Here is a 70,330-nt window from a genome sequence, read left to right as displayed (position 1 = left end):
ATGTCTGTACACTGGCACACACAATGCACACACTCCCGCAAGCATACCCGTGTACACGCATGCGTGCACGTGCCATGCACACACACACTCATGGGCACATTCTTTTTTTTTTTTTTTTCGGAGCTGGGGACCGAACCCAGGGCCTTGTGCTTGCTACTACTGAGCAAAATCCCCAACCCCTGGGCACATCCTTTTTAATGGTTTGGACGGAAACCAAGTCAGAAACATGGGGGCTTTGGGCGAACACCAGGAGTTCCCACAAGAAATCCCAAATCCCGGCATATCTTGGATCTGTCCCTGCCAACCTGTCCCTGTCCTCAGTGGGGCTCAGATCCTGACACCCCTCTTCCCGTAACATTCCCCTTCCCTGTCATCAATTCAACGCTTCCGAAAAGCCCAGTGCCGGGCAAGAGCTGAGGCCGACGTTGAGTCAGAGGGTGCTGACCTCCCAGGCTCGGTCTGGGGACTTGAGTTACTTCCCTTTATTTTACTTCTGCCTGCACTCCCACGAGGATGTGTGTGTAGGGGGGGGCGGTGTTCCATGGCTCAGAGAGGAGTCAGGGACAGGTGGGGGCCAGTCTCCCTCCTCAATGTATACCACACTCCTCACAGTCTCGAGGCCCCTCCTAACATGCAGCCTGATTGTGTCCTTCCTTGCTCAAAATGCACAGTGACAGCACAGCCATTCTGTCAAGGGCCAGTGTGGGTTGACATCTGTATGCGGGTGAGGGCAGGCACAGGATAATGCAAGGCCTGGGATCGGGCAGTGAAAAAGAAAGGCGGGCTGAGAATTTTAGAGATGGGACAGAGAGTATGGAGAGTGAGGAGGAAGGAAGATGGAGGAAGAGAATGACGACACAGATCCGTGTGGCTTTAAATAGCTGCAGGTGGCTATAAATATCCTAAGGGATAGATAATTACAGGACGATTTGTCTTCTCTAGGTGGGCAGCTTGTATCAATACCAATTGGCTCTGAGTTCATTGTGTGGGAGTTTTGTGGGGTGAGGTCTTACTGATATAAATCTGACTGATAAGTTACAAGCCTCAAGAGTTTTGATTTTACCGAGTTACGAGATAGGCGGTCATTACGTGGGGCTGGCGTGGCAGCAACCTACCATGGGAATATACCGAGGTGGACAGTCACTGCTTGGGGCTAGCCATGGAGGTGGTGAGACCGCTGATGCTAGAGAGTAGCTGGTGGTAGCGTGGGATGGTAAATCTTTTTTATTATTTAATACTACAGGCTAGCTACAAGGCTTAGCACAGACAACAAAGCTCTCCCTCGTCCTCTCCCTCATTACTTTGCGGTACTAGGGGTTGAACCAAAGACATTATTATATGCCCTAGACAGCACACTACTGTTATACTGTCTTGACCCTCACTATTAGATTCAATTCTAGGCAACATTCTAGGACTTGAACCACACTCCAACCCCTCACTAGGCAGAGAGGCAGAGGCTCTACCGCTGAGCCACACCCCCAGCCCCTCACTGGGGGATTCTAGGCAGGGGCTCTACCACTGAGCCACGCCCCCAGCCCCTCACTGGGGGATTCTAGGCAGGGGCTCTACTACTGAGTCACGCCCCCAGCCCCTCACTAGGGGATTCTAGGCAGGGGCTCTACCACTGAGCCACGCCCCCAGCCCCTCACTGGGGGATTCTAAACAAGGGCTCTACCACTGAGCTATATTGTCAGTGTGTGTGTGTGTGTGTGTGTGTGTGCTGTTTTGTGCAGACTTTGGAGGTCAACCACAATGTCAATCTTCCAGGACAACCTGCCTTAGTTTTGGGGCTGTTTTAGCCAGGACTTCTCACTGGCCTGGAGCTTGCTAATAAGATTATGTGGGCTGGATAGTGAGTCCCTGCCTCTGGCTCCCCAATGCTGGGATTACAAGACTGCCCTCTTATCTGTACGTGGGTTCTGGTAAGTTCCTCAGGCTCACACAGTAAGCTCTTTACCAACTGAACTAGCTCTGTAGATGTCTTATTTGGATTTTAGAGGCAGATCTCGCTACATAAACCCAGGCTGGCCTGGAATTCGCTATGTGGCCAGGCAAGGCTTAAACAGCTCTTGGTAATCCTCCTGAATTCTGGAATTACAAGCATGAGCCACTGCATCCAGATTTTTTTTTTTAATAATAGAATTATGTTCATACAGATGAAACAAATATTAATCGCAATCTCAATGCACTCTTTCAAATGATGTTTTTTCCTGTGTGTGTGCGTGTGTGTGTGTGTGTGTGTGTGTTTGCACTCACTCGAGTGCACACGCACATGCACGTGTGGGAACTTGTGTGGCAGCTGGAAGACAACTTGTGGGAGATGGTTTGATCTTTCTGTCGTGTGGGACCCAGAGATCAGACTCAGACCGAATGTCATCGCTAGTGGCAAGCACCTTGCTTGCTAAGCCGTCTCACTGGCCCCTCGGTGAGTTTTGACAGATACACTCCTCACATGACTCTTCACCGCTCAACCCAAACAAGAAGTCTGCAGCCCTCTCCAAGCTCTCTCGGCCTCCTCACTCCTCCACACACAGTCCCAGCAGTGCTGGCTTCCAAGCCATTCCTGCCTTAACCTGGAATCAGCCCAGGCGTCCAGGGTGTTCACCTGCCAACCTGCTGAGGACCAGTGAAGTGAGGGGGATTCTCAGCAGCTGGTGTGTCCCTAGAGCAGTGGTGTTCCACGGTGGGCTGCTCCCTGTCCCTGCCCCCTCCCTGTGCTGGTAGCATGGTGTTCTGCATGGTGTTCTCTTTCCCCGCCCTCATTCTCCCCTCCCTCCAGCCCCATCCGCTGAGAACAGATGTGTTCAGTATTGGTGCTGTGATTTATTACCGCCGTAAACATCCGCCCTCAGCTGGCTGTGCAGAGACCTGCTTGGAGCCTTTGTGCTGCGGACTCTGCCAACATACCACAGCCGGGCAGTGCTTTTTATGGGGTAAAGGGCGTGCCAAACGGCAAAACCTTCCGGACACTTACCAAGATGAGGGAGGTGGCCCTTCAGTCCCTGTGCACCCTCCCTTGCTTCCTTCTGTCAGACCCACAGAGCACAGCGATGCTTGCCTGTGATCTCCCAATCTCGATGTTCAGTAAGCGGAGGCAGGGGGATCGGATCGGGCATCCGCAGCCAGGGGCCCAGAGTATGTGAGACCCCATCTTTAAAAAAGAAAAATGAGACAAAGGGAGAGGAGCAGGGAAGGAAAGAAGGGAAGGAGTGGAAGAAAGAGGGAGGGAGGGAGGGAGGGAGGGAGGGAGAATGAGTCCAGAAAGTAGGGTTGGTAAAGCTACTCCACACTATTGTAAGAACGCCATCCATCTTGTGTGGTTCATATTTATTAACACAGGGCCTCACTATGGAGGCCACTGGTGACTCTCCTGCTCCAGCCTCTAGAGGGCTGTGATAACAGGCATGCGATACCACACTTTCTTTTCTTTTGGAGACAGGGTTCCTCTGTGTAGCCTTGCCTGTCCTGGACTCTCTTTGTAGACCAGGCTGGCCTCAAACTCACAGAGATCCGTCTACCGTTGCCTCCCGAGCACGGATTAAAGGCGTGCACCACCAAGCCGGGCTGGGCACCACTCTATGTGCTTTCTCAACAGTTATCCATCTCCCAGGGAGGGCCGGACAAGGACTGACAAACCTCTCCACAGAATATACACTTTAATTTTGAGAAATTTTCATAGTAGAGTTAGACTGGGGAGCTTAAGAGCCTTGCCTTGGCTGGTGACACAGGCCTGTGATCCCAGTTCCTTGGGAAGTCTCAAAAGTTGAATTACTGTCCGAGCTACAAATACAAAGTGTCTAGGCTAGCCTAGGTTACTTAGTGAGACACTGTTTCAAAATGAAACATTAAAAGAGAAGCTGAGGATGTGGCTCTGTGGTAGAGCCCCTGCCTAGAATCCCCCAGTGAGGGACTGGAGGTGTGGCTCAGTGGTAGAGCCCCTGCCTAGAATCTCCCAGTGAGGGGCTGGAGGTGTGGCTCAGTGGTAGAGCCCCTGCCTAGAATCCCCAGTGAGGGACTGGAGGTGTGGCTCAGTGGTAGAGCCCCTGCCTAGAATCTCCCAGTGAGGGGCTGGGGGCGTGGCTCAGTGGTAGAGCCCCTGCCTAGAATCCCCAGTGAGGGGCTTGGGGCGTGGCTCAGTGGTAGAGTATTTGCCTAGCTTGTCGGAGACCCTGGATTCAGTCCATACAGACCAAGAAGTCTTTGTCTTTCTCAGGATGGCCTCCAACTCATCACCTTCTCTTTGAAGCCCTTTGTTCCCATGGCTCCAAGTCCCTGACCTTGCTCCTTGGCTTCTTCCCAGCGCTCAGCTCCTTTCCTCCTCCCCAAGTCCAAGGGACTCAGCCTCACCTGTCACTTCAGCCTCTCAGACTAGATGACCACAGCAGGTTTCAGGACTTGAAATTTCAGCTACATGTATATTTAGCACACCGGTATAATTATCGGTAAGAGACCAAACACCTGTCATGTGCTTAAGACAAACAGAATCCAGAAGGGAAATGCATTAGTTGGCTTCTTTGCTACTCTGAGCAAAGAACTGGAAAATTGGCTCAGGGGGTAACAGCACTAAAGGGCCTGGGTTTGGCTCCCAGCACCACACGGCCGCACACAACTGTGTAACTCCAGCTCTGACCTCAATGTACATATATGGAGCACAGACACACCTGCTGACAAAACACCCATGAATACATAATAAATAAATAAATCTCACAAACAACTCTGAGCACAGGCAACTAGGTTGGGGGTCGCATTTCATTACGGGTCAGTACTCCTTGACGGATGTCAGGGCAGGAGCTGAAGCAGAGGCCATGGAGGAACTCCACTTGCTGGATTGTTCCTCTAAGGCTGGCAGGATGCCCTGCTTAGGGCAGGCACCGCCCACAGTGGGAAGGACCCTCCCCCATCAATCAGCAATCAAGACAAAGCTTCCCGGACACGCCCACAGACCAGTCTGATGGAGGCGACTCCTTCCCTGAAGTCTCCTCTTCCTACAGCGTCAAACCGGCAACCAAGCTTAGCCATCACAGTGTTAAACCGGCAACTAGGCATAGCCATTACAGTGTTAAACCGGCAACCGAGCTTAGCCATCACAGCGTTAAACCAGCAACGAGGCATAGCCATCACAGTGTTAAACCGGCAACCAAGCTTAGCCATCACAGAACACACGCGTGCTTGGGACGGTGGGGCTGGGGTGGAAACAACACGGTAAGATGCCTCCAGACTGGACAGTGGACATGTGGGAGGTCCTTATGCTGCAATACCTTTGTATGCTTCAAGTTTATTTAATGAAAAGAAAAAAGTTATCTTCAAACCCCAACTTCTCTCCCAGCACGACCTTGCTATGTAGATCTTGCTATGTAGTCCAGGCTGGCCAGGAACTCAGGATCCTCCTGCTTCAACCTCCCTGAGGTTGGAGTTACAGGTGTGCACCGTCATGCCTGGCTCTTCTGTCAACCTCCAGGCTTGTCCAGTTCTGTCCTTTCCCCGTGGGCCCGTTACGAGCATCATTTATCCAGTTAAGCACACCGCAAACCCGCAGAACGAATTTCTGTGGAGACGGATTGTGGTGCATGTCTGTCAACCCAGCAGCTGGTGGAGGGGTGGTCACAAGTTTGAGCCAGCCTGGGCTACAAAGTGAGTGCAAGCTGCCCAGGGTTAGGAGACTGTCTCCAAAGATTGCCCTGCATCAGAACTTTCTTTAAAGAAAACATATTTCTTTATGTTTTTGAGAGAGAGAGAGAGAGAGAGAGAGAGAGAGAGAGAGAGAGAGAGAGTGTGTGTGTGTGTGTGTGCTCTTCCCTGAGTTTATGTGTATCACATGCATGTAACTCTGTGTGGCCAGAGGATATCAGATCTCCCAGAGCTGGATTTCCAGGAGGTTCTCAGCTCTCTGACTGATAGAAGTGCTTGGAACTGCACCGGGTCCTCTAAAGAGCAGCCGGACTTTAACCACTAAGTCATCTCTCCAGCCCTCCTAAAGAATGTTTAAGCATCACACATTGTAGTATCTTTAGCGTGTGCATGCATGGTAGAAAGGCTTACTCATGCCTGTGTGCGCTGTCTCGGCACCTACATTCTCATGCCATGAGAACCTCTCAAGTGTCTTTCAGCAAACTCCACAAATTCCCTGTGCGGTTATCATCTGTAGCCATCACATGGCTCGGTGGATCCCTAAAATAACTGTGTGTCACCCCTGAGTCATGCTTCCTTTCACCCTCTCACGCCTCTGCTCAACTTTCCAAGTGCGTTCCAGCTCTTCACCCCTCAATCAACACCACTATCTTCCCAAGTCATCCAGCGCCATCTTGCTTAGGCAGGCCCAGCGGCTTCCCAGGGCCCTGCTTGGCTTGACGGTGCTGGCGGCCTTTCTCCGCCAGGCGCCCAGCGATGGTTTCATCCTTGTGCCTCACTGCTCCTCACGTGGTGGAAACCACAGCGTATTCTGAAGTCTCCCCCTCAGCCCTGACTGGCTGGCACATCTCATCTTTACCCTCCGGGCAACCATTGTGAAGTTTGGTGTTTCACTAGGGAAATATTGTCTTAAAGCAATGATAGTGGAAAATAAGGCACACAACATGCTCATCCTTGTTCTCCTCAACACCCGGATGTCATAAATCCTTGTGTGACTCAGGAAGGTGGAATCTCTGTGTGTGAGGGACATCTCGGCAGACGCTTGCCACCGAGCATGATGACCCGAGTTCTATCCCCGAAACATGATGTTGTCTCCCAATCTCCACGTGTGCTGTGGTAGCCACATTCAGGCCCCTACTCCACATTTCCCTGCCCCAAGCCCACGTGATAAACTGAAATTTTTTGAAAAGGGAAGCCATTCTAAATATTCCCATTCTCCTTTTCCTCCCGCTGCTCTGATGGCCCCTCTAGTCACTTCCATGGCGAGTCCAACCCCCAACCCTCAGGGACAGACATGCACACCTGTGGAAGGCAGAGGCTCGAACTCAGGTCATCAGGCCTAGCAGCAAGAACCTTTACCGGCCGAACCATCTCACCAGCAGATGTTCACAGATATACACAGGATTTTGGTGTACACAGGGCAGAGCTATAGCACATTCATTTGTGAACTCGTGAAACCCATTCTGTCCCGTTGCAATGGTTAAGTCTCCTTCCTTGATCCTTTGAAAGATGCCGCCTTGCCAGGCATGGTGGTACCTATGATCCTAGTACTTGGGATGTGGAGGCAGGAGGATCAGTGGTTTATGGTCATCCTTGGCTACACACTGAGTTCAAACCCAGCCTGGGCTACAGAGATTCTACAAGCGTACGTCCCTCACTGAGCCTTTTACAAGGGTGGTGTTCCTTTGTTTTGGTCCAGCACTTCAGGTTCTAAAGAAAAGCCACACATAAATGACCAAGATGTTAGCTCTGGAATGACCCTTCCTCAGGTTCAGAGAACTCTGAAAAACCTGCTGACCATCAGATGATGTCAGAGCCCTGTACTAACACAAAATATGCAAACTGCTATGCAGTTTAGCATATAAAGAAGTAAGGAGGGGGCGGGGAGGAGGTATGGGATGTAGAAGAGTCAGAGGGTGGACCGGAAGGGGAATAAAATCTGGAATGTAAAAAAAAACAAAACAAAAAAAAAACCAAACAAACAAGCAACGAAACCATTGCAAGGGGGGGGGCGGGGGCCCTCAGAAGTCTAAGTCCACTTTGAGCTTCCACAAGGAAAAAAAAGGAGGCATCTGGCAGTGGAAACCCAGCTCAGTGTGCAGCCTTCCTGCCCAGCGTCTCCCTATACCTCCATTCCCTCGTCAGAAACCGTTTGTGTGGGTGTGGTGGAACACACCTTAAATCCCTGGTGTCACAGGCAGGCGGACCTCAGAGTTTGGGGCCAGACTGATTTACTTAAGGAGTTCCAGGCTAGCTAGGGCTACAGAGTGTGACCTTGTCTCAAAGATAACTTTCCTTGTGTCCCAGGGTTCCCCAAGACAGGAGCCTGGGGTTTTACTTCCTCCAAATGGCAGCACTTGAATAAACTTGACTCCCCCTACCCTCACTTATCTCCTGAATGTTTTCGGCTAACACCAGTCTTACCTCATATACTTAATGTTATTATTTAGTGCTGTTTTATTAGCAATTTCAAATGTAGTATTTACTGTTAACTGTAGTCACAATGTCAGACTGTGTGTGTGTACGTGTGTGTGTGTGTGTGTGTGTGTGTGTGTGTGTGTGTGTGTGTACATGCATGGGAATCTGGATGCACATACCTGTGCACACACAGTGATGCCTTGTGTCTTCCCCTATTGCTCGCCGCCTCCTTGCCTGGAGACAGGCTAGCTCACTGAAACAGCAGCTCACCCAATTGGCAGCACCCCAGATCTCTCTGCACCCACTCTTCCAACACATGCTGCAACGCCAGTCCCTCTGGATCTGACGCCCTCTCCTGCCCTCTATGGGAACCAGGCACACTCATGGTGCGTTTACACACAGGCAGGCCAGACACCCACACATGTGAAATGGTTTAATTAAAATGACAATACTGTGGAGCACATGTCAGTATACAGAGGAGTTTATAGGAAGGACTAGTCATGGTGTGTATGTACACATCATCAGAGAACTGGAACGCCTGCACTGCTGACGTAACTGCAGCTCAGCTGCTCTCTGGAGCGGGTGACTGCCGACTGTCACAGGGAGGTGTGCGCAGCCAGCCAAGCTTGCCTTGCAGGCCAGGCTCTGATGCTCCCTCCCTAAGCATGGTGCCTTCAGGCACATGGCCTCTCTTTTGATCATCTTTCTGCATCTATTAAATGAGTGAGGGAGAGGTACCGAGAGACACGAGTCACAGTGAAGCAGAGCCTGGTGCATGGTGGCCCAGAGTCAACACTGAGCCCCTTCTCTGTCCACTTTGTGGCATGTATGCAGATGAGTGCACTCAACCATGAGGGAACATGGAGGCCAGGTTGACGTTAGGATCTCTCTCTCTCTCTCTCTCTCTCTCTATATATATATATATATATATATATATATGTATGTATGTGTGTGTGTGTGTGTGTGTGTGATGTATACATGACATCATGATATATATAAAATGTATGTATGTATTTAATGTATATGTATATGTTTTGTTTGTATGTATGTATGTATGTACATGCACCACATGCATGCTGTGTCTGTGGAGGCCAGAAGAAGCTTCTTACAGAGTGAGTTCAAGGGCAATTTAGTGAGACTCAGTCTCACAAATAAAATATGGACTAGAGACAGTCCAGTAGTCAACAGCACTGAATGATCTTACAGAAGACAGGGGTTCAATTCCTAGCACCCACATGGCAGCTCTTGACCCTGTTGCTCTAGTTCCAGGGGATCCAACGCCCTCTTCTGACCTCGGCAGTCACCAGGCAGGAACATGGTGCTCAATCATACTTACAAAGCACTCATACACATAAAAGAAAATTAAATCTTTAAAAAATGTAAACGGAGGACTGGGCTATAGCTCAATGGTAGGTAGGGTGCTTAACAAGCCTAGTTAAACCCAGTCCCCAATACCCTACCTCAAACATATGAATGCTAAATAAAACCTTAACTCAAGGACCAGTGAGGTAGCCTACTGGGTAAAGGTGTTTGCTGCCAAACCTGAGGCCCTCAGTTCGATCTGTGGGACCCATGTGATGGAAGGACCGTGCTGCTTCCTGCCGACTCCTCTGGCCTCCAAATGTGCGTGACTGCACATGTGGGCACACGCCCTAGAGGCAACACATGCTGCTTATAACTGGGTGCATGTGAAAGCATTGAGCACTCTTCATAAACAGTCCTCCAGCCAGTCACTGACCCTACACTCACCTTGAATATGAAAAACTTGTGCTTTCTGTCTTCAGCCTTGAACTATACAAACATCCTTTAGAGGCTGGCGATGAGGCCCAGACAGCAGAGTGCATAACACAGAGACCAGGCAGAGTGGAGCACGCCTGTGTCAGCACTCTGAGGGACAAGTCTTTTCACATTTGAAAGAAAATTCAAAGGGAAGGCAAAGCTAGCTGCCCATAGGAGAGATGCTGTTTGAGTTAGGCTGACATGGAGATCAGTCACACTGGGGACGTGTGTATGTGTGTGTGTGGTGGGGGGTGGAGTGGGTGGAGCAAGGCCCTCTCTTTCCTCAGTACAGAAGAGAAAGGGAGGGAATAAAGAAGAGCTGGAGGGGGTGGGGAGATCCCAACACTCCTGAGGTCAAGGCAGGTGGGTTTCTGCGAGTTCTAGACCAGCCTGATCTACAAAGTAAGACCCTGTCTCAAACCAAGAGAGCTGGTTGCGGTGGCACACACAGGTAGGTTATGCTGGAGAGGAGAGACGGGAGGGTAAATTGGAGGTCAGGCTGATGGACTACACATTTTTAAGAAAGGAATATTCATAGTGGAGGTGGAACTTCTGCCATTCTTTCCACGGGGCAAGCACAAGCTCCAGATAGGCCGAGAGTCCCGGTGACTGCACCCTCTGCCCCGGGGGCCTTCCAGCTGCTTCAGGCTGTGCCCGCAGTCCTTTGAATGTTTGCCCCTTCTGTAGCCCTGCACTCCTTGCGTCCCCTAATAAATCTATATGATAGTCCTTTCCTCAACCAGGCTATATGACTCTGCGACTTCATGATTAGATCCGATCACTTCTGCTGCCCACCTGTGCCACAGATCGAGGCTAGACCTTTCTCTAAGTGTTCTTGCCATCTTGGCGGAGCTGGGCTCTCCCTTAAAGTCCTTCAAGATCGCGCCTTGCAGCCATCAGTCTTGCACTTGCTCAGCTAAGAATGTTAATTCCCTCCCTTCCACCGTATCCTACACCGGTTAGCCAATAATACAGAAGACTCGGGATTCGAACTCGAAATCTCCAGAGCTGCCCACCCAGCGAAACACCAGGCTCGATCAAAGAAACAATGCGCACGCGCCTTTTCTGCGCAATGGACTCCCTCGCCCACTCCGTAATCCGCGCGTGCGTGTTGAAACCAGCCACTTTCAATCACGCATGCTCAATGTAGAGCGCACGTTTGGTTCGCTTGCTGCGGCGCATGCGCCGAGCCAGCAGCGCGGGCCCTGACTTGGGCTGTGTACTGTGTCTTTCTCTTCTTCCTCCTCTGGAGCTTCCGGGACACCAAGGCCTGTTCCGGAATAGCCGGCACCAGCTTTTTCTGCCTCTCTCTCTCTCGCTTGTGACCTTCCGGCGCCATTTACCGGACAGGTGGCTGTGGAGGACCTTCCCCGCCCACGCTGCACTCCGTCACTCAGAGCGCGCGCCGCGACCCAGGAACTAATCGGCAGCTGCCTTAGGTAAGGGGGACCGCGCGAGTCTGCGAGAGGCGGTGCGCCGACGGGGCGGGGCTTGAGGGGTGGGGCGTATTCAAGCCCCGCCCCCGCTCTGCCGTTGAAAAGTCGCTGGGCGTCTGGCCATTGGGAGAAGGAACCTAAAGGTCTCGGTTTAGTGGCGCCGTTAGTTGGAGGTACAAATACATTAATGGAAACTAAAGTATCCCGCTGGAGGAACACATTAATGGAAATTATAGTCACTGTAAAGTGTCCCTGTAGCGCTAGTACGATCCTCCTAATAGCGTCATGAGGAAATTGTTGGATATACTCCCATAGAAGCCGACACACACGTAGCAACTTGTCAATTCTGGAAGATTCTCCAGGAGAGGCGCTTGAGATCTGAGATGTTAGAGAGGTGGGAAGACAGCTCAGACTGTGAAGTGCTTGTTTGCAACCATGAAGACCCGAGTTTGATCCCCAGCAGCCACATAAAGAGGGAGCGTGGGGTTGGGGGATTTAACTCAGGTAGAGCACTTGCCCTAGCAAGTGCAAGGCCCTGTTGGTCCCCAGCTCCGAAAAAAAAAAAAAAAAAAAAAAAAAAAAAAAAAAAAAGAGAGGAGCGTGGTGGCCGGATCTTGTGATCCTAGTGCTGGGTAGGCAAACAGGCAGAGGTGCAGAGGGCCTTGGCCAGCCAGTGTAGCCTAATAGACTCCAGGTTCCATTCGTATTAGACCAGATACCCTGTCTGAAAAACAAAGTGGGGCTGGCGGCATGGCTTTATCAGGTGCCACCACAAGGCCAAAGAATTGATTTCCATCCCTGGAACCTACAGGATGGAAGGAGAAAATGGTCTCTCAGAAGTTGTTACATGACTTCCACAAACTTTGTGCATGCTTCCACACAGGCATGTGTGTGCAGGTGTCACACACACAAAGAAGCCCAGGAAGCTCCTACCCCAAGAATATGCAGATTAGACTTCATTTCTGTGAGGTCACTGTAAGAGCCCTGTAAGTAAACAATTACACCAGCTTAGTAGTTCGTGGAAAGCTCTCCCCAAGAACTCTGGAAACAGCATTACAGGTCCCAGAGTGCAGGTAGATGGTGTCTTAGGTTCTGGATGGTTCCCCACAAGAGCTGTTAGGGAGACTGAAATACTGATTCCAGAGCAACGTGCGAGTGGACACTTCACTTACCTGAAAGAGGGGTGGTCACAGTGAACAGACACTTCGGTGTGAGGACAGGATCCCCATGGGAGCAGGGAATCGGACTCTGAAGCACTGGGGAGGTCGTCAGGATAATAGGGGAGCAGACAGTTAATTGCAGAGGAGAATGGAGTGCCAGTCTGTGGGGAGAGGGCCTTAGACAGTAAACAGTCATTTAAGACCTGACTCATTCCAGCAAGCATCTGTTAGCAGGCCCTTGCCCTCCTTGGTCAGTCCATTTGTGGCTGGGGAGAGGTCACTCGGGCTGAGAGGAGCTAGACAAGCCCCCACATGGCTAGCAAAAGTGCCTCGTCCATCAGTTCTAGCGTTTCTCAGCAGCCCGCTGATGTCATTGAGGCCTGAGGTGGACATGGGGAGGGGTTTGAGGGAACACAATGAGAGGGACAGATGCTGGGTTTGTAGGTCCTAAGGGCCACACAGTCGCCACCTCTACTGCTTCTGCTGTTCACAGAAGGCAGCCATAGCTACTCTGTCACTCTGGGGCCAGGTTCCAACGAGAGCTTGCGTGTGGAACTGGGGAAGACCGCAGATTTGGTCTGCAGGCCACAGTTTGCCAGCCTGACCTTTGGAACCAGAGCAGGCAGCCCATAGGGTCCTGTGGGCATGAGCACCCAGGGCTGTCCCTAGAGCACATTCTGTTGTAAAGACCCCAGGACACCGGTCCCAGGGGCCTGGAAACAGATAACACAGTGGTGGAGAGTAGGTCGCATGGTCCTACAGTCCAGAACATGTTGAGGACTAGACAGTGGAGAGATGTATGTCCAGAGGAAGGGAGGGCTGACCAGCTGGAGCAGAAGGGAAGTCCATGGGAACCTAGTGGGACCAGGTGGGTGAAAGGGCCCGTGGGTCTCAGCCCCACCACCGTCCCCACACATGAATGGGTGATCAAGAGTCCTTCCACTGGGGACTTGTGAGAAAAGGACTCGTCGCCTTTGGGGAAGGAGACTGTCCCAGTTCTGTGTGACTGTGCTCCTGTAAGTTGTATTCCCGTTGGAGCATTTCAATAGTGGCAAATAGTTTTGGTCCCAAAAAAGAGACATAGGTTTCTTTCTCACTGGCTTCAGGGTGGGCTGCCAGCACCTGTGTCGTCTTTTACCGTGATTTCCATTAAGTTGCCTTGAAGGTCAGGGTAGCTGCCTAAAACCCTTTTAGCCAAGAGGAGGAAGAGGCAAAAGACATGGACCTGCTTCTGTAAAGGGAAGTTTCTGAATGCTCCCAAGACACCCTTCTGTTGCCACACCATTTGCCACAACACCTAATTGCAAAAGAAGCTGAGTCGTGTGTTCTGGACGCTCAGCCTCACCAGAATGGGAGAAGTCGGCATATTTAGGAGGCCACTGGCGGCCAGCTGTCGCCTTACCACACCGCTTCAGTCGGGGCTGTTTGTTCTGTGTGTGTCTATGTGTGTGGTTCCATGCACGCGCATGCAGTACCCAAGGAAGCCAGAAGAGGGCAGCGGGTCCCTAGAGCCAGAGTTAGAGATGCTGGTGGGCTGTCCAGTGTGGATGCTGGAACTAGGACTTGGGCCTTCTGCGAGAGCGGTATACACTCTCTCGGGGCTGAGCCATCTCTCCAGCCTCTGGTTTGTTTGTGGGTTTTGGTTTTGTTGTTTTTAAGAGTAGTCAGGTGGGTGTGATGAGTACAGGTATCTGGAGGCCAGAGCATTGGTTACTTTGTGTGTGGAATCAGCCCATTTTCTCCTACTATGGATTCCAGGGATTGAACTTAGGTTGTCAGTCTTGCGGGCAAGCACCTTTACCCACTGGGCTCAGAGCTTCCTTTCACAAGGAGGAACCTTCATGCTGTCGTGAGCCCCATGGAGAGGGCGGATTCCCTTCGCACCAAAGTCTCCTTGTCCTTCCAGGCGACCATGTCGGAGTCTGGGCACAGTCAGCCTGGGCTCTACGGGATAGAGCGGCGGCGGAGGTGGAAGGAGCCAGGCTCCAGTGGCCCCCAGAATCTTTCTGGGCCTGGCGGTCGGGAAAGAGACTACATTGCCCCCTGGGAAAGAGAGAGACGGGTGAGTGATCCCAAAGATGGCGTGCAGGATTCCAGTGGCTCCAGTTTGAGCCCCCGCCACAAGCTCATGTCCAGGGGCAGTGGACATGTCAGGAGCGGAGGGAGGGAGGGAGAATAAAGGGCCCGTTCTGATGGCGTAGCCTCCGAAGACCTGTGGCCAGTGAGGCTGCAGCAGGAAGGAGAACCAAGAGGAGGTGGGCTCGGACCCCACAGGCTCTGACGGGGCTTGGGCTCTGACAGAGAGGATCTGCACTGGAGGCTAGAGACAGCCTCCATTTTAAAGAGTCGCATGCCACCATCAGCAGTACCTAGCATCATGTGCCCCTGCTTCTCAGAGTGCTTCCCGGTCCTTCGCAGGCACCCTGGGACCCTGTGGGCTCTGTATCACGCACAGCTCTCGGGGTAATGTCCTGGTCTTCCCACAGCTCGTCAGCTGTAATCCCTGAAGAAGCCGCTGTGAATTCATCTGCAAGCCTTTTTACACCCGCCTTATATCTGTCTGTAACCTCTTCCTGCAGTTCTGCCGTGTGTGTGTGTGTGTGTGTGTGTGTGTGTGTGTGTGTGTGTGTCCCTGCCTCATGAGCACACTGTCACCCCCACCCTCAGCCTCTATCCTGCGGTTGTTCTCCCAGAACTGTCCTTGCCAAAGCACTTTGGGTAATCCTGGGGTTCTGCTGAGCCTGTGAGCCAGTAAATTGTCGGGGTTTAAGGAGATACAGTCCAGCGAGAATCCACAGTAACCTTAGGCAGAAGCAGCCTAAAGCTTGGATCTTGCCCCTCTAGACTAGGGGTGGTCCAGAGGCAAGAGGAAGGAGTCCATTAGCCTGTGAGAGCAGGGCAGGGCCAAGGCTTGACAACCAGGATAGCAAAGCATCTGCCATGTGTCAGCTGTCCTACTGGACAATAAATACACAGGCGGTTCCCCGCTGTCCTATACTAATCCTGTGAGGTGGAGCTCCTGCCCCACCCCCACAGTTGAACAGATAGGAGTGGGTTACCAGTTACTTAGGTTAGGTCTTACTTGGATTACCAGTAAGAATATGTTCCCACCCCAGCTGCCAAGCTCCAAGTCCTCACTGCTTCGCATGAGCCTGGTACAGCAGAGGAAGCTGTTGGGAGTGGTAAGGAAGTCAGTCTAGAGTCAGGTTCTGTATACGGGTTAGCCTCAAGGAGTGGTAGGTACCAGCACCTGGGTATGTAGGCATACATTTTTGTAGCCTACTTTTAATAGGTGTTAACCTCTCCTCTAGCCCATACCACCCAGCAGAGGTGTAGAAGAGAAAAGTTAAAAGTTATTAGGATATGGGGCAAGTGGACCTGTTCAGTAATAGTTCTTTGGGGGCGAGTTCAGTCCTCTCGGTCAGCAGTTCAGTCCTGTAGCAAACACCAAATACGAATCAGCAGCCACAGACCTGTTTTCGAGGCAGGCAGATACACATGAACCAGCAGCTGTAGTTCAATCCTGAAGAAACTGCAAGGCTGACTAACTGGCCTGGGGTGAGGCCACGGAAGTGACAAGCTGCTGCAGGAACCTCAAGAGCATGAGGTTCTCTCAGTGGTGGAGGTGTTACCACAAGAGGAGCGCAACAACACAGTGTAAGGCGAATCAGTACATGTGCGTCTTCAGCGAAGAATAGCAAGGTGGATAAACCGAAGCAATGCTCAGTGCCCGTCTCCCACCATCTGTGGGGTCATGTTTATACTCCTTCACCACAGATCCTTCCACATCTTTGCTGTATCAAAATCCCTTCACCTGGGTCTGCCTCAGGAAAGCAGTCTTTAGCAAGACATCATGCCACCAGTCCTTTGTCCCAGCACAACCTCATTGACATAACTGACTTTCCAAACAACCCAGAAGTTTCCCCTGCTGGGTAGGGTGGGGAGGCACCATGGAGGCTCTCTGGAGCAACACCGGCATTCCCTCTCCTCAGGATGGCAGCGAAGACCCCAGCACCAACGTCATGCAGAAAACCCCCATCATCCTCTCAAAGCCTCCAGCTGAGCGGGTGAGCATCGAGAACCTCGGGAGGGAGGCGGGAGGTGGGGGTGATAGGAGGGCTCCCCAGTGCCGACAACCTTCTTGTACCCACAGTCAAAGCAGCCACCACCTAGTACAGCCCCAGCTGCACCGCCAGCCCCAGCCCCGCTGGAGAAACCCATTGTGCTCATGAAGCCACGTGAGGAGGGGAAGGGGCCTGTGGCTGCAACAGGGGCTTCCACCCCCGAAGGTACTGCCCCACCACCCCCCACGGCCCCTGCACCACCGAAAGGAGAGAAGGAGGGGCAGAGACCCACACAGCCCGTGTACCAGATTCAGAACCGGGGCATGGGCACTGCTGCCCCAACTGCCATGGACCGTGAGTGGACCCCACAAGGTGGGCAGGGACCAGCTCCTGTCTCACAGAGACCCTCACTGTCCTGTCTCCTCTCTCCATCCAGCTGTGGTGGGCCAGGCTAAGCTCCTACCCCCAGAGCGCATGAAGCACAGCATCAAGCTGGTAGACGACCAAATGAACTGGTGTGACAGCGCCATTGAGGTACCTACCGCCTCCCCAGGGCCCGCACCTCGGTCCACCGCCTCCCCAGGTCCCGCACCTCGGTCCACAGCCTCCCCAGGGCCCGCACCTCGGTCCACAGCCTCCCCAGGGCCCGCACCTCTGTCCACAGCCTCCCCAGGGCCCGCACCTCTGTCCGCAGCCTCCCCAGGTCCCGCACCTCTGTCCGCAGCCTCCCCAGGTCCCGCACCTCGGTCCACAGCCTCCCCAGGGCCCGCACCTCGGTCCATACCCATCCAGAACAGCCCTAAGGCCCTGAGAGAAGTTCCCATCAGTCGGGCCTGAACTTCACCTAACTTAGAGGGCTGGTAGTCGGAAGTCATGGTCTGTTGACAGTGTGGAGGGGCCGAGCACTGAGCCAGGCCTTGTGCATGCTAGGCAAGTTCTCTGTTCTTGAGCTCCAGCCCCAGCCTGTTTTTTACTCTTGGTTCAGAAGCAGGGTTTTACTAGGTTGCCTGGACTGACCCTTGAGTTGTCTGTCCTCTGCCTCAGCCTCCTAAAGAGCTTGATGGCAGGCCTGTGACACCAGGGCAGGTTGAAACCCGATTGCTCTGACATCTCTTGGTAGACACCCCTGCTGCCTTATACCCCAGAACTCCTGTGCCTTTGCACACCAGAGGAAGGTCCTGACCCTGCTCCCATACTCCTATGTCCAACCCTGCGCTGTCCTCATGGTACCAAGCAGAGGCTCCTTCCCAGCAGCCCTTGCTCTAGTTAGAGCCTCACATTGGTAGGCCTGAGCCTCTGCTCTGGTGCTTTCCCACAGCTGCGCGCACTCTGGAAGGACTGCCCCTCCCACCCCCTTAGCCAGAGCCTGTTAGTGCTGCACACCAGAGCTGTGTGTTACCTGGCCCTGCCTGCTTGCTTCACAGTGACCCTTTCTGCAGTGATAAAGTGGCTTGTTTGAACTATCTAGTGTGGCAGCCTCAGTGCACAGGGCTACTGAACAAGCCCTTGACATTGTAACCCCCTAGGGCTGAAGACAGAATTGTCAGTTTTGTTTCAGTTTAATGAAGTGAAATAGCCACATGCAATCAGGCTACCACAGTGAACACCCAGTCTTGGGTAGTTTGACTTTAAGGTACAGAGGCTCATTAAACCCTGGCCCTGGGCCAGATGTCTTTATTCTGAGTCCCTCTGGTGATTCTGGATAACTGCCAGCAAATCAGTCGGCTTTTGGAAGAGGCTCCTCTGCCCCCTGGTGGTAAAGATCAGCAGAGCTGGTGGCCTGGAGGCAAAGGTCGCAGGTGTTTATAGACGGGCTCCAGACGTAGCCCCTTGCTCTGATCTGCTGCCACTTGTCCTCTGCCTTGAGCAGGGGGCCTGACTTGGGCCGTCCTGCCTGCCTGCCTCTCCTCTCCTTCCCAAGTAACTGGTTCTCAGCCCTCCCTGCTCCTGTCGTTTCTGCCTGGCCCCTGTAGGTCGGTGTGGCCCTGTGCAGTCAGGCTGTGTGACTACAGACACGGGAGGCTCTCCTCGCTCAGCTTCCCTGACTCTAGGCTGTGGGTCCTTACATGTGAACCTGCCACTTTGTCCAGATGAAGGGACAGGGACTGACCCAGTGGGTGGGTGAGCCCGCTAAAGGGTCCTGGCTGCCCTGTCAGGCTGTGAGGCTCATGTTCCCCATTGCCCCCCAGTACCTGCTGGATCAGACGGACGTGTTAGTGGTCGGTGTCTTAGGCCTCCAGGGGACAGGCAAGTCCATGGTCATGTCACTGCTGTCAGCAAACACTCCAGAGGAAGACCAGAGGTGAGGGGCACTGGGAGGGCTGGAGGAGGCTGGGGGAGCAGGGGAAGGTGACCACCCATGGGGAAGACCAGCTGGGTATCGGAACTGCAGGGGTTCCAAGTGGCTTCCCCTCCCTGGCCTCACCTTCACAGATAGGGAAAGTGTGGGCTAGCTGAGCCTAGCTCCCAGCCAGGAAGGGGAACAAAGTCACTAAGGCTTTTGAAAGATGGCGGCTGCCGCAGGCCTAGTGCCAGATCTCCTCGAGCTGACCTCGGGCAAGTCAGCTCATCTGCTGTCCAAGTGCAACACCCAATGCGTTTGGGTGGTGTGCGTGCGTGCGTGCGTGCGTGCGTGTGTGTGTGCGTGTGTGCGTGTGCGTACTACTGTGTGCTTGGTGCCCAGGAAAAGGCTTCAGATCTGAACTGCTGTTACAGATGGTCGTGAGCCTCCATTTGGGTACTGGAAGTTGTACCTGGGTCCTCTGGAAAAGCAGCCAATGTTCTCAACTCCTGAGCCGTCTGTCCAGCCCCTCAGTGGAGTTTAAAAGGGTGGCGCAGCTGGCACAGGGCCCAAGAGTTAAGAAGGTGCCTCATGATCTGGGAGATCTGGGGGAGCGGACCCTGCACTAGCCCCTGTCCTCCTGTGTTTCTGTGTGCGGGGAAGGATTAGGTATGAGGTGCCTGGCCTGTGCGTGGGTCTTCAGTGGGGGAGGTGTGATGAGGTAAATGGTGGGGTTAGACTCAGGAGAGGTTAGGAAGGAGGACCCGAGCTACATCCTGACCTGGGCAGAGCCGTGCTGTCAGACAGCGAAGCCTGGCCCTCCTAGAGTTAAGCTCTCCAGATACAAGTGGGGCAAGTGACCCCTGTCACATGTAGGGCACATTAACTAAGCCCTGCACCCCTACCCACAGGGTGACGTGGCACACAGCCTAAGTCACATAGGCCCCATCTCTCCCTGTCGTGCGCACACGGTCACACACATGTCTACCAGGCTCTCCCTACCATCTCTTAAAGGCCGACTCAGCTCAGTGCCTCTCTCTGGACCCTCCTCTCTCCCCCACACAACTGAGCAGAGAAGGGGACTAGAGGAACTGGAAAAGACCAAAGGAAGACTCAAATTGTGGGGCGAGGTGGGGTGGGGTATGCCTTAGGGTTACTATTGCTGTGATGAACCGTGACCAAGAGCAAGTTGGGGAGGAAAGGGTTTATTTCACTTCCACTTCCACATCATAGCTCATCATCGAAGGAAGTCAGGGCAGGAACTCAAACAGAGCCAGAACCTGGAGGCAGGAGCTGACTCACAGACATCTCTATGGTGGGTGCTGCCTATGGCTGCCTTCCCCGGCCTGCTCAGCCTGCTTTCTTATAGCGCCCAGAGCCACCAGCCGTGGGAGGACCCACTCCATTTTGGATGGACCTGTATCCACAGTGGACTGGGCCCTGAAAATGCCTTACAGCAGCCGTTCTCCTGTGGGTCTCAACTGTTTCGGGGGCTGAACGACCTTTTTCACATGTTATGATTGATAACAGTAGCAAAATTGCAGTTATGAAATAGCAATAAAAGTAATTTTATGGTTGGGGTCACCACAATACGAGCTGTATTAGAGGGTCAGAGCATTAGGAAGGAAGAGAACCCCTGCCCGAAGGCTTGCCTGCAGCCTGATCGTGTGAGGCTTTTCCTTAATCGAGGGTCCCTCTCAGACGACTTTAGCTTTGTCAAGTTGACGTAAAAACAGCCATCACATTGAGCCCTTGTCAGCTTGACAACCAGCATCTCTGTTAACCACCACTGTTCCTTCTCAGCGACCCCCAAGTTACATTAACGTTAAAAGTCCCTCTCTCGTACAAACTGAAAGACGTTAAAAGTTAAGTCCCTTTAAAATATCCATCTCTTTAAAAACTCCAAAATCTCTTAAAAGTTCAGAACCTCAACTGTGAGCTCCTGCAAAAATCAAAATTAAGTTAAATACTTTCTTACTTCAAGAGGGAAGAACCAGGGCACAGTCACAGTCACAGTCAGACGAACACCAGCAGGATGAATAATGATGCGGGGGATTCACTCGCCATCTCTGGGCTCCTCCAAAGGCCTGAGCCACTTCTCCAGTGCTGCCCTCTGCCGCACACACAGTGACGTCCAGGCTCTGGCTGGCTCCACTGCTGCTGCTGCTGCTGCTCTGTGGTCGTCCCATGGCACTCACTGAGTCTGCTGCAGTGGGGCTGCACTTTACCCATAGCCTCTCACAGGCTCTCCTCATGGCACCAAGCCTCAAGTCCTTTGCATGAGCCCTTCAGTCCTGGGCCTTCAACTGCCACTGAGGCTGCACCTTCACCAGTGGCCTCTCCCGGCCTCTCACAGGGCTAAGCCTCAGCTGTTCTTCATGACCCCTTCATGCCCTCAGTGCCAGCACCACCTGGGTGAGCCTTACGCTGCCAAGTTTGACACCGGTGCAAGGTACAACCTCTGCTACCTCTGGAGCACACTTCAGTGTGCTGATTCTCGGAAGTTTTTCCTGGAAGATCTCACCTCAGTGATTCTGGTCTCTTCTTAGTCACGGCTAGTTTCTCAGCTCTAGCCGACCAGCATCCGCTGTCCCTAAGCCAAGGTTTCGCTTCAGTGGTGCAGGTCTCCTGTTATCTTAGCTGGTCTTCAGCCCCCGCTGACCAGAGCCACAGAATCTTAATTCAAAACCAAATAATGGCCCCCATAGAGCCTTCCCACTTTCCTCTGACACTTCCCAGCCAGGCCTCCATCCTCTGCACTGTTAACTTTCTTATCTTTCTAGATCCCACACAACAGCCCACTGAGGCTCCATGAAGTTGAGAGAAAATATTTAATCTCAGTTAGGGGCTTGTAACCTGCCTTTGATCGTTCAGTTCCCAGATAAAAGGCAAACACTTTTATTATTTACAATAAGCCTTTATCAGCACTAAAGCTAGGCAGATAACCACCCTCTGTGCTAGTAAAATCTATTTCCTATCGATGACCCCGAGTTATTACTGTGTTTCACCTGGGCTGCTCTTAACTCCAATTGGCCAGCCCTTAGGGCCGTGCTGCCTTGACTCCTAACCCGCAGATTGCGTCTCCTACCTTCCTCTTTGTCTCTCCTTGTAGACTCCTCCAGCCCCAAGCCTGGGAACCCCAAGCCCTGTCCACCTCAGTTCTGCCCATCTGTAGGCATCTTTATTCACCAGTCAGGGATAACTTGTGGGCAAGGTCACATAGGTCATTTGGGTCTGTGCTAGACTCGCTTGCCCCTATGGCAACCAGGCCTTGGGGACCTGCACTTAGCATCACAATACATAGCTGGGGACCGAACCCAGGGCCTTGCGCTTGCTAGGCAAGCGCTCTACCACTGAGCTAAATCCCCAACCGGTTCTGGCTCTCTTAGCTCCTGGAGGACTCACCTGATTTACAACTGCCTCCCTCACTGCATTCGCAGCCCCTGCTCCCATATTCCCTCCCTGGACGGATGTCAAGACCCACTGGGCCAGTCTCTGCCTTCCCTCTTCAGCAAATGTGTACTGAATTCTCAGGGCCTGCGTCCCAGCCCCTGTCCTTGGTGCTGGGTTACACACTACGCATGACTGCCTTAGCCTGCCTTGGGGGACTGTTTTCTGGGAAGTTTGTAAAGAGAATCCATCTGGCACGGTGGAGCTGTTTGGCTTGCTGAAGGATGGTAACAGCCAGGCATGTGGTGCAGGCCTGTGGTCCCAGATTTCAGGAGGTGGAAGCAGGAGGATCAGGCATTTGAGGTCATCCTCAGCTACGTAAGTGAGTTCAGCCACATAGTGAGTTCAGGGTCATCCTCAGCCACATGTGAGTTCAAGGACAGTGTGAGTTACGAGCAAACAGGAAGGGGAGTCAGCCCAGTGATAGAGCACTTGCCTAGGTAGCTGCCCGGAGAGGGACTATGGTCTCAGTTGTGGTACTGTGAGAAAAGGTGGGGAGATGAGGCCGTGCCCCTCCTGTAGTCCTGTACACAGCAGCACAGAGATGCTTTCCATCCAATATCTCTTCCTCACCTCCCTGCTTCCTACACCCCAACCGCAACTCCTACCTGTGCTCCGTGAAGAGAGGTCTCCGTACCTCTGCCAGCTGGCGCCCCTGTCTCGGCCTGGCCTGTTCTTGCCTCTTACCCCAGCTTTGCCCTTTGTGCTGCCCTTGCCACAACCCGTAACAGCCCTGCTGTGTGTCCTTCTGTCCTCTCACCCACATGTCCTTCCCGACACAGCACCGCTGTTTCCCTCCGTACAGCAGAGCCCCATCCCATCCCATTCCTCCTTCCTCGTAGGCCCGGGGTGCCACAGTTAGTGAGCTAGGCAGACGTGAGCTGGGGAACAAACCCAGCGAGAGAGAAGGAAGTCTTGGAGCAGTGGCTCTGGCTCCTTTGATGCTCTGTCCTGGGGTCTGCCCAGTGGCAGCAGGGGCAGGGGCTTCTGCAGTGTTCGCTGAGTAGAGGACACTTGCTCCACGCAGGCATCTTCAGGACAGGATGCGGTAAGAGCCCCCTCTATTCCACCCCATCCCACCCCTACCACCTCTGCCGAGGCCGGTCCTGTCATCCTGACTTCAGACTGAAAGCAGCAAATGCTGTCCCGGCTCCACTAACAGGAAGCACAGGGCGGAGGTGCTTCTCTGCTATGCCCTGTGCTTGGTGATTGACAAGAGCAGTGGCTTTGATGGTCTGAGGGCTTTCGTGTATGTCAGCCTCACAGCAGCCTCAGGCCTTGGGGCACAGAATCAAATGGGTCCAACCTTCAGTCTACAGGCCACATGTAACCCAGGATGGCTATGGACACAGCCCCACACAAGGTGTTAAATAACTTAAACCACTTTCCAGTTTTGTAGCTGAAATATGTAATTCTCTGTTTTAATTTTTTTTTTTTTTTGGTTCTTTTTTTCGGAGCTGGGGACCGAACCCAGGGCCTTGTGCTTCCTAGGCAAGCGCTCTACCACTGAGCTAAATCCCCAACCCCTGTTTTAATTTTTTTTAAAGATTTATTTATTTTATTTATGCTAGTACACTGTGGTTCTCTTCAGACACACCAGTAGAGGGCATCGGATCCCATTATAGATGGTTGTGAGCCACTATGGTTGCTGAGCATTGAACTCAGGACTTCTGCAAGAGCAGTCAGTGCTCTTAACCAGTGAGCCATCTCTCCTGCCCTGAATTTTTATTTTATTTACACGTGTAGGTGGCCATGAGGCCAAAGAAGGGAAGGGGATGCCCTGTTGCCAGAGGCGAAGTTGGTCGTGAACCACCTCACCTGGGTGCTGGGAATGAAGCCCAGGTCCTCTAGAACAGCAGGACACTCCTAACCACGGACCCAGCTCTCTAGCCTAAGTGCACAGTCCTGAGCTTTGTAGATGGCGACATTGGTGTCACAGACCAAAGGTCAGGCATACTTGGTTGGCTTCTATCATTGCTTCCATTAAAAAAAAAAAAAATGAGACGAGGTCTTCATGGGTAGCCCTGGCTAGCCTGGAACTCACGTGTAGACCGGGCTGGCCTCATAGAGATTGACCGGCCCTTGCTTCCTGAGTTCTGGGATTAATGATACATGCCATAGTGCCTGGCTATTTTTATTATTTTTTTACAACGTAGTCTCACTGTGTGGCTGGGCTAGCCTAGAACTCGCAGAAGTCGGCTTGCCTGGACCTCCTGGCACTGGGATTAAAGATGAACACCACGACTCTGCCCTCATCTTCTCCATTTTACAAATAGCAAACAGGCAGGAGGGCTTAAGGGCCAGGAGGACAGAGTGGAGCTCTGCAGTCTCTGCCTGTGAACACTGGAGTCTGCTGTCTCCCTTAGCTGGACTGAATGTACCTGTGTGTTGGAGTGAAGTTGTGTGGTAACAAACATGTCGTCATCCCCCATCATAACCACAGATGGGAGGCCTGGGGCTGGCAGAGTCTCCGCTCCAATGTCCACTTCTCGGGTTATCCTCTGGGCATGAGAGGAGAGGAGCCAGGAAGCTCAAGCAGCCCTCGTTTTTCCCCTCACAGGGCGTACGTCTTCCGGGCTCAGAGTGCGGAGATGAAGGAACGAGGGGGCAACCAGACCAGCGGCATTGACTTCTTCATTACCCAAGAGCGGATTGTCTTCCTAGACACGCAGGTGCCGGCCCCAGCCCCTCTCCCTGGCCCTTTGCACCCTCCTGTCAGAGTGTGGCCTCCTCCGTTCACCTCTGCACTGTGGCCGGAAGGATCGATCGGTCTCTAAGCAGCGTGCCTTCAGGGGTGGCCTGGGTCTGTGTGGGTCCAGATCCTGAACTTCAGTCTCATCAGCTCTGGACCTAAAGTTAAGCTCTTCCCCCTGGCCTCCTCATCTGACAGCGGCCTGCATGTGGGCTCTGCCTCTTGGGAGCTCTGGGGAGTCACTGGAGTGGTCCAGCACAGTGCTCAGCCAACACCCAGGGCGAGGTTCTTGCTCAGGCTTGACCTGCCATGGAAACCTGAGCAGCTCTCCTCAGCGCCTCAGCCTGGAGTCAGGCTCTGTGCTGCAGCCTTCGGGCTGCCATCCTCACCCTCGTGAGGACTCAGCAGGGCCTCGCTCTATCTCAGTCTGTTCTCTTGACTTGAAACTGTCTTTGACCTGTGTGGTCTTGGTCAGGTCCTTTTCTATTTCTGCCCCTGAGTTTTAGAAAAGGGGAGTCACCCTGCCTCCCTGCGTGCCAGGGAGGTTCCGAGAGTAAAGTCTTAGCCGTAGCGTAAGCCTGAGGGTGACCTGAGCTGGATGCTTGTGGCTGTCAGTACTGGGGTCCGAGAACAGTCTCTGTGCTTTTGCCTATTTGCCTGGCCCGTGCCTCCCTTCTGAGGACTCTTGTGGTTCATGCTTCTGGGACATTTCCAGCCTCTGGTGCCACTGATGTCACCTCCCTTGTAGTGTGACTGGCTGCTGCGTCTCCCCCACTCCCTGCGCCCAGCCCATTGTTGGTTCGCTCTTGGCAGAGCAGGGTTCTGATGACAGTGGAAATCTGCCGTCTGAGGAGGGCCTGATGCAGGAATTCAAGGACCTGCACACAAGCCGGGCCAGGTCAGAGGCCAGACTGACAGCACCTTCCAGAACAACTCGCACATTGCTGAGAGCCAGTGAGACTGTCAGACTGAGTTTGCAGGTTGACTGTGACTTTAAGGAACATTCAGAACCACTGGTTCTCTAACATGCACTGACGTAATTTGTAAATCCACACCAAGTTTCACACTAATCATTTTTTTGACCTAAGTAATTATTTCAGCAAAGCTTTGGAAACACATGAGACAGCCAACAAAGAGTCGTTGAGGGGACGGGGCTCATTCAAGCTGCGAGAATTTACCAGGAGCTGCCTTGGGCACCAGGCCCTTGAGAACAGCAAGGCTTGACTCAGAAACTCCTGGAAAGACGCGTCTGCTTTGGAGTGCAGTGGTTAGCTCCTCTTGCTGCCAGCCCTGCACTAGTTAGAAGTGGCCTGCCTTGCCCAGGCAGGGTTTGCCTATGCTCTCAGAACTTACTCCATGGTAACCTCCCTCCCTCCCTCCCTCCCTCCCTCATCGTTCATATCTTGCAGCCCATCCTCAGCCCGTCCATCTTGGACCACCTCATCAATAACGACCGCAAACTGCCTCCGGAGTATAACCTCCCTCACACCTATGTGGAAATGCAGGTGAGGGGCTAAGAGAGCCTGCCTGCCAGAGGCTGGGCGGTGGGGAAGGGGCAGCTCTGGCTGAGGTGCAGACCCAGCCTGAGGCGGTCAGACTGCTTCCCACCTGGCCACATTTAGGGCTGGCCAGTAAGGAAACAGGCCACAGTGCTGCACACAGAAAGAAGCTAAGTGTGCCACAGCCCTCCCTGCTGGCCCTGCAGCTGTGTCCCCGCTCCCACAGTCCCTGCAGATAGCTGCCTTCCTCTTCACGGTCTGCCACGTGGTGATCGTCGTGCAGGATTGGTTCACGGACCTCAGTCTGTACAGGTGAGTGCTGAGGACGCAGCCTCAGGCCAGGACCTCACCGTCCCACTCAGCAGCCTACGGTAGATCCTCCCCACCAAAGTCCTCTGCTGTCTTCTCCCCGATGGGCACTAGGCAATGGTTGTGGCAGGGATGGCTGCTTCCCCATGGCTGTGCAATGGAGCTCCCTCCCTAGTCCTCCGCAGCCTCCATCCAGTGCAGTAGGGCAGAGCTTCAGACAAGCTTAGGAGGGGTCTCATAGCTTCCCACCCCTCCTGGGAGGGGAGCCGGTGGTCAGCAGGCCAAGCCACGGTGGTCTTTTGCCAGCGGGCCAGCTAAAGTCATGAAGATGGCAGTTTTATGTGGAGGAAAGGCCTGTGCAGCACCCCTGCAAAGCACACACCCCCTTCACAGGCCTCACCTCACTCAGAGTAGAGGGGATGCCCTTTCTGTGCTGCCGGGATAGGGCTCCACACCATCAGGAAGGACACCCGGGCATCTGGCTAGCCATGCAGTAGCCATGCAGCTCAATCACACGACGCTCCTCCTCATGCTCTTGTCCCTGGCCGGAAGTGCTTTGTTTGCAGATCCTCTCTGATGCCCAACCTCAGGCCTTCCCTCTTCTTCCCAGCCCCCACCATGGCACCTTGCCACTCTGCAGGGACACCACAGGTCTGATGGCCTCCCTCGGTGCAGGATCCCAGCCTACATGCAGTCTGACCTAGGCTGGTGCAGAGTACACGGGGCCAGGCTTCTTCAGTCCTTGGAGCCTTGGTCTCCACCAGCTGTGTCTGCAGCAGGCATGTGTGCTGTGCTAATTTCTTACCCAGTAAGCCTGTATAAAAACACACAACCATATACCAATATATACGATATATATTATATTTATACTCTACACGCCTAGCCTGGGCAGGTCTATCACTATCCTAACTTAGTCCCAAGCTATGAGACCCCTTGGCACTTGTAGCTCCTCTAAGCCATCTCGTTCGGCTCCATCCTCCTGTCGCCTCTTCCTGTGTCTTTCTCCCTCCGCCAGTCCCACCTTTCCCCTCCACTGCCCAATCATCGATCAGCTCTAGCATTTATTTGACCAATCAGGATGGGGAGGTCACCTGAGTCTGTGGTCTACTTCTTGTTGGGGGGTGGGCAGCTCTTCTTGAGGAAGCAGAATTAATATCAAAGTACAAACAGCACCATGGCAACCTGCAACATTTCCCCTCCCTTTTTGTCTAATTAAAAGGCCCTTTTCCCTCAGATATAAATTGAGCACAATCCTTACAGTTAGTAAATGGTAAAATATAATACACACTTAGCACCCAGTCTGTCATATTTGTCAGTTTAGATAGAGTGCTCTAGTATCTGTCCCACCTTAGAGTCTCAATTCTGTAACTGAGTTCCGTTCTGGTTTTAGTTTGCATCACCATCTGAAAACCACCCTTTCAAATCCATATCCTATCTCAATGCTAAACAACTTGTTTGCTTGTGAGACTATAACTAGTATTCAATCCTGTCAGAAACTCAAAGTGAATTAAATATTACCTGAAAACGTAAGAAGCACAAAATATAGCTTCTAAAACTTAAACAGTTGTGGAGACAGCTGACCGCCTGGACAGCCCCCTGATTTCTTGTGACATGGGAACATCGGTCTTCAGCGTTGTGGCCCAGGACCACCTGACAGACCCAGCAGTGGAGTAGGAATGGGAAGGACTAGCTCACCCGCTCACCCGTGTCGGCAGAGCTTAGCAGTCGCCTGTCCCACATCTGTTTGTCCTCCTTGGACTGTATTTTGTCTGCAGATGAAATAGGCAGTTCCTGCCCAGTGGCTGTCTTGCCACAATAACAACCTCAGCTGGAGGTAAAGATGCTCAGTTCCCCTTTGAACCGTGAAGGGGATACCGTCAGGAGCGGACACGTCTCGTGGTCAAACGATCCTTAATAATGAACTAACATGAAATGTCACATTGTGCGGATTCTGACGGTTTTGAAGACTCTCTGTAAAGTATGTCTGAACTGTTAAACCCTAACTACCCTGGCCAGTTCTGTTTCATTGTTACATTGGAAACACTGTATCACCATTGAATCAGAATGCGACATAGATGGGTTTGTTACCGGCCCCCACCTGTGTTACTCATCCTCACACACAGTCGTAGGAGCAGCCGCAGAAGGCCTGGGTCACAGCCTCGTATCCCTAAATGACTTGCCCTTGGATATCCACCTCCAGATGGGGCTGCATGGTGGGTCTCCCCAACAGCAGAAACCGTCTTGCTAGGATTGTAGCCCCATGCGAGTGATTCAGTTCTGGAGCTTCCCCTGCTCGCCCATTCGTACAAGTAAATTAAAGCCGCCCATGCCAAGCACTGGGCGCACAGGTGGGAAGAAGGCAGAGCAGGCGGCTTCTGTGGGATTTGTGTTCTGTGGGGCCCATGGTCTGCAGGTGGCCCTCGCCACTGTGGGTAAACACTTAGGCGAATGCCCGAACACTTAGCCGTCTCGTTTTCCATTAGATAACAGGTTTGTTTTATTTACTGCTACACACTTGGAAAATAGCACGAAGTGAAAATACGTCCACATAAAGACCTGTGCACAGGTATTTATAGCACCTTTGTTCATAACGGCGCCGGAAGCCGCCAGCACGCCTGCGAGTGGCTGAATGGATGAAGTGGGTCCATCCTGACAATGGAGTTACTTAGCACTGGAGAGAAAGGAACTGTCGGGCTATGAAAGGGGTGGAGGAGCCTTAAATGCATATTGTTAAGAAGCCAGTGTGGAAGGCTGCAGAGTGTGCGAGTGCAGTCATGTGACAGTGTGGAGGAGGCAAAGCCCGGGGGCAGGGCAGGGATGGGAGTAGGCAGGGTAGGGACTGACCACAGGGGACCCCACCCGGCCCCGCTGTGCTGCAGTCCTCTTGCCCACATCCTCTTGCCCACATGCATCTCCTCCACTGTAGTGTCTGCACAGAGGTCACCGAGCTGACCCCGCGTGCAGGGAGGACTGGGTGACTGAGGTGATGGCACATCAGTCTGCTGGGTGCACACGGAGGAACATGGCGCACTGCTCTCCTCTGTGAACCTAAAACTGGTCAGAAAGTGGTTTTGGGGTTTGTTGGTTGGTTTTATGCTTGGTTTGTTGGGCTTTGTTTTTTTTTGTTGTTGTGAGGACTGGTTTCTGCATAGAGCATACTGGCTTCAAACCCCAAGTGGCTGGAACTACAGACACGTGCTGATACACACACACACACACACACACACACACCTGCACACACACACACCCAAAGATGGTACAGGTGTCCAGGGGCTGTTATAACTCTGAAGTTGCATGTGCAGGGCTGTGGCTCTCATCAGAATCTCAAGGGGAGTCCTCCTCAGGATGTAGGAGGGGGCGGGCATGCCTGATGTCAGCCCCTCACTCCAAACCCACAGGTTCCTGCAAACAGCAGAGATGGTGAAGCCATCGACTCCGTCCCCCAGCCATGAGTCCAGCAGCACAGCAGGCTCGGATGAGGGCACGGAGTACTACCCGCACCTCGGTGAGAGCCGCTCTGGGGCCAGAGCAATGGGCAAGAGAGACCTGGGGAGCGCTTTGATATTGGGAAAGGGGACAGAAAGGGTTAGCTGGGCCTTCCTCTCTGACCCACACTGCTTCTGTGTCCTGGGCATCCCAGGGCTGCAGAAACAAGCCCTGGGTTGATATGGGTACCCCATGACCTGCTCACCCTCCAGTCCTGTGTCCTGCCTCTCTCTGCATGCTCTGCCCTCCCTGATGCTGCTTGTCGAGCATTGTGCTCCTGCACACACATGCGCGCACACACACATGCACACACCCTGGTCTCTCTACCTCAGGTCGCTGCACTATGCCCTTTGAGTCTGTCTCCTGTAATGTCCTTGACCACACAGCTGTCTCCGTCTGTCTTTCCATCAGACTAGGGATGCTAGATGAAGAAATCAGGTCTGGCTTGTGTCTGGGTCCCCAGCATTGCCCTGTTCACAAACACTGAGTGGCCTGAACTAGTGGGGACCTGGTGAGGCCAAGCTGTCTGTCTCACTGCTGCACCCTCCCACCCAGTCTTCCTGCAGAACAAGGCACGTAGGGAGGACTTCTGTCCCCGGAAGTTACGTCAGATGCACCTGATGATTGACCAGCTTATGGCACATTCCCACCTGCGCTACAAGGGTGAGCGTCCCCAAGCTTCTCAGAGAGCACATGCCACTCCCCAGATGAGCCTTCCCGCCTGCCAGTCCCCAACCCCAGCCCACAGCTCAGGCTGCAGCTGAAGCATCTGCTTCTCAGGGACGCTGTCCATGCTGCAGTGCAACATCTTCCCAGGGCTGCCGCCCGACTTCCTGGACGCTGAGGTCAACTTGTTCCTGGTGCCCTTCATGGACAGTGAAGCTGAGAACGAGAACCCACCTCGAGCAGGTAGAGTTGCCCCAGGGGACATCTGGGTCATGGAGGGGACAACCTGCCCTGGGTTGGGGGAATTCTGCCTTGCCACTGGTACTGGGGTCTTTCTCAGGGCCATGTGTTTCAGTGCTAGAGAGGTTTGGGAAGAGCTGTTCTGAAGCAAAACTCTGAAATACCCACCCCGCTGTTCCAGGGCCTGGATCCAGCCCCCTCTTCTCCCTGCTGCCTGGGTACCGAGGTCACCCCAGCTTCCAGTCCCTGGTCAGCAAGCTCCGCAGCCAGGTGATGTCGATGGCTCGGCCACAGCTGTCGCACACAATCCTCACGGAGAAGAACTGGTGAGGTTCTTTGGAATGGGGTGCATTTGAGGCGCCCACTTAGTGCAACTTGGAAGGTTCTGTGGTGGGGGAACCTGAGTAAATTCCAGCTCTCCTGGCCTTGGTAACCTGTAGCACTTCTGCTGGGCCAGCAGGGGGCAGTTGTGTGTGACTAACCCAAGGGCCTCTCGGGCTTGATAGAGGGTTGGTTGTTGGTTTTTTGTTTTGTTTTGTTTTCTGGAAGATATTTAGGGCATGGTAGTTCATGTCTATAGTCCCAGCACTCCAGACTGAAGCAGGAGGATCATTGTGAGTTCAAAGCCCACTTGAGCTACATAGTGAGTTCAGACCAGTGTGGTATACAAAGTGAGATCCTGTCTCAAAAACAGATATTTAGGCTCAAAGGAAATGTCACATAGCAAAGTCACACACTGGCCACTCACCAGCTGGGAGAAAGATCAGTGAGCCTGGTTAAGCTTGGAGATTTATTCAAGGTCGCGAGTGCCCAACCCCACAGGTGCTGTGCTCGGCTCCTCCCTCCCTCCCTCCCCTTCCCCCTCCCTCCCCTCCCTCCCTCCCTCCCTTCCCCTCCCTCCCTCCCTCCCCTTCCCTCCTTCCTCCCCTCCCCCTCCCTCCCCTTCCTCCTCCCTCCCCTCCCTCCCTCCTCCTCCCTCCCTCCCTCCCGCCCGTCTGCTGGGGCACACTCTCCTACCCTACTGGAAGCCCCGCCCACTGTTGGCGGATCTGGATGGGAGAGGCATGGCCTGTGCAGCAGCCTCACTCCCTTACCTCTGCAATCTGCGGGGTTGGGAGCACGGGCAGACCCAATCGCAGACTCTAAGGACAGGGCTTCGGCACTGGCCATTGGCTGAGCCATTGGTTGAAGGCTCTGGGAAGCTCACTTGTGAGCTGGAATTTACTTGGGCCTTGGTTTCCCACTCTGACCCACAGGTTCCACTATGCTGCCAGAATCTGGGATGGGGTGAAGAAGTCCTCAGCCCTGGCAGAGTACAGCCGCCTGCTGGCCTGAGGCCGAGGGAGGAGCAGCATGCAGGGGACCTCCCTGTCCTGTGGGCTGTCCGGTGGACAGTGAGGGCACAGCCATCCTCCAGCAGGGGAGGAGAGTAACAGGCCTGGCAGAGGGATCAGGGATCGTGGCTTGGCTTCCCGCCAGAGGTGCGAGGTGTCTGAGGCCAGCCCCTCCCTCACATGGGGGCTGCTCACAGGGTGACCAAGAGATCCCACCCCCAGCCTGGTATGAGCAGCCTTTCCCAAATCTCCATAGAGACCAGCAGCAGGAGGAGTCAGCATGTCCCCAGGAAGCCTGACCCCACTGAGTCAGACTCCAGGCCTTCCCAGGGAAACGGTTGCGGCTGGAGAGCTTTTCACGGGCGAGGATCTGATGGTTCAAATAAACGTGGTCATAGGAGCCTGCTCTGGGGTTTGTTCTTTCTCGGACGGAGGGCAGCAGCTAATCCTGTCACTAGTGCCTGTCTTAGGCAGAAAAGGTAGAATTGTCAAGTGCGGTGACCTATAAGCCCATCAGGAGATGGAAACAGGAGGATCAAGAGTTCAAGGCCAGCTTCAGCCTCTCACATGAGACCCTGCCTAAATAAATAAGGCCATCCTGTAACGTGCTATGTTTACCCCTATCCCAGCCCCTTCTGTCTCCCTGACCCACTGACTTGATAACAGCTTCTGTCTCCCGGCCTTTAGACCCCTGCTCACTCACACAGTGGTTGGTCCTTCTCACTTCTGCCTCCCAAAACAGACCCCAGGTCAGCCTAGCTCGGTCCACACCACAGCCACCAGCCTGCCTGGCTACCCTTTGCCTCCCATCTCCTTGGAGGCATTGTCCTTCCTGTTCTGTTCCCATATAAGGGGCATCCAGGAGCCTCTTGAACAGGCATAGCTGAGGGGAGCAGTGGAGGGCAGGCTGGAAGTGGGGAGTCCATGCAGGTCTGCAGAGAGCAGAGCTCGGTTTGGGAGGTCCGAGACCCAAGGCACACCATGGCACTCTGTACCCAGACTTCCCTCGGGTCCTTGCCCCATGCAGATGACTTGTGTTGTTATTGTGAGCAGAGACTTTCATAAATCTATTTTACAAGTACACTGGGCAGTCATGCTGCCTGCATCGGCTGCAGTCCTGGGCCACAGGTCCGCACACTCCTTCCCAACTGGGTCTTTCATCTCACCTGTGCTGTTTACCGTAACCCTGCGTAATCAAAATCAGCATCCCATCCCTTTGGGGACTTTGGTTGTTGAGTTAGCACTGCTGGATGCACCTTTCGCTTGGCCCTAGTTGGCCTTTGTAACTGGCCATCATAGTGTAAGCCCCACCAGCAGCAGGACGGCTGCTCAGCCGTGCCAGTTACCCTCACAGACATGATACACGGAATTTAAGCTCCTCTATTATCACACTTTGTACTGGAAGATCCTGGGGAAATCCAGAATTTGCTCTGGAGGACCCACGTTCTCGCTTCAACATCTCGAGTGCTCAGAGTCAGAAGGGAATAGGAGGACACTGGGATGTCTTAAAGTCCTTCGGGGCTGTGCCCTCACAAAGTGATTCCAAATGCCAGGCCCCCAACTGCAGAAACCCTGCTGCCCCCTCCACCCAAGGTAGCCTGTTCTTCCCTGTCAAAACCTGTTTCAGCCAGACAGTGACACGCATCGGTAGCCCCAGCACCACCAAGGCAGCAGGGTCACAATTTCCAGGTCAGCATTGGCTACACAGAGATCAGACCCTGTCTCAGGCATCCACGGTCAGACCAACCTAAGCTCATCCAGGTTTCACAGGGAGCACCCTTGGGTAAGGAGTTTGTACCCGACTAGGGCAAGAGAAGCAGGCCAACAACCAAACCTCACTCCGGAGAGAAAGAGCCTGAGTTCCAGTCCTGACACCACCCAGCCTGGGGCAGATCTGTGTCCTGTGGTCCCTATCCTACAGCTGGATCAGCTCCATGTCCAACAGGGATAACGAAGGAGGTGCCATCTGTGTCCAGGGCACAGCTTTCAGCAGTGGCGTCTTGGTTTATGGAAGAACTGGTTGCATTGCTCAGTTTGTCTGGCAAGGAGTCAGGTGATGACTCTAGAGCTGGCCAGTGTGTCCGGGTTCCTGAGCAGTCCCTCTGCCCAGCATTCAACAGGTTGGAAGTCGTCTTGTCACCTAGCCAGGTGAACTGTGGATAGCCCTTCTCTAGGAGAGGTGTTGAGATGGCCAACACTGCAGCCAGAAACACCACCCAGGCCTCTGTGCAGACCTCAGCCCCACCAACTGCACGTGGCCTTCAGCGAGTGACCAGACCTGTTTAGACATCTGCTTCTCCCATCTGTCATTTTTTCGATCATGCCTCTGCTGGGTCTGAAAATGCAGATTTCACGGAGCCCCCAAGTTTCCAAATTTACATATGTGGCTGTCCTCGGTCACCAGTGTGATATGAGCCAACTGTGGGGTTTAGTCCAGTCACAAGATGTGACTTTAAACAACCCCTTAGCCTACTCTGGACCTCGGCTGGAAGGTGGAAATATTTCACCCAGCCCAGAGCCCACACCTGCCAACGCCATCCCAGACCTGAGAAGCCCTGGACTTCTGGAGACAGGGAAGTCTGTGCTTGTCTCAGAACAGATGGAGTAGAAGCAATTGCCCTGGCAGCATTGTGTACTCCCAGACTGAAACAGGAGGATTGCCACGAGTTCTAGGTCAGTTTGGACTACAGAATGAAAGCCTCTTAAACAGATAGCTTGTTCATTAACCTCCACATGCACACTATGGCATGCGCGCGCGCACACACACACACACACACACACACACACACACACACACACACACGATTTTTTTTAAAGGAAAGAAAAGTCAGTGCGCCTGTCTCTAGCAGGTAAAGTGTGGCCCACATGTGGACAGCCGCAGTTGGCACTGCCTCTGCCACAGTCCAGGGCCCCAGCAGCCGTATGTTCTCGGCATCCTGAGCGCTGCCGGGGCTGCCAGCCACTGTGCTCCCAGCATTCAGAACTCAACCTATGACAGAATGGAGATGGCAGTGTGCTCTGAGTCACCCTTTCTCTAGATCCCTCTGCGTGCCTGTCCTAAGTGGTTTAATGTCAGTGACAAGTGCACCTTGTCGCCTTGGCTTCCACCTTTAGGTCTGTCAGAAGTTGTTTGAAACCCAGGTATAATTCATCATCTTCGTCCAGATCAACCTCGTCCAGCCCTGGGATGGTTTGAGAGTTAGCCCGCTTCTTCCTGTCAGCCTCACACGTCTCACAGGAGCTGGCCACAGTAAAATTTAAAGTCAACGTGACAATCTCTGAAGGGTTCTGATTTAAGCAGGCTTCACCCACTGCACTGGGGATGATGTCAGTGGAAATTAATAAAGTCATAGCCCCACACGTGTCCCTCCCTCTCTCCCTTCTCCCTATTACCTCTTCCAAATAAAAAGAAATCAAAATAAGTGAGTTTAGTAAACCGGGCCTGTATTTCAGCTACTTGAGAGGAAAGAAGATTGAAAGTTCAAGACCTGCCTGGACCATAGAGTGAACTTGAGCAAGTTAGTTAGATCCCATCTCGGAATAAAAAATAAAAAGACAACTGGAGTTATAGTTCATCTGTAGAGCCCCTGCCTAGAATCCCCCAGTGAGGGGCTGGGGGCGTGGCTCATGATAGAGCCCCTGCCTAGAATCCCCCAGTGAGGGGTTGGGGGCGTGGCTCAGTGGTAGAGCCCCTGCCTAGAATCCCCCAGTGAGGGACTGGGGGCATGGCTCAGTGGTAGAGCCCCTGCCTAGAATCCCCAGTGAGGGGCTGGGGGCGTGGCTCAGTGGTAGAGCCCCTGCCTAGAATCCCCCAGTGAGGAGCTGGGGGCGTGGCTCAGTGGTAGAGCCCCTGCCTAGAATCCCCCAGTGAGGGGCTGGAGTGTGGCTCAGTGGTAGAGCCCCTGCCTAGAATCCTCCAGTGAGGGACTGGGGGTGTGGCTCAGGTGGCCTGAGCCCTGCCTCAGTGGTGGGCCCCTGCTATCCCCCAGTGAGGGGCTGGGGTGGCTCAGTGGTAGAGCCCCTGCCTAGAATCCCCCAGTGAGGGGGGCTGGGGTGGGGCATGGCTCAGTGGTAGAGCCACTTACCATTGGAGAGGCACTAGGTTTACTATCTCTTCTCAATAAACACAGATAAACAAATGAATGAACGAATAATAAAAGTTAAAGCAGCAATGTCCATAGTACTTGAGGCTTTGCCAGCTGGAGGACCAAGAAGAATAATATGGCTGTTTTATTAACATATGTTCACTGATGGTCCCCGCTCATAACAGCTGGGAAAGGAGATTGCCTGCTCACACTGGCACTGAGAGGAGGAAGAACGGCTGAGGGTCATCAGGTAGCTTACAGGCCATCAGGAATGGGACCCAGAGCCCCGCCTCCATCTCCCACGTGCTGGAATTACAGCCATGCGCCACCAGATCCAGCCACATGCTCATTCCACCATCATCTCAGAGAGCAGGACACAGGCCTAGAAGTCAAAGTCACCCTTCAGACCTTCGGCGGGTTCCACAGCCAGGACCTGGACCAGCACTCACAGGTCCCCTTAGGCATACAGCAACTCGATGGCTTTACAGACGCATACCCAGAGTGTCCAGACCTCTAGGCCAGCCCAGTTGGCACAGGCCTCAAGGAAGAGGCCTAATGGGGCTGGTTCTGGAACAGTGACCACCCTGGCCTCCCACCGTCTGAGTACCTGTGTCTGCTCAGGGATGACCTTAATGAGTATGGTGGCCAGGGGAGCCGGCGTAGACATTCTGTCCTTGTGTGGCCATGAGTATCCTCAGTCAAGATGCTGGGCAGGTCATGTCCTCAATTCATTGTGCTCATTCTTGTGGGTACATTAGTGCGTGCAGGGGCAGCCACACACAGTGCTGGTGTGTGGAGGTCAGAGGACAACCCCGAGGGTTGGTCCTCTAGTGAATTCCATCACTGTTTGAGACAGGGCTCCTCCCTGGCCCTAAACTCCCCGGGATCCACCTAAGTCTGGCTCCTATCTCATTACCATTAGGACGGCAGGGCCTTGGTTTTGTTATGTTTTCATAGCTAACCATGACCTTCTGATCCTCCTGCCTTCACCTGGTGAGGCCTGGGGTTATGGGCGCGCGCGCGCGCGCACACACACACACACACACACACACACACACACGCCATTGAGAGTTAATGTGGGCTGGATGGATGGGTGGATGGCACGCTGAGCTTGGACTTGCCTGGCAAGCCATCCCCTCCCTCCACCTTTTTCCTTTTCAGTGTTAGAATTCAAGTTGATGGAGTGGAGAGGTGACTCAGCGATTAAGAGCACTGACTGCTCTTCCAGAGGTCCTGAGTTCAATTCCCAGCAGCCACATAGCGGCTCACAACCATCTGTAATGGACACCCAATGCCTCTTCTGGTGTCTGAAGACAGCGACAGTGTACTTATATGTAATAAATAAATCCTTAAACAACAACAACAAAAAAAGAATTTGAGTTGATGGCCTTGCACTTAGTGGGCAAGCATTCAACAGCTGAGCTACAGGCCCAGCCTGTCCCGTGAGTCTTGACTCCCCCTTTCTGAAAGGGGTCCGTTTTCTTACTTGTTCAGTGAAGAGGAAGCTCTCGGGAACTCCTCGGCAGCTCTGTCTCAAGGAAACATTTACTGTGGATGAGGTTTAGGCAGGGCCTTGAGACCTGTGGTGAGACATCACAGCCCCACACAGAGCCAGGATGCCCTGGGTTTGGGATGTTACCCATCCATAGAGCAAGGGCGTGGGTTCTGGGAACCAAACCCAGGCCCTCTGCAAGGCAGCCTGTGCTCCTAACCTCTGAACCATCTCTCCAGCCCTGATCTGGGACTTTTATATTTTGTTTGTTTGTTTGTGTATTGGGCTGGCCTCAAAGGTTTCTTGCCAGTGCTAGGCCTCATGCATGCAAGGCCAGTGCTTCCAACCCTGAGTACAGCCTCAGTTCAGAGTCTCAGTGTAGCTGAGGGAAACTTGAACTCTCAATCCTCCAGCCTCCCCTCCTGCTACAACTACAGGCATTGCCCTACCATGCCCAGTCATGTCTGGGTTTCTTCTACCCCTGTGGCCTCTTTGATGCATGTAGGGCCAGGGTAAAGGTACTCACACACAAGCCTGATGTCCTGAGTTCAATCCCCAGAACAGACATAAAGACAAGAGAACTAACTTGTAAAGCTGTCGTGTGACCTTTGTGTGTGCTATGGCTTAAATGCTTACACACACACACACACACACACACACACACACACACACACACACACACACACACACACACCAAGAGTAGGGGACAGAGTGCTGGAGAGATGACTGACTTGTCAAGAGCACTGACTGCTCTTCCAGAGGTCCTGAGTTCAAATCCCAGCAACCACATGGTGGCTCACAACCATCTGTAATGAGATCTGATGCCCTCTTCTGTGTGTCTGAAGACAGCTATAGTGTACTCACATTCATAAAATAAATGAATCTTAAAAATAAAAGGTAGGAGAGAGAGACCTGTTACAAAGCAAAGAGAGCCCACACCCCTTAATCTCCCAGAGGAAGGAGACCCTTTGCTAGGGCTGGGTCACTCCCGGTCAGAGCTATCCTTAGATCTGGAATCCTTAGGAAGCAGATGGGACCGACTTGGGTGAGCCCAGCTCCCTTGTCCCACATCCTTGTCTGCCACCTGCTTTGTGCAGTCTCCAGAACCTTCCCAGGAGCTTGGAAAGCATCCCACGATGTAACCGCCAGGCTGGATCCCAGCCCGGCTTCCTCCGAATGGTGCAGGAGGCAGAGCCTGGAGGATCCAGCTCTCAGTTTGCTGCTTCCCCTGCAGCCCAGTCAGGCATCCAGTTGACCCTCCAAAAGGAGGCCAGGCTGTTTCTGCTGCTCCCACTGCTGAAGCTCCAAGACGAGCTTCCCAGCCTGCCCTGGACCCTCCTCCGTCTCTTCCCAAATTGCCAGTCACAGGGCAGCTGATCACATCCATCTACCTGCCCCTGCCTCTCTGCCTGTCGTGAACCACAAATGTGACTTTTATCTTACACCGCCAAGTTCCTGTCTGGCGGCTGCTCCTGCACTCAGGAGTGCAGGTCCTTTTTCAGACATCCCCAGGCGCTGGCTACTGAGCAGGAAATCGGAAATCAGCTTCCACACGGCCCCTAGGCCTCAATGAGGCTTCTGCACTCTCAGAAATTCGTAATATTTTATGAAATTTTCGAGATTTTGTTTCTCCATGCAGCTCTGGGTGTCCTAGAACTCACTCTGTAGACCAGGCTGGTTTTGAACTCAAAGATCCACCTGCCTCTACCCCTCAAGTTCTGGAATTAAAGGCTTGTGCTAGCGCTGGCAAGGTATCTGATATTCTGTTCTGCCGAGCCTGAAGACAGCTACAGTGGACTCGGATACAGAAATCTTTAAAGAAAAAGACATGTGCCACCACACCTGCCTTTCTGGGAAGTCAAACACTTGCAACCCTTCCTAGAGGAGTTCGGGCTTGGGCAGGTCAGTGTCCAGATCACTTCTGTGGACTACCGCCATGGCCACCACCAAGAATCAAGCACAGAGGAAGTCCCTAGGATCCGTATCTCACCCACACTCCACCACGATGCTGTGGTTTAGATCTTATGCCCCACCCAAAGGCCTCTGTGTTGAAGGCTTGAGTCCTCGATGCAGTGTTTAGAGGAGGGGATCTGGGGTGCAGCTCAGCTGGTGGGATGCTCACTGAGCATGCAAGAAGTCTCAGTTCCATCCCCAGCACCCAGTAAGCCAGGTGTGGAGGTGCACATCTGTAACTCCTCACTCTGGAGATGGAGGCGGGAGAACCAGAATCAAGATTCTTCAACATGTAGTTCAAGGTCAAGGTGGGCTCTAGGAGGCCTTGTCTCGACCGCACACTTTTAGGAGATGGGACTGAAGGCGGCATCAGTGGACTGCTCCGTTCATGGATTCATATGGCGTAGGGGTAGGGGTGGGAACCAGAGCTCATAGAGCATTGACGGAAGTGGGTAGCTGTGGTGTACGACTCTGAAGGGCATGGCCTGCGACTGTTTGTGGGGCGTGTGTGTGTGTGTGTGTGTGTGTGTGTGTGTGAGAAAGGACTTCTAGGGCTGAAGCCTTTGAAACTGTGGGCCAAAGGAATCCTCTTAAATCTTCAAATGGATCTGCTTAGGTGTTTCGTGTGAACCCACCGCCTCAAAACCATGGTGGGGGTGGGGGTCAGCTGTAGAACACTTGCCTCGAATTCATCAGTGAGGGGCTGGGGGTGTGGCTCAACAGGTAGAGCCCCTGGGATGTAGTGCTGGGGTGCTGGGCCAATCAGAATGGGACAAAAGCAAAAGTTCAGGGGTTAAGAATGTTTAGGGTGGGGCTGGAGAGATGGCTCAGTGGTTAAGAGCACTGACTGCTCTTCCAGAGGTCCTGAGTTCAAATCCCAGCAACCACATGGTGGCTCACAACCATCTGTAATGGGATCCGATGCCCTCTTCCGGTGTTTCTGAAGGCAGTGACAGTATGCTCATATATAATAAAATAAATCTTTTTTTTAAAAAAAAAAAGAATGTTTAGGGTGGGGGTTGGGGATTTAGCTCAGGGGTAGAGCGCTTGCCCAGCAAGCGCAAGGTCCTGGGTTCAGTCCCCAGCTCCAAAAAAAAAAAAGAATGTAAAGAATGTTTAGGGTGGGGCTCCATGTCTCTGTCTCTGTCTCTGTCTCTGTCTCTGTCTCTGTCTCTCTCTCTCTCTCTCTCACACACACACACACACACACACACACACACACACACACACACACACACACACGGTCTCCTGAGCAATTGACAGTTCTCACCTTGACCTCATGGGGAGAGCAGGGAAGAGAGACCAGTGAGGGAGCCCCAGGCACCCCCCTCTACCCACCCCTCAGCCTCCCTCTCCTCGGGATCAAGTGTTACCCACATTCAGTTTACCCCTTAGACCCAGGCCTGTGTGTGTCCCTCTAACACCCTCTACACCACACCCACACCCACACCCACACCCACACCCACACCCACACCCGCACCCACCCTTGCAGACTCTTGTCTCCCTGCCCCACACCATGCCCAGCAACTGCAGCTCTCAGTTTGATCACAGTAGCCATGTTTGGTTGATGTTGGTTTTGTTTAAAGGGCTTGGCTGGTGGGTGAGGCAGAGGTGGGGAGGAGGGGCAGGGGCAGGGCTGCGCTTTTATTTGTCTTCTGACAAGTCGCGCCTCTTCCAGCTGTCAAGAATGTACTTGAGGAGGAGGCCGAGCTTCCTGCGGGTGGACAGCGGGGCTTCCTCGCTGGTTCCTTCCCCACTGCTCCGCTTTTCCACTGCATTGTCACCAGCCGCCTCCAAGCTCACCTCACCCTGGGTCTCATCTTCCTCCAGGGCCTTGATGCGGACGCGTTGGGCGTCCTCAGCCATCTCATTGAGACAGCCCTGGAGCATGGTGTAGACCGTGCCGAAGCTGATACCCCCGGCCACCAGCGTGCCGAATACAGGGATGCCCCTCTCGAAGGCACGGGCCACCCGCATGGCACCATCTGAGGACTGCGAGTAGAGTCTCAGGACAGTCTCTGGTGAGACCTCGTTGGCCAGAGGGGAGCGGATGACGGAGCGCAGGTCCCCTGCCTGCTTGCCCACTTGCTCGGCCAGCTTGGCCAGCGAGTCGTCGTCTAGGCCGAAGCTGCGGTGGTATCCCCGCAGTGAGCGGATAAGCAAGGCGTCGTCGTAGGCAGCTGCCAGTCCGGGGACCGGCAGGGCCTGGATGACACCGGACACCAAGGCAGTCTTAAGCACCTGCTCTTGTAGCATGTCCTTCTTCTTCTGCAAAGCCTCCAGCGAGATGTCAGGCAGGGACAGCAGGCCGGCATGGCGACGGTGGGCGGGCAGGTCGTGCTCCCATGTGGTCACGAGCATCGGGAAATCATAGCGGTTTGGCGACAGGTTGGACACCAGGAAGATGCGGGGATCAGTCTGGCCCGCTGCCCGCAGCCGCTCCGCGCAGTGATCCCGGATCTCCTGGAGGACGGCGGCCTCGCTGAAGCCCGAGGGCCTCTGGTTGCGGGTGGCCGCCAGATCCTCGTCCACCTTGGTGCGCACAAAGTAAAACTTCTTCCCCTGGCGCAGGATCTCGGAAGCCAGGCGGGTCTCCACGGCGCCACAGCGGCGGGGGGAGACGAGCAAGAAGAAGTCATAGCGGCCGAAATCCACCTCCTTCAGATACTTGTCTGCTGAGCAGCCTGGAGAACCGGCCCCGGGCAGGTCCCACAGGGTCACGTCCGGAAACTGCGGGTGCGGGTAGGGTGAAGGCTGCATGGTGGTCTCCACGACCCCAGTGAGAGCTGCACCAGGATCCTCGGCCCCCACTCCCCGCAGGGCATTGATGAGGGAGGACTTGCCGGCTCCCGACTCGCCCGTGACGCCCACTTCCAGCCGGGTGGTCTCCGTGGTGGCCAGCAGCTCCCGAAGGCGAGAGGCGGCCTGAGGGATGTCGCCAGACTCAAAGGCTGTGCGCAGGGCCTCCAGCTCTTCCTTGGCCATGAGGATGGTGGTCTCCTCCTCAGGCACCGCGGGCAACCTGGAAGTTGCCATGGTTCAGAGCTGGGCAGGAAGATGGGGGACAGTCACAGGATGTGACTCCTCAGTGGCTGCAGGGAAGAAAGGAGACGTTTGTCTATCATGCTCTTGAACAGATGTGGAGGAGGTAAAAGTTCTCACTAGACTGTTACCACCTCTCTCTTCCTCAAGAACTGGGGTACCGTGGCTCTCATCTGTAACCCAGCACTGGGGAGCCTGAGACTGGAGGATTGCCATGTGTCCCAGGACAGTGAGACTCTGTCTCACAACAATGCCCAGGGGTGGTGGCACATAGTTTTAATCTCAATACTGAGAGGCTGAGACAGACAGAGCTAAGTGAGTTCAAGGCCAACCTGGGCTACACAGTGAGTTTTGGGCTAGCCTGGGCTTCATAGTGAGACTCTTGTCCCAAAAACAACCACAACAAGAAGCCAGGTGTGGTGACTCATACCTGAATTCCTATACTTGGGAACTGCAAGTAGGAGGGTCATTTGAAGGGTACGCTCAGCTGCATAAGGAGAGTTCAAGGCTCTCCTGGGTCACATGCAACCCTGTCTCAAAACAAGAACTCAGGTACATTTAGCACGAGTTAAGGAACTCTGGAGTATTAAAGGCCCAGGTTCACTTTCCACCTAGGCCACTGTTTTGCTGTGGAACCTGGGGCCCTACTAGCCAAACGATCTACTAAGACGCTGGAGGGGGTTTGTGGAGGAACCTAGGAAGGGAACAACTTTGTGAGGGATGTGTGTGCCCCCTTTGCCCAGGAGTGAGGTTGGGCTTCTGAGATGAAACCTGAAAAAAAGAAAAAAACCTGATGATTCCTTATCATGTCTGGGTTGAGACAGGGTCTTACTATGTAGTCCAGGCTGTCCCAAAACTTCCTTTGTAGCCCAGGCTAGCGTTGAATCACAGTGGTCCTCCTGAGTGCTGGTATCTCAGGCAAGAGCCACCAAGCCCAGCTGAGTCTTCCAAATATTTGAACCAGAGTCATCCAGTCTTCCTGTGGTCCAGCCTCCCGTACTAGGTAGCAGGGCCTGGCCTGTGGCTCAGGCCAAGCTGGAGAGCTGCTTCTTTGCAACTGCTGTGGTCACAGGAAGCCAGTGTGAGGTGACAGTCACCCTCTGCCACATACTGGCCTTCATCATCTGTGAGATGTGGCTGTAACCATCCTCACGGCAGAATGTCCCATGAGATCGGGAGCCTCCAATGAATCTCCCTTCAGTAAACATTAGTCAAACAACACCGCAGGGCACACAGCAGCGGCTTTTGTCGGCGCCCAGTGTCATGATTAATGTTTGTGGTCCATGACTTTTTAAAGTTCGGCTATGTAGCCCAGGCTGGCCTCTAACTCACAGCAGCTCTCTCACCTCAAGACTCCTGAGTACTGTGACCCCGTGCCTAGCTAGGCCTGTGACTTGGGCCTCTGTCCTCCTGAGCCCTGACTACCCTCAAAGGTCTCTTGGGCCCATATTTGGCCTATTTCTGTTGCCACACCTCTTGAGTCAACAGTGAAGACTCTTAATCCAGCCTGCAGGCTCCCATTCAACTGCTCTCCCACCCCCACAGCCTGGCCTTGGCTGGCCTTGTTGGGCCCACTGTCTCCTAGAACCTGGGATGGCTTCTTGATGTCCCTCATTGTCACCCCAAGGTTCCAGAGGTTCTCAACAGTACACCCTGTGGGCTATCACCTCATTCAGACACGGAGGTACATGCCTGTAATCCTAGCACTTAGGAGGCAGAGTCAGGGAAATCACCATGTGTTCAAGGCTAGCCTGGGCTACCGAGTGAGGCCCATCTCAAACAAGCAACACCCCCCCCCCCAAAAAAAAAAAAAAAAACTTCCAAATAAACAAGGAAATCTCTCACTTACAGAGAGAAATCCTTGGAATTAGGGTCCCACTTCATCTGTCAAGGAGAGGAACCTAGGCTCAGATAACACAAGCTATCTCCCCACCCAGGGACAGTCAGAACTCTCCTCGCCCCCTCTGCCAATCCCCCCTTGTCCTTGGCCCTCCTGTATCCCCCATCCCAGGCTCCCCCTTCCCAGACCCTGTCCCTAACCTACCTCAGATGTGACCTGGGACAGGTCCCAGCAGCTAGTGGCAGAACAGTAAGAGGTGACAGGGTCGGGATGGGGACTTGTGGAAGCCTGGGTCTCTATGCACTGACCCGCAGGGCCCAGCTGGAGAGCCTGGCCCCTCAGGGACTCACCTGCCCTGCAGGCTCTCCCTCTCCCCTCACACTCTCCCAGCTGGTGGGGTCTCCTCCCCGGTTAGCCCAAGATCACAACCTGTTGCTAGGACCCATTGTAACACTGAGCCTCAGCCCATTGGTCAGCTGGGCTCTGTGTAATAATGAGATGGTGACATCAGAGGGCGGGGCCCCAGGGAGCAGAGGCCCCCAACCTGTAGACACACTGAGAGCTACTATAGGCCCTGAGCTCCCCCCACCCCCGCCCCCAAGGATCTTTCATAACAGACTTGCTCAGAGCACCCCTGTGGGGTGAGAGTGTAGCTCTGTGGGTAGATAGGGCTTGCCTAGCATGCCTGGGTTCCTCGATGCCGAATATACCTAGTGTGGTGGCAAACAGCCAGTCAAGCGACACTCAACAGTTAGAGGCAGAAGGACTAAAGGCCAAGGCCATCCTCTCCTAGATAGCAGTTTTTTGAGGCCAGACTGGGTTTCATGAAACTCTAAACAAAACAAAAAACAAACACAAAAACCACCCTGAATCAAAAAGAGAAACTCTCTGTGGGCCCCATCACCCCTAAGACGAAGTCCTAAATGAACAGCTCAGACATCTAAGGCTCTGGTCTGCTCACTGCAGCCCAGGGAGCTCTTCTGCAGGCTGCTTGCCAGCCTGACCCTTATTATCCACTCCTCTGTGTACCCCTAAGGTGTCCTATGTGCTCTGGGTACACAGAGGAGTGGATAATAAGGGTGAGGGTAGGGCTGGGTGGATATTAGCCACACTGGCTGGGATGGGGAGTAGTGGGAGGGAAGGACTAGATTTCTAGGCCCAGTGGCTCAGCCTGTGATCCCAGAGCTTAGGCAGTAGATCCCATGTTCAAGGACAGTTGCAGTGGCTGAATGCTTGCCCAGTGTGCACAAGCCCTTGGTTCCATCCCCGCACTTTGTAGCGAAGAGAAAGGAGAGGACAGCTAGGTCTAATCTACATAGTTTGTTAGAGGCCAGTATGGGCTATGTGAGAGTTCACACACACACACACACACACACACACACACACACACACTCACACACACGTAGGGCGATGGGGAGGTAGAACGGCTTAGTCTGTAATGTTTGCCTTGTAAGCACAAGGACCAATTCTCAGAACCCATGTAAAAACGGCTGGATGTGGGACTGGGCCCTTGTAACCCCAGCACTGGGGACAGAAGTCATTGGGCCCTGGCCAGTGTGTCTCATCTCATCAGTGCCACAGTCCAATGAGAGGTCCTTGTCTCAAAAGAGGCAGGGGGGTGATGCAGGAGGCTGTCCTCTGGCTTACACACACACACACACACACACACACACACACACACACACACACACACACACACACACACACAGAGCTTGACACAGCCTCTCCTCTGTACCAACTGCAGACCGCAGTGGCCCTGGGTGGCAACCACAGGACTGGGCACTGGGTCTTGCCTTCTTCTTCCCTTCCGGAGAATGTGTCCCGCCCATCTGTCAGTCATTGCTCAGTGGCAGTGCCTCTCTCGCCTCTCTTCATTTTGGCTCCTTTTTCCTCATTACTTTGTGAAGCTGCGCATCCAGGTTATGGAGAGGGAAATGAAAGGAGACGTGAGTTATTTGTGGTGGCGCACAGCTGTAACCCCCGGCGCTTGAGAGGTGGAGGCACGAGGATCACGAGTTGTAAATTATCCCCCGGGGTTACTTAGCAAGTTTGAGGCCGGCCTGGTCCTCCCTGTTGCAAAACAAGCGAAAAGGAAATAGAAAGACACGAACCAGCTGTTGTGCGGAGTCGGGGACCCCTTCGGTGCGGAGAGGCTGGGGGCGGGGTGGGGATTGAGAGCTCCAGGAGAGAAACAGGGAAGGTGAAAGGGAACGCGCTCCAGGGCTGCAAGCAGAGATGGGACAGGGGCGGAGCTGGAGCCCCGTGAGTCAAGTGGTGTGGGTGGAAGATAGGAAATGGGAGTTGCAGTGGCTGAATGCTTGCCTAGAGTGCAAGCAAGCCCTGGGTTCCATCCCTGGCACTTTGTAGAGAAGAGAAAGGAGAGGGCAGAAAGCTCTAATCTAGGTGTCCCGGGTCTGCCAATCAGGCAACTTGAGAAGCTGAGGCAGGAGGATCACCAGTTTCAAGCCTGCTGCTGAGTGAATTCAAGGTCAGCCTGGGCAACTTTCTGACACCTGTTTCAAAACAGCCAGTAAAGCAGCCAGCTCACGCTCATGACCCTAGGTCATGTCTGAACACCCAGACACACACAGAGTTAAGAGGAAAGCCAGCCTCAGCTACAGGGTAAGTTCTAGGTCAGGCTGAGCGAACATGAGACATGAGGTGGGGCTGAGACTCCCACTGGTAAGACTCAAAGCACCCAATGCCTGGTGTCTGGAGACTCCAGCTGCTCTCTGGGTCCTGCTCTCAGCTGTGGCTTCTGTACCCTCTGGTCCACGGGCACCGGTCTGCCCTGTCTCCCTCAGCATCCTCCCAGCCAGGCTTCAAGGGCATTCTTTATCTGTTTTCTAGGATGAACCTCTAAAACTCGAAGGCCCATTCTGGCCATTGGAGGAGCCCCTAGAGGTGGGGACAGAGGCCCCCGAAGGAGCAGATTGACTGGATCTAGGGAAGGAATGGCTGCTGCCCACTGCGTCGGACATTTCCAAGCCTCAGGCAGCAGCTGCGTGCGCTTGACGGGATCCTGCTGACTGGCAAACCGACGAAACGGAGTCAAAAATAGCCCAGACATTCCTCAACACTGAGCAGACTGTAGCACGTCCCCAAGGCTCCTTCCCCAAACTCACAGACGTGGGCAACACCCGGGGCGGGGGAGTGAGAAGGGATTAAAAGACCAGCCACACAGCATCATCAAACAGATCTGCAGACAAACGCCACGGGGCCAGAGAGATGGCTCTGAGGTTAGCACTGACTGCTCCTGCAGAGGACTCCGGTTCGGTTCCCAGAACCCATGCGGCAGCCCAGCAATGTCTGTATCTCCAGTTCCAGGGGATCTGACACCCACTTCTGACCTCCGTGAACACCACGCCCACACACAGAGCACAAGCATACATGCAGGCAAAACACCCATATCGTAAGATAATTTTTTTTTCGAGCTGGGGACCAAACCCAGGGCCTTAAGCTTGCTAGGGCAAGCGCTCTACCACTGAGCTAAATCCCCAACCCCGCGAAGATAATTTAAAAAATATTTTTATTTTTCTATGTCTTTATCAGTATAACTCAATAATATTAATTCAATTAGCCATAGAGAAATAAACGTAACTGGTTCTGCTTGCCTTAAAAAGAACATTACTGAGCTGGGTAGTGGTAGCGTAGGTCTTTAATCCCAGCTCTCTGGAGGCAGAGGAAGGTGGATCTCTGTGAGTTCAAGGCCAACCTGGTCTACAGAGTTCCAGGACAGCCAGGGATACACAGAGAAACCCTGTCTGGAAAAAAAAAAAGTTCAAAATACCCACTCCTCGTTGTAACAGCTGTGGACGGGGCCTCTCATTGCTTAATTTGAGGTCTCCCATAGACAAATTCTTTTTTAAAACTTATAAAAAATATTTTTTTTTAAAAAACCGAAACAGAGGGGTTGGGGATTTAGCTCAGTGGTAGAGCGCTTGCCTAGCAAACGAAGGCCCTGGGTTCGGTCCCCAGCTCGAAAAAAAAAAAAAAAAAAAAAAAAAAAGAAAGAGAAATTAGGGATTTACCTCAGTGATAGGTGTTGATCTAGCAAGTTTGAGGGTTTGAAATCTAGAGCTAGAAATGCATATGTGCACACACATGCACAACACACACATGCACAACACACACACATGCACACGCTAAAAATGAAAGATGTTTAAAATAAAAAAGACGCGCAAACAAGATCACCCCAATGCTCACACCTGTCATCCACGCATCTGGAAGGCCGAGACAGGAGGATCCGTGGGGCTCACTGGTCAGTCCACCCAGCTGGTTCGGCAAGCGCAGATGCCCACGCTAAGCTTCTACATGGATGTTGAGATTTGAATTCATTCCCCATGTTTGCACAGCAAAGACTCTTACCTATTTAGTCATCTCCCACATTTTCTATTTCGTATAATTTTTTCAAGAGCTCAGCCTTAGAGTGCATGCTTGGCATGCAGGAGGCTTTGGGGTCCATTCTCAGTGCCAGAGAGAGTGAAGGGAGGAAAATGGGAACAGAGGTAGGGGAGGAAGAGGAGGCAGAGGAGGAGGAAGAGGGGAAGGAGGAAGAGGAGGAGGAAGAGGATAAGGAGGAGGGAGAGACAGAGGAGGAGGCAGAGGAGGAGGAAGGGGAGGAAGAAGGGAGGAGGGAAGAGGATAGAGAGGGAAGAGAAGGGAGGCAGAGGAGAGGGGAGACAGAGGGGGGGAGGCACAGAGGGAAGAAGGGAAGGAGGGGGAGGATGAGGAGGAGGGGAGGGGGGAGGAGGGGAGGGGAGGGGAGGAGGAGGGGGGAGGAGGAGGGGGAGGAGGGACAGGAGAAGGGGGTGGGAGAAGGTGAAGGAGAAGGGGAAGAAGAAGAAGAAAAAGAAGAAGAAGAAGAAGAAGAAGAAGAAGAAGGGGAGGAGGAGGGGGAGGGGGAGGAGGGGGAGGAGAAGAGGAGGGGGAGGAGGAGGAGGAGGAGGAGGAGGAGGAGGAGGAGGAGGAGGAGGAAGAGGAGGAGGAGGAGGAGGAGGAGGAGGAGGAGGAGGAGGGGGGGGAGGAGGAGGAGGGGGGGGGAGGGGAGGGGAGGGGAGGGGAGGAGGAGGGGAGGAGGGAGGAGGAGGAGGCAGAACCAAGCCCGGCAGAGATGACAGAGATAGATGAGCTGGCCGCATTTACTCCGCCCTCCCTTCTGAATGGAATCAAACCTAAGATGCTGGTGGCTGTCGGACACATCCGTTTTGATCCCACTAACAAAGAAAAAATGATGCTGCCAATAAAACCACAAGATGACATTTCCTTATCACTTAAAATGTTTATTCTGGGACAGCTGAAAGAGCTCCTGGGAATTTATTTAGAAAACACAGATCCTTATCACACACAAGTTCTATACTCATAAAAATAGAGTGGTGCACGCTGCCTGCCGGTCATGCCAGCACTCGGGAGGCAGAGAGGGGAGGACTGAGAATTCGAGGCCAGCCTGAGCTACACAGTGAGTCTAATATCAAGAAACAACAGCACCTGGATCTGGCAGGGCAGTGGTGGCCACACCCTTAATCCCAGCACTCAAGAGGCAGAGGCAGGCAGATTTCTGAGTTCAAGACCAGCCAGAAATACAAAGCAAGCTCCAGGCAAGCCAGGGCGACATAGAGAAACAGAAACAAAACAGAATTGGCATTACAGGGGTGTGTGTGTATGTGTGTGTGTGCCAACATCAAATTAGCCTCCAAAGTTTCTCTTATTCATTCAAACACTGGCTGCCTTAGGTGGGGACACAGTAGTAGATAGGACTCTATATCTCAGGCTGCCTCAAAACTCCCTATGTAGCCCAGGTTGGCCCTTGTTCTTTTGGAGGTTATATTTTAATTCATTCATTTTTGTATGTATCATTGTTTTGCCTGCGTATATGTCTGTGTGGGGGACTTGAGGCCCCCTGGAACTGGAGTTACAGACAGTTGAGAGTTGCTATATGGTTGCTGGGAATTGAACTCAGGTCCTCTTGAAGAGCAGCCAGGTCTCTTAACCACTGAGACATCTCTCCAGCCCTTATATTTTTAAAAGATATAGATAATGAAAAAATTAAGATGAGGCCCAGTAGTAATGAGAAAAGAGAAAAAAAGGAAAAATCAAGGTGAAAGCGACAGGAAACTACAAGATGGCTGCCCTTTTGTAGTCGATTGCCACAGGCAATCCCTTCCCCGCTGCGGGTGAATTCCACGCTTCCCAGGAGACACGGAGTGAATTTTGAGCTGTCCTTGGGAGTTGCAATCATCAGTAGGATTCTGGGACTTCAGTTCTAGACTGTGAGAGGGACTAGGTCCATATTTATTTTTTGGCACCCTGGCATGCTGGGGGAGAGATCCCCGAGCCAGATGAGCCAAAGGGAACTTGAACACCGCAGCCACTAGGGGGCAGCAGCTGACCGCAGCCTATGTGCAATACCACGGGGGGCCAGAAGAGGGCGTCGTATTCTCTGGAGCGGAAGCTACAGATGGTTGTCTGATGCCCTACGTGAATGCAGGGAACCAGAGATCTGTCCTCAGGAGAGCAGCAAGCGCTCTCAACCACTGAGCCATCGCCCCAGACCTCTGTTGTACATTTTAGGGCTTTGTCGGCTCTATCCCTAATTCCCTCCCACACCCTCTCCTTCCCTCTTTCCTTTTTTTTTTTTCCTTCTTTCTCCCCCTGATCCCCCTGCCTCCACCTCCCAGAAGGATAGGCGTATTCTACCACGCCCAGCTAGGATTGTTTTCTTCAATGGACAGGAGGAATATTGTCATTCAAGCTTTTAAGATTTATTGTAAATTATTTGTGATATGCAAAAAACGGAACAGCTATTAGTCCGTGTCCTGTAATCAGGAGGTTTATTGCTAAATCTGTCCACGAGGGAGGAAGACAAAAGGAAATTGCAGAAAACGGAAGCTGTGTGTACCTCCCTTGGCAGGGAGACAACGGAGAGAAGAACTTCGGTATGTCCACACTGCAGTCATGAGGCCCACGCCACACAGCAGAGGACCAGGGGAACTGATACTTGGGGATTGCCATGAGATGCTAAAAAGTGGTAAAAAAACGGAAACAGAGTCGGTCAGCTGGGGCGGCATAGGTGTTTCTGTCAGCACTGGGGAAGTCTTTGGTTTTGAATTGGTTCCTGTTCATCTACCCCCTTTATCCCACTCTAAGAGAAACTTCCACTAACAAGCAAGTGGAAAATCCTGAAAGACCAGAGAATGGACCTTTATTAATTATTGTTAATCATTATTATTATTATAGTACATATATCTATCTCTCTCTCTATCTATCTATCTGCCATCTGTCTATCTATAATTAAACCTGAGAATCGATAGGAGAAAGACCAGTTCCACAATTATCCAATTAAAGCCAGTTTTATTTTAGAAGCGCACCCGGGATTGGGCAGCTCGCTCTCTCACCTAAAGCAGGGATTCCCCCCCCCCCCAGCTGGGGACGGAACCCAGGGCCTAGGCAAGCGCTCTACCGCTGAGCTAAATCCCCAACCCCAAGCAGGGATTTTATAGAGCATCCCCTACAGGTTTTTTGGTCCTTTTTAAAAAGATTAAAAGCTGAGTGGGGTGTGATGTCTCACGCCTTTAATCCCAGCACTCAGGAGGCAGAGACAGGTGGTTCTCTGTGAGTTTGAGGCCAGTGTGGTCTACAGATTAAGTTCCAGGACAGCCAGGGCGACACAGAGAAATCCTGTCTCAAAAACAAAACAAAACAAACAAACGAAACCTCCTATAAACCTGTATGTCTTTGGCAACAGTTCATTCCCCCTTTGTGGGACTGTTTTTCCGTAACATTCACTTCCCGCCGGCGTGTTGTCTGTGCTGTCCTTTCTCCTCGGTCTCCTGAACTTTCGCATGATACGTGTGCTTCTCAACCTGACTGGTTCTGGAACCAGCTAAGACTCAAAACCTCTGGGGTACCTACCTGTGAGGGATTTTCTGGGACAACCCGGTCCGAATGGGGGAGGGGCACAGTTTCCACCCAGCTCAGATGTAAGTGTGCCCATAGGAACCTTGGGGGTCGTGAGGTCAAGGAAGAAGGCTTGGCTCTCCAGGAGGAAACCATAGTCCAGAAAGGAAGTCCAGCCTGGTGCCCGACTTATCCCCAGGGACTAACAGGCTTACCAGTGTCCCAGAGTGACAGAATGGGATGAAGGGCCTGGTTGCCAAGAAGGCGCAGCAAGGTTCTCCAGGACAGTGCAGGGTGCTTGGCCTGGGTGATGAGGTGACTCTGCAGTGTGTCCGGCAGAACAACAGGGAGCTGGGAGCTCTGGTGTCTCTGGGTCACCCACAGTTCCCTGCACAAGTTACCAGAGCCAGAACCAGGTAGAGAAGTATTAAGGTAGCATGAGGAGAGGGTAAAGACGGGAATTAGGGGCCATATCCAAGCAGAAATTCACAGCTGCACATACACATCCCTCACACACACACACACACACACACACACACCTCACAGACTCACTTTGCACACAAACAGTGTTCCTGTCCTTGTTGAGAACTAACTGGAAACTTCTTAGCTGTTAACCTGTGGGCTAGTCTCAACTTTTCCTTCAAATATCCACATGTGACTGGTTTGTTGAGGACCCGACGGACAGACAACATGAAAGCACAATGTTTTTATTTCCCTAATGTGAAAATCCAAGAAGAGGCCAGGGGTGGTTGCCCACACCTTTAGTCCCACCACTCAGGAAGCATATGCAGGTGGGCCTCTTAGATAGAGACCAGCTGAGCCTGCATAGTGGACCCTGACCAAAAATACAAACTAAAACAACCTCAGAAGCTAAGTTATAATCTAGAAGTAGAGCCCATGCCTAGAATCCCCCAGTGAGGGGCTGGGGGCGTGGCTCAGTGGTAGAGCCCCTGCCTAGAATCCCCCAGTGAGGGGCTGGGGGCGTGGCTCAGCGGTAGAGGGGCTGGGGGCGTGGCTCAATGGTAGAGCCCCTGCCTAGAATCCCCCAGTGAGGGGCTGGGGGCGTGGCTCAGTGGTAGAGTGCTAGTCTAGCATTCATAACACCTTTGATTCTAACACCAGATTGGGAAATAAGAAATCTCACACACCTGTATATTATGTAAATCCTTATTGTATATGTCTGTGTACATTACACAAACATACAGTTCAAGCTCAGGCTAGCCTCAAACTTAACAGTGCCCCTGCTTCCGACTCTCAGTGCTAGAATTTATCAGTGTTCAACACCATGCCTGGCACATGCCCAGGAATACTTTTGACCACTTCGGAACAGGCCTATCTTCCTATGTTCCCATCAGTGTCAGCTTAGAGTCCCCGTAGTGCCATCCATAGTGCCTGCTGTGCTCCTGAGTGACACGATTCTGTGTGAGCACAGAAGCCACAGGGGTCTGCTGAGCCCTTGCTAGTTGGTCTACATCAATATGCACGGTCGAAAATTGAACGTAGTTTATACTTTTTCCTCCTCTTCTTTTTTATTTTGTTTTATTTTATTTTACTTATGTTTTGAAACAGGGTTTCTCTGAGTAGCCCTGGCTGTCCTGGAACTCACTCTGTAGATCAGTCTGGCCTCGAACTCCTAGAGATCTACCTGCCTCTGCCTCCCATTCTCTGTCTGCTTCAATAGACGGTGTCATGTGGGTGAGCAAGGAGAGGGTGTGGTGTGCAATTTTCTTCTACATAATTTATTTATTTTTATTTTCTCGGCATTGGTGTTTCGCCTGCATCTATGTCTGTGTGAAGGTGTTGGATTCCCTCAAACTGTAGTTACAGACAGTTGTGAGCTGTCATGTGGGTGCAGATGAAATAAAAATAAATAATGTTGAGCAAACTCCCAGGACCCAACACCTCTTTGCTCACCCATACGGCACCTTCTGGTGAAGCAGACAGAGGAGTGGGCTCCTGGCAGTGACTTGGGGACAGGTGATGGTGAACCGGAAGCCAAAGCCAGTGCTGTAGGGGAAGGCTGTGATGGAGTCCCCCAGTTCACACAAGAACCAGTTCCCCAGAGGACAGAGCTCCCTTCCCCTAAGGCTGGAGAGATGGGGAGTCCCGAGAGTAAGGCCAGGCAACCACAGCCATGCCCCTCAAGGGAATCACCAAAACCCTGTGCATGTGACCAACCATCTCCCTTCTGCTCAAGGTCCCCACACAACACATCCTAAGTTGGGCATCGCTAGGGAAGACACATCTCAGAGAACCCCCTTCAAACTGTGTGTTGGCACATATCTGTAATCCCAGCCCTCAGGAGGCTAAGACCAGGAAGACCTCAAATTCAAGGTCAGCTTGGCTTACCTAGCCATCCAGACCCAGATTGAAAAACGATCAGGCTGGGGCAGTAGCTTAGTAGTAGATTACATGCCTACAATGTACCAAGGAGATACTGCGACCATGGCTCAGTGGTAGAGGCCCTGCCTAGAATCCCCCAGTGAGGAGCTGGGGGCGTGGCTCAGTAGTAGAGCCCCTGCCTGGAATCCCCCAGTGAGGGGCTGGGGGCATGGCTCAGTGGTAGAGCCCCTGCCTAGAATCTCCCAGTGAGGGGCTGGGGGCGTGGCTTAGTGGTAGAGCCCCTGTCTAGAATCCCCCAATGAGGTGTCTAGGGGCGTGGCTCAGTGGTAGCACATTTGCCTATCGTGTTCGTGAATCATGTTATCTCAATCCACAGTGGAAGGAAAGGGCTTATTGCATCTTACAAGTTAGAATTCATTATCAAAGCAGGCAGTGCTGGAGCAGGAACTGGAACAATGTCTATGGAGGAATGCTGCTAATTGGCTTGCTCCTCACGGCTTGCTTGGCTCCTTCTCTTATACATCCCAGGTCCACCTGGCCAGGGATGGCACTGCACACTGAGCTGAGCCCTTCTATATCGATTAGCAATCAAGACAATGTCTCACAGGCATTTCCATAGGCTAATCCAATGGAGGCACTTCTTGAGGTTCCATCTTCCAAGGTAACCCCAGTTAACATGAGTAGACAAAATATATATATTTGCTGGCTTTGTGTGTGTTCAGCTAAGCACGCCACATCTTGCTGAAAATGCAGCCACACCCAGCTAGAGAACACACACAAAGCCAGGAGACCTACCATCAGCATGTGCGTCTAAATCTATCTGTTCAGACGTGCAGATACCTACTCACATGGGGCCCAGGGGACGTGTAGAACGCCACCCCCCTCCCACAGACCGTTCTAAATAACTGTGTATGTGGGATGGGCACGGTGAGAAACAGCCCTGCAAATTCTCCCTTGCAAACATCAGCTTTGTGAAAGGACTTTCGTGGGTGTCTGGAGAGATGGCTCAGGCAGTGGTTAGAAGCACAGGCTGCTATGGCAGAAGAGCTGAGTTCTGTTCCTGGCCTCCATGCTGGTCAGCTCAGAACCACCTATAACTGCAGCGCTAGGAGATACGATGCCCTCTTCTGGCCTCTTTGGGCACTGCACCCATGTGCGTATAGACATGCATATAAATAAAAATGAAATGTGTTTTTGCTAAAAGAACATTCGTGTGCTTGATGGTATACGACAAGGTGCCTAAAACCTCACACACACAGAGGCACACTCTGGTGGGCATGTGTCTTAGTTCGGTTCCTCTGATGTATGGCCCAGGCCAGCAGATATTTAACCAGCTCAGACCACCACCACTCTTCGCTGACTAGAGGACAGAAACTACTGTCTCCAGACAGAGGGCACTGAGGGAGAGTCAGCACTGGGACAGGAATGTGGCCTGAGGCTCAGTGGAACCTCTCCTTGTCCTCCCATGCTTGAGAGCTCTCCTGGGCCACAGGCTTCTGCAGTCAGAGGTGTGGGTTTGCAAGCTCAGTGCTGTATTTGCCTGATTGATCGATGGGTAATTATCTGCTCAAAGCTCAGTGGCTTTTAACCAGGCACAAAGGACAAATAGTGAATGGTGTCACTTACTTGAGACATCTGGAGGAGTCAGCCAAGCAAGGGAACAGAAAGTGGGTAGATGGGTGTCTGGGCTGTAGGAAAAGTAGATTATGAGGTAGAAGCATATAAAGTTTGGGGGATTAGAGGGTCTCCCCTTCCATCAAGTAGAGATGGAACCCAAGGTTTTAAGTATGTTTACCAAGAGATCTACCACTGAGCCACACCCCCAGACCCTCACTGGAGGATTCTAGGCAGGGGCTCTACCATTGAGCCACGCCCCCAGCCCCTCACTGGGGGATTCTAGGCAGGGGCTCTACCACTGAGCCACGCCCCCAGACCCTCACTGGGGGATTCTAGGCAGGAACTCTACCACTGAGCCACACCCCCAGCCCCTCACTGGGGGATTCTAGGCAGGGGCTCTACCACTGAGCCACGCCCCCAGCCCCTCACTGGAGGATTCTAGGCAGTGAGCCACGCCCCCAGCCCCCTCCCTGAGGGATTCTAGGCAGGGGCTCTGCCACTGAGCCACGCCCCCAGCCCCTCACTGGGGGATTCTAGGCAAGCCTCCTACTGCTGACCTACACCCTCAGCCCTTTGAGAATGGATCTGGGGCGGGGCGTGTGTGTATATGGATACCTTATGTCCATATCCACAGGGACAATAAATGCAGAACTCCCGCATCCCCGTTCTTCCTCTTAGCAGTCTTCTTTTGTCCTTTTCCTTTCCTATTGTAAACGTCAAGCTCCCACATCTGCCTCTCTTTTCTGCGTGGTGATAATTAATTTAATCTGCTGCTTAGTTTAGAACCGGAAGCCGTTGGCAGCTGGGAAGTTGAGGATGTGAAGGTGAGAATGTTCGGGCGCTGCCTGCTGATCCAGCACGTGGAAAGTCTTCTGCAGCTCAGAGTGCTCCTTGCTGTGGGGCATCTAGCAAAGGTGTCTTCTGCATCCCCGAGTGGAGAGAACACTACTCTGCCCGGGTAGAACTCCTTTCTCATGTCTAGAATATCTACGTTGTGTCGGGTTGATTCACTTAATAACTACCCAGTGGTTCTAAGTCTGTTTCTGTCTCTCGGTACCACTGGGCTATGCTGCAACCCCCTCCCTGGGGGATTCTAGGGAAATGGTCTTCCTTGCATAGAGCGTCTTCCTAGTAAACACTTCCTCAGCTAGCATTCCTTTCTTTACGACAAAAATAATGGTGAATGTTCTTTGGTGATGTCACCCAGGACTATTAGTAAATCTATCTTCCTACACAAGTAGGGAAAGAAGCAAAGAAAGAAGAAAGGAAGGAAGGAAGGAAGGAAGGAGAGAGAGAGAGAGAGAGAGAGAGAGAGAGAGAGAGAGAGATCAAAGAAGGAAGAAAGAAACCATGAGATTTTCCTTCTTTAAATAGAGCCTGGGCCTCCAATCTCACGCCTCAGCTTAAAATTCCTGCAGCTGTGCAGATTCGCAGTGGGTGCTGGGATAGAAGTGTGAGTCTGTAGTGCGCGCCAATGGCAGTCCGCTTTTGAATGTGTGAAGTGCTGTATGTGTGGTTCCTCTTAAGAGCACTCTGGCATGGCACGGAATGCTCCGGGGACACGTACCGTTGGGAAGAACATATGCAAAGTAGAGAGGGTTGAGAGGATGGGTTGCTTCACAGAGCCAGTTTGCAGCAGAAGGACTGGGTGGGAGGAGCCTCGGGGCTGCGTGGGAGGAGCCTCAGGGCTGGGTGGGAGGAGCCTCAGGGCTGCGTGGGAGGAGCCTCGGGGCTGCGTGGGAGGAGCCTCGGGGCTGCGTGGGAGGAGCCTCGGGGTTCTGTCCCCCTGAGCAGTGAGAGGCAATGCTCCTCTGGCTGACATCAAGTGTAGCGCAGTCCTCCGGGATTTAGAAATCCCTTGCAGAAGAGCGGGAGTAACAGGAGTGACTCAGAGGCCGAGCCTCCCATTTTGAGGTCTAACTTTGTCTGGATCCACCCGAGCCATCTCTTACTCTTGTCGCAGTAGTGCTATGGCCTCTGGCATTTTTTTTTTTTTTACAACCTTTCTTTGTCTACCTTTTTTCCCCATTTATTTACTGGAGAGGAGGCATGTCTGTGGTATGGATGTGGGATGTGTGGGTGGAGGTCAGAGGGCAACCTGTGGGAGTAGGCCTCCTCCTTTCACCATGTAGATTGTGGGATTGAACTCAGGTCATCTGGCTTGGTGGCAAGCACCTTTCCCTGGTGAGACACCTTGCCCCCTACTACCAGGAATCGTGAAAGTTTGAAATCTTCCTCCCTCCAACTAACATCTTCCCAGAGTGCCTCTGTCCCAACAATGTGTCTGAAGAAGGCAACAGTGACTCCCACCTGTAGCCCCGCCTATGGGGAGGCTGAGACAGTAGGGTCACTTGAGCCCACAAATGTTGAATCCCTCAGACTACACAGGGAGACCCTGAATCAAAGTAAATGAGCAAGGCAAGCCTGAGCTTAGGCCTATGATCCCTGAACTTGGGAAGAAGAAGAGGGAGAATTGGGAGTTCAAGGCCAGCCTGCTTAATATAGCAACACTGTGTTTCAAAAATGCAAAACACAGGGGCTGGAGAGATGGCTCAGTGGGTAAGGGGGGGGGTGCTGTTGTGCCCAATAACCTGATTTCTAATCCCTCCTTCCAAAACCAAGATTGATTGATTGATGCTGTTTTTTTTTAATTAATTGATTTGTTGTGTGTGAGTACACTGTTGCTGTCTTCAGACACACTAGAAGAGGACATCGGATCCCCATTACAGATGGTTGTGAGCCACCGTGTGGTTGCTGGGATTTGAACTCAGGTCCTCTGGAAGAGCGGTCAGTGCTCCTAACCACTGATCCATCTCTCCAGCCCCGATGCTGTTATTTGATGAAGAGTCTCACTATGGAACCCAGACTGGCTTCGAACTTAGGTTCCTCCCACCTCAAGGCCTTCCCAGTGGCTGGGATTCCGGGTGTAGCCACATGCTTGCACCAGCTAAACTCTGGGGACCATTTTAACCTACCAAGCATAGTGGAAGTGACCTCCGAGGCTGGGTGGCAGAACAGGCAGCCACCACCCCATTTGCTGGGTGAGCTCTTCAGAGACTGTTGAAGTCCCGAGGCAGCCATAGCAGGGAGGAAGCTCGATCTCCCTCCTGGAGAGGAATCAAGTGTAAAGGCCCGGATGTGCTCAGTCCCTCGCTCAGCTCCTGCTGCAGACACTGCAGAGAACCCGTGTTTTGTGCAACACTTCCTCGTTTCCCCATCCCCAGGAACCACAGGCAGGCGTGGTGAAACCTACTGACACCTAAAGCCACGAAAGCTGCAGGTGATTTGTTGGTTAACAAGAGAGAAGCCGAGACACTCAGACGGGAAAATCCAGCAAACATCTGCGTGCAGGTGACAGCAGCTTGCTGTGCCAGTGACCTACAGAACTCTCACCTCCATTCGATGACCCACCGAGGGTGATGCATATTGTCTAGTTCCCTAGGCAGTTCATGACTAAAGGGAGTCACGTGGGCTGAAGTGTTCCTGGAAAGGTTAGAAACACTTAAGGAGGGAGGCGTTGGCTCTCACTCTGAGAGAGTGGGTGCGGCCAGAGGGAACACAGGGCTAGAGGTCCCCTCCCAGACTCATTCTCTCTCTCTCTCTCTCTCTCTCTCACACACACACACACACACACACACACACACACACACACACACACACACACACACACCCCAGAACAATCCTGACTAAATTCCTCCAAAATCTGACTAGTTTGGCCTCAGTTGCCTTCTTCCAGACTGGGAATGGGGGGACGTAGGCCTGTGTGCCCACCCACCCACCGCTGACATCGCTGGCATGTCCTAGACCTGTTGTTCTTTTATTCAATCCACAACAGTGGTTCTCAACCTTCCTGATGCTGCGACTCTTTGATACATTTCTTCCTGTAATGGTGACATGACATATTACTTATTTCGCTGTTACTTTGTAACTGTAACTTTGCTATTGTAATGAGTCCTGATGTAAGTATCTGATACTCAGTGCCCCCTCTGGGGTTCCCACCCACAGGTTGAGAAGCCCTGATCTGTAAACACTCAGTTTTGTTTTTCACACAGGGCTTCGTGTTGCCCAGGTTGATCTCTTAACTCAGTATGTAGCTGAAGATGACCTCGAATTCTCGATCCTCCTGCCTGTACCTTCAGAATTCTGGGGCTAGCAGCATGCACCCTAAAACTCAGTTATGGGGTGTGGGGAGGAAGCCCTGGGCCTCGTGCAGGCTAAACAAGTATTCCACAACAGTATTATAGTTCCAACCCTCATATGCATTTCCAGATGGAAAAAATTGAGGTTTCCCCTTTGCCCTAGTAAGCCAGCCAAAAAGTAGCAGAGCCCCGAGGTCCCCCTAGCAGCCAACCTTGTCTGGAAATAGATTAAGTGTGACAGTCGGTCGCCACAGAAACCAGGGAGGAGGCCCTAGGTCAGGGCATAAACACCTGCTCCCCAGTCCTCACAGGTTAGATCTATTCTCTACGACAGGCTCTGCTTTTCTAGGGATGGAGAACGGGAAGCGTCAAGCCTGCCCTGGGCCTTCTGACCCCCTCTAGATAACACAGATGTCAATACAGAGCTCTGTGTCAGCCACCAATGGCACCAAGTTGACTTAGGAGGCCACATACGACCTCAAGACTGTTCCTTGCTTTCCCTCAAACTATCCACTTCCTCGGTACACACTGGTCCCCACCCAGCTGCAGCTGGCTGAGTGAAAAAGAGACTCACCCAGAAGGGATGTGTCACAGAGAGCACGCTGGACCTGTGTTGGAAGTCCGGGTGTACAGAATAGAAAGCATCTACTCACACCACAGTCAGAACTTGGGGGCGGGGATGGGGTGTGATTGGGCGTCAGTCAGGAATGGATTTTACTATTTTAGGTTTTGGGTTTGGGGGTTGGTATCTCGTTTGCTTGGTTTTAAATGGCTTTCGGGAAGTTTTTGGGTCTTGTTTTTTGGAGGTTTTTTTTGTTTGTTTCTGAGATAGGGTCTCACTCTATAAGCCCGGTTAGTCTGAAACTCCCTCTTTAGACCAGGCTAGCCTCAAACTGCAGAGATCTACCTGCTTCTGCCTCCTGAGGGCTTAAGTTAAAGACTTGTACCACCAAGCCTGGTTGGTTTGGTTTGTTTTTTTGTTTGTTTGTTTGTTTTTTTTTTCGGAACTGGGGACCGAACCCAGGGCCTTGCGCTTGGTAGGCAAGCGCTCTACCGCTGAGCTAAATCCCCAACCCTTGGTTTGGTTTTGACAGAGTCTTACACAGCCCAGGCAGCCCTTGAATTTGCTATGTAGCTGAGGATGACCCTGCACTCCTGATCTTCCTACCCTACCTCCATAGTGATGGGAGCACAGACATAAACTATCTTTTTTATTTTTTTTTTTTTGTTCTTTTTTTTTTTTTGGAGCTGGGGACCAACCTGGGGCCTTGCGCTCTAGGTAAGCCCTACCACTGAGCTAAACTCCCAGCCCTTTTTTTTATTAAAAGAAAAAAAACAGTCTTATGTAGCCCAGGTTGCCTTTGAACTTCCTTGATAGCCGAGGAGAACTTCCAATTCTTAATCCCCCTGCCCCCACCTCCCAAGTGCTGTGCTTATATATGTGCACCGACATTCCCAGTTTTATGGAGTGTTGGGAATTGAACCCAGGGATTCAGGCACATTAGGGGAGCACTTTAACTACAGATAGATCCAAATTCTGGCAGCTAGACAAAAGCCAGCATTCCTCAGGAACTTGGGAAACCAGTTCCCCTCTGCCACAAGGAGCCATTTCCCTATCATTGTCTGAAGGGACAAATGGCTGTCTGTGATGCTTGTTAGCAAACCCATGCCGGCCTCCAGGCTCCCTCAGCACCACGAGGACCAGTTACACACTTCAGAGTCCGTGTCAGCATCTTCTCCGCTCTCCTCACCTCCGCCCCTGCCGTAACTCCCCCAGCTCCCGGGCTTCCTTCCTCCATCTACTCATCCTCCTTATAACCCTGCCATTCCAGCCACGCGCCCTCTCTTTAGCCTTCCTGTCTTAGTCCTTTCTCTTGCCTTCTCTGGCTCCCCCTACCCGTCATGGCCATGGCCAGTCTACTGCTTTCTCTTCCTGCTCTGGACTCTTCCAGATGCCTCTGCTGTGTGTACTCTCTCGTATCTACAATAAAAACCCTCCCCTTCAGCCATACCACGGAGTGGTCACGTTGTCAGTTTGTATATCTGGTGCTGAGTCCCTCAATTTATATGGCCGCCTACCCGGTACAGACAAGAGACCGCGTGGAGGTGGGGGGTGGGGATTGCTCTCACAAGCTGCACCTGCTGTTGGCTCCTGTGCGCTCCAGTCCAGCCCACGGGCTCAAAGTACTGATGAAAGTTAGGAAACAACTCCAGAAGTCTACAGAAGAAAGGCAGAACCTCTAACGTCCGCTTTGTCCCCAGCCTTGTCCTCAGCTGCAACCCTTGGAGTGGCAGGTGTGGCGGCACTCAACTTAGAAGCTCCCTCACATCATCAGACATGGATCCAGTTCAACACTCACTGGATAGAACTCAGCCAGGAAAGAGGGGGGGCCACCTGGTCCCACCTCAACTCCCTATAGGGGACCTCAACCTGCTTCTGCTCACCCAGCCGCCCCCCATCATGTATTGCTAGGCAAAGTAACTTGACCCACCTCAGGGAACCGTCCCATGGTAGATAGGAGACACACGGGCTGTGTGGGAAATCAAAAAAAAAAAAAAAAAAAAACTAGAATGGCTGAACTCCATGCCCGCCCAGACTAAGCTGGTAGGGTGGAGATCAGATTTAGGAATCTGGACTGAGAGAGGCCTGTCTCCCAGCCAGCCTCCAACTTGACCCAGAGAGTCTTGGACGGAAGCTGGAAGAGGCCCAGCTTTCTCCTACACACCTTCCCATTCTAGATGAAGAGTCTGGGGCTTAGGTTCTCAATCAAGGTCACAGGCTGATTTCCCCGCTGGGATCCAGGCCACTTAATTCTTAGCCCAGGGCAGAGCTTGGAGGATTAGAGCCAGAGAGAAAGGGACGCTGCTGGCAGAGCCCAAGGCTGACGATGAAATCATTCTTGAATATCAGCTCTCATTCGCAACCAGGGAGCTGTGCATGCCGTCTCGGGCAGATGCAGTTAGGCAGTGTGGCTTCCCATAGACAGCTAGCATTTGGGAGGCTGAGCCAGGAGGATTGTTGCAAGTTTTAAACTGCTAGCCTGAGTTTCAGCACCAGATGAATGGAGAAAAAGAAAGAAAGGAAAAGAAAAAAGAAAAGAAAAGAGGGGGCTGGAGAGATGGCTCAGCGGTTAAGAGCACAGACTGCTCTTCCAGAGGTCCTGAGTTCAAGTCCCACCAACCACATGGTGGCTCACAACCGTCTGTAATGGGATGTGATGTCATCTTCTGGTGTGTCTGAAGACAGTGACAGCGTACCCATATAAAATAAATAAATAAGAAAAGAAAGGAAGGAAGGAGGAAAGGATATGACTGGTCCTTGGTATGGTGGACAGAAAGTTTATTATAGACATGTGGGAGAACATGTCCCTGGGAGAATCTAGAGTGAACCTGACCCTGAGTCATGTGAGGAGTTGGGAGGGGAGGGGAAAGGGAAGGGGAAAGAGGAGGGAGTCGGGGGGGGGAGGAAAGGGAAGGGGAAGAGGGAGGAGGAGGGGGAGAGTAGAACCAGGTGCTGCAGCCAGAAGGCCTGAAAACGATCTGGGTAATTAAAATTTAGATTATATAGGAAGGGCAGCTGGGGGAAGGGTAGCCCAGGCCCTGGGCTGGAAAACTTTAGGGTAGGGGTGGGTATGCCACCCAGAAGGGCCCATAACACACATGGAGGAGAGATGCTGGGAGAACCTGGCGGGCAGGCCTGCTTTGATCCGTTAAATAGCAACCTCGGCCACTTGTCCAGGGTTTGAGACCTAATCCACTCCAAGTCCTGGGCTACAGAGTGAGACTTTGTCTCAAAAACAAACCAAAATACCCCGGAAACATTCTATAATACCCTTCTTTCACAGGTTGGGTAACAAGTCCAGAGAGGTTAAGGGGCCTGCTCAGGGTCACACAGCTGGGCAGACTTAGGATTTGACTGTTTTCCTATGTGGCAGGCCTCCAAGAACACTTGAGCAGGAAGGAAGTACAGCCTGATTTATGGAACAGATGTGGAAGGGGGCAAAGTTGTCCTGGGCTTTTATTCAGAGACTTGTCCAGGCCAGCAGGGTTAAGAGAGAGAGGGGGAGGGCACAGGGAGAGGGGATATGGATCCCATTTGGCCAGAAGTCTGATGGGAAAGGGCAGGGAAGACACTAGGATGGGGAACTGAGTCTAGAGAGGTGTGTGTTGGGGGGTGTCCAGGCATGTCTTGTTACAATTGTTACTAATGACTTGCTTCCTGACCGTATGCAGGTGTCAACTTCCTAGATCCATATGGTAATCTTGCAGCAGTTACTCCAACTTTATGAAGGCTGAGGCAGGAGTCCAGCCTGGGCTACATAGTGATGTAACAGACACAAGACAGCACAGAGCTCCTCCACTTTGTTCTCTTGCTGAGACCATTTCCATTTTAATGAGAATTTGCTCTCCTTGATAAAGAATCCTAAAGAAAATTACTCAACTCTCTTCTGGAACCATAGATCAGGCCTGTCTTGGTAAGGCATCTTAGCCTTCCTTAGAACTGCTAGTTTGTGTGGACCCCCCTCCAGTTAACTGTTTATCTCAGCTTCTGTAAAACGGCTTACTTCCAGGAAGCTTCCTGCGTCTGACCAGCTGCGAGCCGCCTTTGAACACACACACACACATACACACATATACACACACACATACACACACATACACACACATATACACACACACATACACACACATACACACACATACACACACACACACACACACACACACACATACACACACATACACACACACACACATACACACACATACACACACACATACACACATACACATACATACACACACAAACATACACACACAATACACACATACACATAGACACACAATACACACATACACACACATACACACATTTGCACACACACAATACACACATATACATAGACACACACACACACACACACACACACATACACATACATACACACAAACATACACACACACATACACACACATACACACACATGGTGTCCTGAATATCTGGGGCCATGTCTAGATCCCTGGATGTGGTCCTAGCCAATTGGAGTTCCAATTGCCATAAACTGTGTCTGAATGGTCATCAAGGAAGGTGGGCTACTTATAACAGTGAGACCCTGTCTTAGAAAGGAAGGAAGGAGGGAAGGAAGGAAGGAAGGAAGGAAGGAAGGAAGGAAGGAAGGAAGGAAGGAAAGAAGAATCCTACATTAATCGTAATGATGATGGTAGTTGGGCATGGTGGCACATGCCTTAAATCCTAGCACTGAGGAGGCAGAAGAAAGCAAATCTCTGAGTTCAGGCCCACCCTGGACTATAAAGGGCCAGCCTGGACTATAAAGGGCCAGCCTGGACTACACAGAGAAACCCTGTCTAGAAACACACACAATAAACAACAACAACAACAACAACAGCCAGGCAAGATGCACTCCTTTAATCCCAGCGCTTGGGAGGCAGAGGCAGGTGGATCTCTGAGTTTGAGGCCAGCCTGGTCTACAGAGTGAGTTCCAGGACAGCCAGGGCTGTATAGTGAGGCCCTGTCTCTAAATAATAACAATATATAGGTTGATGTCATTATGCAGGTGAAGGCAGAAAAGATAAAATGGGGTCCATCATTGGACAAGAAGGAACGGAGACGGGAACAGAGGTTTTAGAAGGAGAGGGAGAAGCAGGAGAGGAGAAGAAAGGAGAATCAAGATGGAGACGGAGAAGGATGACCCAGATCCGGGTGGTCTTGAATTGCCAAGGTAATTGGAATGGATTTCTGTAGGCAAATCTATTTTATCTAGGTGGGTGGTTTACATCTTTATCATTTGGTTGTGAGTTCGTTGTGAGGATGTATTGTGGATTGAGAATTTGACATATAAATCTGATTGATAAATTACAGTTTATTGAGTCATGATTTCACTGGGTTGTTGAGAGTGTGGGCGGAGTCCCTGGCAGGGAGCCCTGATCAGCCAGCCCATGCTGGACTTCTAGAGCCCTGACTTTACTGGGTAGCTAGAACCAGAGAGTTCATGTCTAGCAGAGCTGCTGGGAGAGATACTAATTAGAGATAAATTATGGTTAGTTCCATATGGCCCCACGGGTGTTGAAACTAACTCTAGGGACCAGTGTGGCAGGGTGCTATGCTGGAACAGCACCTGGGTCAGAGAGAGCCCAGGAAAGAAGCTCGGAGTGGTACACTCTCGGGAACCGGTCACCCCCCTACCCCCAAACAACAGTATTTAAGAGGTTAAGGGATTTGTGATGCCTCTCAGTTGTAGAGCATCTGTCTAACACAGGATGCCCCGAGTTCTATCTGTATAAAACCTGGGAGGGTGGCACATGCCGGTAATCCCAGCCCTTGGGAATGGACACCAGAGGTTCAGAAGTTCAAAGTCAGCCTGTAAGGGTCTGAAAATCACCAAAGGAAGGAAGACCCCAGACTCAAATAGTATGTAAGGACAAAGAGCCTTTATTCTGCAGAAAAAAACAACATGCAGGGGTCAACCAACCATTCTTCAAAATGGCAACCCCAGACAAAGACATACAGGCCTTCTTATAAGGAAATAGGGGAACTCTCTAGAAGGATTAGGTAACCTCTAATGTGATTGGCAGAGGCCAAAGCAGTGACATTAGTATAACTTTGATTGGCTACTACTACGTTAGTTCTTGTATATTTAGAGCGTGGGTTAGGTGATCTAAGATTTCATTGATGGGTGCTGGGGAGGTCACAGGGGCTGGCTTCTGATTGGCTTGTGCCAGGTGCCAGTGGTCTGCATTCCTATGTCATGAACATTTAACTACAGGATGACATAGGACTGCCCAGCACAGATGACTCATCTTAGGATAAGATATTTTCCCATTCTTGTGGTTATCTCCAGTCTTTGGAGGGGTGGTTTATTATCTTGTTTGTTCTGGATTTTTCAAAGATTGATTTTTTCATTATATATAAGTACACAGTAATTGTCTTCAGACACATCAGAAGAGGGCATCAGATCCCATTACAGATGGTTGTGAGTCACCATGTGGTGGCTGGGATTTGAACTCAGAACCTCTGGAAGAGCAGTCAATGCTCTTAACCATTGAGTCATCTCTCCAGCCCTTGTTCTGGACTTTATGGTCTATCCTGGAGCTGGTGCCTTACGGCCTTCTTTTCAAAATCAGGCCTGGTCCTTAAATGGAGACAAACGGGGTTTACGTTGCCCTTGCAGAACCTGTTGGGGGCCCATGGGAATGGTAGAATTGGGGTGGTAACGCTGTTGCAGGGGCCTTGCCCATTTCATTCAGGCCCTGGATTCCATGCCCAGCTCTCCATAAACACAAAACAGAGCCATACTACCTGCTGTTGACAGTATTGTCACAGTCTCCATCCACACTTAGAAACCAAAATGAGGACGAGTAATGGACAGGCTAAGGCTGGTCTCTCCCCACTGTGGGGTACAGGTCACCCAGCCCTTGAGCTGACAGAAGCAGGGTTTAAGAGTCCAGCTCTGAGGGGTCGGTAGGAAGCCAGGGATGGGGTGGTTTTTCCAGAGAGAGTGAGGAGGCAGAAGGCCAGGTACTAGCTCAGACGTCTTACAGAGACCTTAAGTTCTGGAACGGTGGGAAGAAGAGAGAGAGAAAGACCCTAACCCCAAGAGGGGAAGGCCAGCCGTGGGGTTCCATGACCAGCTGTGGGGTTCTGTGAAGAGGTGTCACACCCTCCAAGATTACAGGGCCAGTCCCATGAGTGAATCAAGAGGCCCTGGAGTGCACTAACGGGAGTCCAGTGAGGTAAACCGTGGAGGAGAGTGTCCGGCCCTGAACTGGAAACGGGTAACGCTTCATTGTGTAGTCCAGCGCATCTCAAGCTCCTGATCCTCCTGCCTCAGACTCCTCAGGGCTGGATTACACTTTAGACCACTGTAGCTGGGCACAGAGTTCTTTATGGTAGCCCAGTTAGTCACACAAACCACAGAAAGGCGCTCGGTTTTGAAAGGCACCCACATCCTGCGTAGAGAGTCTTTACGAAACACAGCTTACCTCAGTGTCATGGAAAGATTGGAGTGCGACAGAGTGGGGAGAACACTGCGTGTGAGAAAGCAAGGGTCTGTGGACACACACACGCACACGTACATGAGAAAGACAGACAGACAGACAGACACAACACTGCCTGTCTTTGGGTACCCTGAGAGGTGGGAAGAGACCATTGGATCCCCTGGTTACAGGTGGTTATGAGCTACCCCGTGTAGGTATTGGCAAGTATCTGGAAGAGAAGCCCTCCTAACCACTGAGGCATCTGTCCAGCCCCCATCTAGGATCTTTTATTTAAAAAATATCTTTAAAGGATTCTTTATTTTATGGGTGTAAGTGTTTTACCTGTGGGTACACTAGGGGTGTGCCTGGTGCCCAGAGAGGCCAAAGGAGGCAGCGAGTCCTCTGGAACTGCGGTTGTGGTTGCTGGGAGTTGAACCTGGTCCTCTGTAAGAACAGTCATTCTTTTTTTTTTTTTTTTTTTTTTCTTTCTTTTTTTTTTTTTTTTCGGAGCTGGGGACCGAACCCAGGGCCTTGCGCTTGCTAGGCAAGCACTGTACTACTGAGCTAAATCCCCAACCCCAGAACAGTCATTCTTAACCATGGAGCCCTCTCCTCAGCTCCGAGTTTTCTTTATTTAAGGTCACATGGGCAGGCTTCAGGACTGGGGTAGGGGTAGGAGTGGGGCTTAGCGGCTTGGATAGCATCTTTTGGCTTGCCACGTGCCTCTCAGCCTCATTTTCCTCACCTGTGATGAGGGCTGGCCTTGTAAGACCCATTTGCCCCCAGAACGGACACTGCACCACACAAACACCCAATAAGGCACAGATGGGGAGCGCTTCCTTTAAAAAGTCCCTCATTGGGTCGGGAGGTTGAGGCAAGCTACATAGTAAGACCGTGTCTCAATAAACCAAAGAAAGAGGCTGGTGAAGGCTAAGGCAGGAGGACTGCCAGGAGCTGGTGGGTAGCCTGGGATACACAGTTAGACCTTGTTTCAATAACCCACCCATCAAGAAAAGAAATGGCAGAAAGTGTGTCTGAATGATAGCGCTCTTACCCAGAATCCTCCAGTCAGGGGCTGGGGGCGTGTCCTCAGTAGCACAAAGCTGTGAGCTACTTCCCCAGCAGCAAAGGTTTCTTTATTTTTATATTTTGAGTCAGGGTTTCTCTGTGTAGTCCTGGCTCTCCTGGAACTCACTCTGCAGACTGAATGGAATTCACAGAGATCCTCCTGTCTCTGCTGCCCCAGTGCTGAGATCGAAGGCATGTGCCACCACACGGAGCCAGCGCTAATTTTTAAGAGGTGAAAGTTGGGGGTTGGGGGTTTAGCTCAGCGGTAGAGCGCTTGCCTAGGGAGCGCAAGGCCCTGGGTCGGTCCCAGCTCCAAAAAAAGAAAAAAAAAAAAAAAAAAAGAGAGGTGAAAGTTGGAGAGATGGCTCAGCAGGAACCGTTGCTCTTTCAGCTGATCGAGGTTTGGCTCCCAAAATTC

General features: G+C 52.4%; 2 protein-coding genes across 2 annotated transcripts; one reads left to right on the top strand and one right to left on the bottom strand.

The window, feature by feature from the left end:
- Positions 1 to 11,005: 11,005 nt before the first annotated feature.
- On the top strand, positions 11,006 to 32,847 carry Smg9 (SMG9 nonsense mediated mRNA decay factor). Its single transcript, XM_032894226.1, has 14 exons — positions 11,006 to 11,264; positions 14,328 to 14,483; positions 16,414 to 16,488; positions 16,575 to 16,839; positions 16,922 to 17,019; positions 18,675 to 18,787; positions 24,777 to 24,888; positions 26,318 to 26,413; positions 26,634 to 26,719; positions 30,115 to 30,221; positions 30,758 to 30,865; positions 30,983 to 31,111; positions 31,290 to 31,434; positions 32,365 to 32,847. The coding sequence occupies exons 2-14, from the start codon at positions 14,334 to 14,336 to the stop codon at positions 32,441 to 32,443; spliced, it is 1,563 nt and encodes a 520-aa protein (XP_032750117.1). The 5' UTR covers positions 11,006 to 11,264; positions 14,328 to 14,333; the 3' UTR covers positions 32,444 to 32,847.
- An 8,684-nt stretch (positions 32,848 to 41,531) lies between these two features.
- On the bottom strand, positions 41,532 to 45,234 carry Irgc (immunity related GTPase cinema). Its single transcript, XM_032896200.1, has 2 exons — positions 45,059 to 45,234; positions 41,532 to 43,064 (listed from the first exon to the last, which is right to left on the bottom strand). The coding sequence occupies exon 2, from the start codon at positions 43,006 to 43,008 to the stop codon at positions 41,617 to 41,619; it is 1,392 nt and encodes a 463-aa protein (XP_032752091.1). The 5' UTR covers positions 43,009 to 43,064; positions 45,059 to 45,234; the 3' UTR covers positions 41,532 to 41,616.
- Positions 45,235 to 70,330: the final 25,096 nt, after the last annotated feature.

The sequence above is a fragment of the Rattus rattus genome, chromosome 2, assembly GCF_011064425.1.
Source record: "Rattus rattus isolate New Zealand chromosome 2, Rrattus_CSIRO_v1, whole genome shotgun sequence".
NCBI lineage: Eukaryota > Metazoa > Chordata > Mammalia > Rodentia > Muridae > Rattus > Rattus rattus.
This window is presented reverse-complemented; position numbering and strand designations above follow the sequence as displayed.

Excerpts from the sequence above, each read along its gene's own strand:
- Smg9 (XM_032894226.1), top strand. The coding sequence starts at position 14,334 with ATGTCGGAGTCTGGGCACAGTCAGCCTGGGCTCTACGGGATAGAGCGG. Across the intron at positions 17,020-18,674 it reads GGTGTGACAGCGCCATTGAG|TACCTGCTGGATCAGACGGA; the intron begins GTACCTACCGCC and ends ATTGCCCCCCAG. Across the intron at positions 30,222-30,757 it reads GGAGTACTACCCGCACCTCG|TCTTCCTGCAGAACAAGGCA; the intron begins GTGAGAGCCGCT and ends CCTCCCACCCAG.
- Irgc (XM_032896200.1), bottom strand. The coding sequence starts at position 43,008 with ATGGCAACTTCCAGGTTGCCCGCGGTGCCTGAGGAGGAGACCACCATC.